We start from the raw sequence: 72,089 nt of genomic DNA, 5'->3' as shown, positions 1-72,089 counted from the left end.
TGTTGTCGCGTTTAGACTTAGACATGCATGAGATTAAGGTCTGGTCGGAGAAAAACACCGAACGTAATTAACCGTCAACGTCAACAAACAAATCTATCGAGATACCAATCACTACACCTTTAACTACTATCCCACCAACCACACCTGACACAATGGCTGAAGAAAGAGAGACTCCTCTCTCCGACTTTTACAAAGCCTTGAGCGATAGTCCTAAATCTTGCATCGTTCTAGCAGACCCAGTAGGGGATTTTCGAATTCCCCCAAACATATTTAATTTGTTACCCGTTTTCCATGGTTTAGACCATGAAAAACATTATCAACACATGCGTAGGATTGAACAAGTCCTTACAACATTCCATCATCCTACGGTTGGTACAGAACAAATTAAACTGAGGGTATTTCCCTTCACCTTAGCCGATAAGGCAGCATCTTGGTTAACTGCCCAAGCGCCTAACTTTGTGGACTTGTGGGCTAAACTTGTTCAGCTGTTTATGGAACATTTTTACCCACCCCTAAAGACGGATGAGATGTTTTCCAAGATTCATTTTTTCCGACAAAATCCTCATGAATCATTTTCTGAGACTTGGAATCGTTTCACCGATCTGCTTATTGAGTGTCCACACCATAACCTAGCAAAGGACACGTTAGTTCGTGCCTTTTTCAAAGGACTTCAACATCACCATAAAGAAGTCCTTGACATAATGAATGGGGGTAGTTTCCTAAGTAAAGGAGCCTCGGAGGCTTACAAATTTTTAGAAGATCAAACTAAATGTAATAACAATTGGGGGTGGTAGTGATGATATCCCCCGCGCTGTTAGTTCTTCTTCAACAAATAAGGCTACCGGTATGTTTGAGATGAAACCCGATCTAGAACTAAAAAATTTAATTGAATCTCTAACTAAAAAGGTTGAGGCTATTTCTGTGCAACAAAAGCCTATCCCCGTCATGAATGTTAACTCCAACCCATGTAATGTCTGTTTGAGTCCTGAGCACCCTGAATCCTATTGTCCTCTCGCCTATGAACAACAACAATTAGAGCAAGATAATGTTTACTCCATTAATAACTATCCTATTCCTAATGCCCCATGGAGACAACATCCCAACTTTAGTTGGCAAAACAATCAACAAGTTTCACCTCCAGGGTCTAATAACCAAAATGTTAGGCAAGTGAACAACTATAATCAAGCTCCACCTAGGCAAGGCCAGGGACTAAGTCAGGGAAATTATAATAATTATAACAACCAAGCGCAACCACGACAAGGTTTAGCACAAGGTCAGGGTAATTATAATAGTTATAATACCAATAGAGGTATCGTTCCGGTTAACAATAGTAACTATCACAACCCACCCATAAATAATCAACGTGAGATAGTTCTAGTTGCACCACCTGTGGCTACTACACAATCACATCCGGATCGTATAGACGCCTTTATACAGGTTACCCAACAACTTTTCCAATCAATGACTCAGTCAAACCAACAGATCTTACAATCCATAAATCAGGGCATACAACAGTTAGCCCAAGAGAAAGCCCAACCAAAAGGCGTGTTTCCAGGACAAGCATACCCAACCCTAAAATAACAAACACATCCTTTGAGGTAAACGGTAATACTAGTACGGAAACGACAATAGTAGGTGACCTGAATGCCATCACCACTCTCCGTTCTGGAAGAGTGGTTGATAACAAAGTAACTATGCCTATAGTTACCCCATGATACTCTACACACGGATATCGAACTAGATACCGAAGTAGAAACTGAAGAGCCTACCACTGTAGAGGTACCAGTTAAACAACAAACTAAGAAACAGAAAGCCAAGGTAACACATCAAGTCAAGCCATATGCTAAATATAGAGCGAAACCACCGTTCCCTAAAAAATTAGCCATGCTAACCAGGGATACAAACTTTGAGGAGATTAGGAACGTTTTCAAAAATCTAACGATAAACCTTCCTTTTCTAGAAGCTATTAAAAAGCTACCTAATCACGCTAAGTTTCTTAAAGAGTTGTGCACTACTAGGCGTAAGACCAACATACCTAAAGACGCCTTTCTAACTGAACAATTCCCAACCTTATCCGAAAATAATGGAATTGTTAAGTACAAGGACCCTGGTCGTCCTACTGTAAAATGCACCTTAGGAGATTCCCCGGGAGATCTACCGCTTTATTAGACACGGGGCGAAGTGTTAACTTACTCCCGTATTACTTGTATAAACAAATAGGTCTACAAGAAATGCAACCTACAAAAATAAGCGTTGCAATTAGCGGACGGTCAATTAAGTATCCTAAGGGTGTAGTGGAAAAGCGTGCTTGTTAAGGTTCGGGATTTTTACTATCCGGGCTGATTTTGTTATCCTCAATACGAGTCGCCAACGACTCTGTACCGATCATCTGAGAAGCCCTTCTTTGGCAAGCGCCAACGACTTATAAATTGCCGCGATGGTAAGATGTCCTTATCTTTTGGCCATCTTACAGTTGAGGTAAATGTTTTTAAAATGATGAAACAATTACCAGATTTGTCTATAGATCTAGAGGTTAGCATGATCGAGAGCTTAGCTCAAGATTATTTTAACAACACGTTTCCTGAAAACAATATGTACAAATTCCTTTCTTTTGGAACTTCAGATTTTGTAAATGACTCCTACTTAGAGGAAGTCAACACCATCCTTGAGTCCACACCAATTGTAGACCCTTCGGTTGCTCCACATATTGAGTATGAAGACTTGCTACCTAAGCAAATATTCATTATGCAAAATAAGGACCCCGACGAAACATCTATTGATTTTCCTTCCACCCCAGTGCTTAAACCTCTTCCCCCGGAGTTAAAATATATTCAACTGGATCCGGATGGTAGTCATCCGGTAATTATATCTTCTTTGTTATCTAAGAATGAAGAGACACGTTTAATCCGGATGATTTGGGAACATCGGTCTGCGATTGGTTGGTCCCTAGCCAACATTAAGGGAATTGACCCTAATATTTGCACTCATCGTATCCATTTGGAGGATAACGCGAAGACTTCTCGCGAACCTTAGCGTCGCTTGAACCCAGCCATGAAAGAGGTGGTGAGGGAAGAAGTCTTACGATTACTCGATGCGGGTATCATATACCCAATCTCTGATAGCGAATGGGTAAGCCCCATTCATGTAGTTCCTAAGAAATCGGGAGTTACCATGGTACGAAATGGGAAGGGTGACTATGTTGTCACACAAGGTCCTATGAAATGGAGGATGCGTATTGATTCTGAGACGCGTTTAAATGCTATGACACGAAAGGATCACTTTCCTTTACCGTTTTTATAGATCAAATGCTCGAGCGCCTAGCTGGTCATGCTTTTTATTGTTTTACGGATGGCTACTCGAGGGCTATTTTCAGATTATTATTGATATTGATGACCAAGAAAAGACTACCTTCACATGTCCCTTTGGAACGTATGCCTATAAACGAATGCCTTTTGGCCTTTGTAATGCTCCTGGTACCTTCCAGCGGTGTATGCTTCATATATTTAGTGACATGGTAGAGCACTTTATGGAAGTTTTCATGGATGATTTTTCTATTTATGGAGACTCCTTCACAGACTATTTGTCTAACCTGTCTAAGGTTTTGACACGGTGTGAAGAAAAGAGCCTCGTTTTAAACTGGGAAAAGTGTCATTTCATGGTGAAAAAGGGCATAGTACTAGGTCACATCGTATCTAGTGATGGCATTGAAGTAGATAAGGCCAAACTAGATAAGATAGCGACTCTACCTAAACCACGGACTGTCCGTGATATTAGAGCCTTTCTAGACCATGCAGGTTTTTATAGGCGGTTTATTAAAGACTTCTCGAAAATAGCTAGTCCGTTAACTAATCTGCTTTTGAAAGATGCAATCTTTGATTTTAATTTTAAATGTACGTAGGCTTTTGAAACTTTAAAAGCCGCCCTAACCTCTGCACCAATTATCTGACCTCGATTGGTCTAAACCTTTCAAACTCATGTGTGATGCTAGTGACTATGCGGTTAGTGCGGTCACGGGGACAAAAACTAGATAATAAGTCTACTTTGTTATTTATTATGCTAGTAAAACCTTAAACGATGCTCAACGGAATTATTCAACTCTGAGAAAAAGAATTCTTAGCTGTCATTTATGCTTTAGATAAGTTTAGTCCTTATTTGGTTGGTTCTAAAACTTTAGTTTACGGACCATGCGACCTTTTAAGTACCTTCTTGCTAAGAAGGATGCTAAGCGAGAGATTAATCCGATGGATCCTTCTCCGCAAGAGTTCACATTAGAAATAAAGGACAAAAAAAAGGGTCGAAAACGTAGTTGCCGACCACTTATCTAGACTCACAAACGGCGATCGAGTGATTCGAGTCCATACGGACTCTTTTTCACGATGAGCATCGTATGTGATTTTTTCAGCACCATGGTATGCTGACATTGTAAATTATTTAGCGGCTGATGTTATCCCTTATAATAGGTCAAGAAATGAAGCGTAAGAAGTTCTTGGCCGAGTTAAGTTATACTACGAGGGGATGAGCCATACCTTTTAAGTATTGTGCGGATCAGATTATTCGTCGTTGTATTCCCCAGTGGGAATACAATGAAGTTCTATCATTCTGCCATGACAAAGAGTGTGGTGGGCATTTTAGTGGGATGAAAACAGCCGCTAAAGTGCTTCAATGTGGTTTTTATTGGCTTACCCTTTTTAATGATGCCCAAGTACATTGCAAGATGTGTATTCGTTGCCAACAACTTGGGCGAATCACGAAGCGTAATATGATGTCATTAAATCCAATCTTGATAGTAGAAATTTTTGACGTTTGGGGCATTGATTTCATGGGTCCTTTCCCTGTTTCCCACGGTTTCATTTATATTCTAGTTGCCGTGGACTACGTCTCTAAATGGATAGAGGCCCTAGCTTGCCGTAGCAATGACCATAAGACCATTGTATTTTTTATTAAAGAATATATTTTTACGTCGGTTTGGCATTCCTAAAGCCATCATTAGTGATGGTGGAACACATTTTGCCTTGAGTTGTTGCATCCCTAGTGAAAAAGTATGGAGTTACACACAAAATAGCAACTCCATTATCATCCACAAACTAGCGGACAAGTAGAAGTTTTTAATAGGTAAATCAAAAGATTTTAGAAACAATCAGTAAACCCCGATAGGAAAGATCGGTCAAGCGTCTATCGGATGCCTTATGGGCGTATAGAACTGCTTTCAAAACTCCTATAGGTATGTCTCCCTTTAGACTTGTATTTGGAAAACCATGTCATTTGTTCGTTGAATTAGAGCACCGTGCTCGGTGCTATAAAAGCCTTAACTTCAATATTAATGAGGCGGGTGTCAAATGCAAGTTGGAATTGAATGAGCTTGAAGAAATCCGTGGCGATTCTTACGATCATGAAGGATTATAAAGCTAACATGAAGCGTGTTCATGATAAGCAAATCTTGCGCAAAGAGTTTGTGGTCAGTCAAAAGGTCTTGCTTTACAACTCCCGTCTACATATTTTCCCAGGAAAATTAAAACCCGTTGGTCTGGCCCTTTTCTGGTTACTGAAGTCACCCCTTACGGGGCAATCACCTTGGTAAATCCAAATGACAACAGTACCTTTCAAGTTAATGGTCAACGGTTAAAAACATTTTCACGAACTTCTGTCCCCTGATGTAGAGGAAGTCCTTTTACAGGACCCTATCTATGAGGATTGACCTTTGTCATTGGTGTACTTCCTTTCACTTCCATATAGTGGTAAGTGCACCATTCAGGTAATCGGGCCCTCCCTATGGAGTGTGTGGCTGTAAGTACGGATCCTAAGTCCACGGTTAACATAATTCACGTTTTCCACTTTTGCATGTTTTCTCGGTTTTTGAGTCATGTTCCTCTATGGGGTGAATTATGTATTTATTGTTTTTCGTTTTTCTTATAATAAACTAATAAATAAATAAAATAAATAATAATAAAAATTCTTAATCATAGAAATAGCAATCCAACAAGTCTTGGGAATCGACTTTAAGCGACCAGCGTTAGAACAAATTTTGTGTTTAAAAATTTTTGGGGAATGGGCAATCGGTCTCTCCATCTGGATTGCTCGAACTTTCCATTTGTGTTGCTTAGGCCCATTACTTGTAGTTCAATTGGGTTGACGTAATCTAAAACTTAGATTTCCTTCGTTCGCATAACTTAAGTCACACACGCACTTTGAGGCATTTTTCTACCCTTTTATACGTCACCCATGGTTGAAATTGAGTGTGTTTATGGATCATTGGATTGGAAATTCTCTACTGATCATTTCCATAACTCATTCGCCAAAATCGGGCCAGTAACGAAGCGGCAAATTGAGTTTGAAATTGCACGAAAAATCAGAAAATTTCGGAATTCAAACTGGGCTTGGGCCCAAACCGCACGCACGGCTGTGCGTCTCCTTCCTTCCCAAAAACAAACGCACGGTTTCTTTCTTTTTTGTCAATTCCGCTGGTTATCAAGGTAAAACAAACCTTGAACACCAAAATAAAAAAAAAAATAGAGAGAGAGAAGAAAACCTAATTGCACCAACACCAATATAATCAAATCAAACTAAAATCTTCTTTAAACCATTACCACCACCAACCTAACTCCGAAAAACCGCCACCAATTCAAGTAGCCACCGCCACCACCGTTGTTTTAGTTGTTTTTCTTCAAACTCGCCTCCCCCACAATCTACAAAACCATTAGTTGTCTCAGAAACTTCAATGGCACTACGACGAAGAATTTTGCCGGAGCACGCTTTTGCTTCCGAACGACTTAGCCATTTTATGACGCGAAGATGATTAGGAGGCATTGAACGGACTGTGGTACTTTCGGTGAGGAGTTCTATCACTATGATTTGGTAGAACAATTTTATAAGAAGCGAGAATTGAGGGGATAGGATTTTCATAAAGGTAGCGAGGAGCGAGGAGGGAAGTAATGAGGGCGGTTGTTGGTTGAACTGTTAGGAATTACGCTTTGAAAGCAACTCGGTAGCGACAATTCAGGAATCGATTATCTTGGAGTTCGATTTGATGAAGGATACCGTCGTGGAGGGTGAATACGATCCGACATCTCATTCGTCCGCCGATCAACCACGAGAACCAATCAACCGGGTCAGAGCTCAATGGATTGGTAGGAACGTCCCGGGAAGGACAAATTGATGATATCGGCCTGTAATATGCGACGTTCTGCGGATTTTGCAAACAAATAAAGTATAATTTCTGCATCCTCGATTTAATGGTTAATGTGATTCAAGGAGTGGGGAAGAGCTTGGCGCCTCTTCCCGTATTGATCACTAAGATCATGCTCTCCTTTAGAGTTTGTCGCAAGATCTGCTCCTATTAAGATCAAATTGCATTCTAATGCAAGTATCTATACGGATTGCATCCAAGAGACTTGGCCGTTGTCTGAAGAAAAATGGTTGAGTCGGAGGATGAAAGGGAGGATATGACATGTCTGGATGACGATGCATTAAATAAATGTAGTTCTAATTTAGAACGCATGCAAGTATTGCAAACTGCCTTGCGTTGCGTTTATGGTATTTGTGAAGATATCCGAGATAGACAGATTGTAGTTTGAAAGAAGCAAACGAACTTTCAGACGAGATTTGAAATGCTCGAAGGGGTTCAGGACGATATCTTATCTAACATGGAGACTATCCACCAAAGATCAACAAGCCCGATTATCGCGATACTCGGATTGAGATGGAAGCACAGCGCTTGTTCCGAATAGAGATGCTACGACGCATGCCAACCGTGGAGGACTCTGTTTCAGCCGAGTCCCGAGGCATGAGCGTCGTCGCCGGCGACAGATGGTTCAAGCCATTCTCCATGCGGGACCAATCTCCATCTCCGGGCCCATCTTCATCACATGGCTAGGTGTTCACCATCGGTTGTGTTATTTGTTATTTCATGGTTTTGATTGTTTTATTAGTTGGATTTTAATTAAGCAGTTAAATTTAAATATTAATGAGTTTGTTTTATATTGTTTGGATTTAAATTTTATTTTTAATATAATTGGTTAACTTCGAAAGTCTTGCTTGTTTTATCATTAATCCCACCTTCTCGACTTGTTTGGGGTGGTAAGATTTTATACCGAGCATAATTAGTTATATGATCATCCGCGGTAAAGTAGTCTTGAAGGAAAGGTTGATAATTTGGCGATATCGGCATATCTATGGTTTGTGTGGTGGTAGCATGAAATGTAGGAGAGTTTAGAAGTTACTATTCTAAATCCATTATGAAAGATACGAGGATTTTTAGAAAATCACGAAAATGGGTTGTTTCCGTTTTGGGTTTGGAATTTTTCTATTTTCGAAATTGCCTTAAAACAATTTGGGAACTTGCCGATTTGTTTTGGAAGCTCAAAACCTATTTAAACTCCCTTCATTCTACACTAACAAACCACACTACATCCCACCATAATCCCGCGACCTTTCACTCCAAGCTTTTCCTTCGCTTTTTTTCTCCAAATTTCTGTTTCAACACTTACGAAGCGCGCTGCGCGCATATTACTTCGGAAATTTTGCTTTCGAGGCGCGACCAGCGCCCAAAAACACTGTAAATTCTAAAACCACGCGCAACCGCTTCTATGCGCAGCGCGCACCGCCTTCTTACAATGAACGAAAATTCCAATTTTCGAGGGTTGATCCGGGATTTTTTGGAACTGTTCCAAGAGTCGTTGAGATGACATCCCCTATAGTCATACGAACAGTCTTTTCGAAGGCGTGTTGGGCACCGGAGACCTATGGACATTGTTTCGACCGCGGGATCCGCGAGTTAGGATGGCGTCATCTACCGGTAAGTGATGGCGATTCATATTCACCATAGCTTCGCTTATTTCTACGACCACGTTAAATTCTATTATGTCGGGATGGAGAACAAGAATTCTCCGTCAGTAGTCAATGACAGGACACATCAATTCAATAAAAATGTGGTCGCTTTAGTTTCGGGATTACCAATACCGATCCTGTTCACACATGGGCATATATGACCGATAATGCATTTCTTTATGATTATACATATTTCCATGAGTATTATGGGGAGGGTATTTCGAGTAATGGACCGGGCTTATATAGCATTGCCCTTGGTAGCCTTTCCTAAACATAGGCACCACCATGTTATTCATCCCGATGAATATTTTGGGGAATGGCGAGTTCATTTACGCAAAACGATCTGGCTGGTGACATTTTCCTCGCTTTAGTTGAGGGGCGCCACCGATATGACATTCCCCGAAGTTTTAGTCGCTAGTCTTAAGAGAGCCCAAACCATGAGGCGTAAGTATCTTCTTATGCTGTGTTGGTAAGCCGCATCATGCATAGTTGTTTACGTATTACGTGCACAATTCACGATTGGAAAAGGGTTGAAGTCATGAGACCCACCAATTGGGTGGTTCGCTCATTGCGAATAATGACTTGGCGGGATGGCGGTGCAGCCTCAATTGGTCGCCCGTACATCCCATCGGACATAATAACACTTAACAGAGGTTAGCATTAGTAGATGATAAATGGCGGCAAGCTTGGCAAGTTATAATGGACTGGCAGGATGCGAAGGAACCTCATCTCTTTACTGAGGAGGAGGACGTTTAAGCGGTAGATAAGGTAAGTTTTTAGTGGAACTGTTCTAGAGTTGTGTCAGTATTTTTATTTCCTATATTAGTATGTTCTAACCTTGTTTTGCAGATGTCCTAGAATTTCACCCGTTTCCATGGTATTTTTCTACCCTCTTTATTTAAATGCTTTGAGGACAAAGCATTCTTCTTTTGGGGGCATAGAAACACATGTAATTAAGGCATCTGTTAGGATATAGATATGTATAATATGCATTTGTTTTCTAGTTAAAGTTTCAAAATATTTCAAAAATATAAATAAATAAGTTTATGCTATACACTTAGGAATATTGGTATTGTTTTCTTTCTCTATGCTGTTAACAATCTAGAAGTCTCACGTAGCTTTTGCATCAGAATAATTGTTAGAAACTTTGGTTAATATGTAAGTAATAATCTTTGCATCTATCTATAAATATATTACAAGAGTATCTATGATTGTTAGCGATAAGTTTTACGAAATCTAGGCTAGAGTACTTATTCTACAAATCCTGTGAGAATATAGCCTAAAGCCTTATATGAGCGAAACATTTGAGAAATGACACAAGGGAGAAGTAAAATCCGGATAGAGAAATCACAGGTCCACTTGCTTGATCACTATGCCATATCCTAAGCGAGAATTTAGGCCCTCTTTGGATCGATATAGCCAGAAATTCAAACCTATGAATTATTTTCCGCTAGTCGCCCCTCTGAGCCTTTCTTTAGCCTTTCATAATCCACAAATTCTTTACCCTGTTACAAAAACAAAACAAAATAAAAAAATTCAACTTACCCAATCTAGAATAAGTCTGAGAATAGAATGAGTGAAGAAAGGAGAAGAGAAAAACCTGTGTAAACAAAAATTAGTAGTTGCTTCAGAAAAAGAAAAGAAGTTTCCATCCAAGGAAAAGAAAAAATAAATAAATAATAAAAATAGAAATAAATAAAAACTCCAAAAATAGAATAAAAGGGAGTCAAAAGCCAAAGAAAATAAAAATAAAAATATGGCTAAGGATGGAAACAAAGTATAGAAGCAAAAGAAAATAACAAGGTTTTCTCTAAGTTACATAATATAAATACTCTATTATCTCAGACTTGTCCTTTTGAATATCCATTTCCTTCCTTCTTAAACCATCTCCTAATCCCCGCAACACCTAATAAAGACCTCTAGCTCAATTAGGAATAGGTTAGTGTGATAGTAAGTGGCAGATGTGTTTGATCGACTCCGGCTTCCTTGTTGTCATTGAGATTGTAAGGTAAAGTGTGACCACTGCACACTAGAGTAGCGAAACTTGAGCGGAAAAATCAGAGTGGTTTTCGTCTTGACAATTATATGAGGACCTACTTAAAGACGCTATTTCGAGTTTTCAGAAACGAACCTGCTAGGCATTTCATAGTATTACTCATAGTATATATATTTGTATCATAGATGATTGATTATTATGCATATATTAGTTTAGGTTTTTAACTTGGTTATTCTTATTCAGTTGCTAGTGAGATGTATAGATAGTTGGGACATGAATGAGGAAACAATAATTTTATTTCTTAGTCGTTGTAGTATAGTTGAAGTTTATGAGTACCTTCACTGGAAAACTCTCACGAGGCTATAACTCGTCCACTAGGGAATTCCTAGTGGTTTAAGGCCTTGTTGAATATGGTCAATGCAATCGCACTCAGGGAAACGAGAGTAGATAGAACTCCATTTTTGGTCACTTATTCTAATTTCTCATCTTTGCTTGAGGACAAGCAAAATGCTGTTTGGGGGTAGTTTGATAAGAGCCCAAAACTATAGTTTTAACCCTGTAACAGTCATACTTTTAGACCAATTATGTGAGTAATAATTAAGAGTTAATACTGATTACGTGTTTTTATGCATTTCAGGCGTAAAAGTCCATTATGTGCAGAAATGTGCCACTTTAGCGAGATAAAGGAGCAAAGGTCAGTTGCTAAGGAGTTCTATGATTAAAGGCCAAGATTCAAGAAGACAAAGCCTCTGTAAAGCCCGGTCAAATGATGAAGAGTCAAGGTCCACGGGGGCAGAAACAGTGCACAAAGTCAATAGAACTTCCGAAGACCATATCTTTTTACTCAGACCTCGGAATTGTGCCTACCTTATGTCAAAACGACCGGCTCGGAAAGAGCTTTCCAACGGTATAAGCCTTGATCTAATCAGAGGATCAAAATGGATGAAAAGTGTGTTGAAGCCAACTGCAGCTGAAGAGGCCTTTTTGGACTGAAAGTATTGGGTTTTGGGCCTGATTCTCTGGCCCAAAACATGGCTCCAAGCCCATGCACGATTTTTGGATCTGAAAGTATAAAAACCAAAGTTTAGCTCTTTGTTAATGGTAGCTAGTTAGACCTAAAACCATATAGATAATTCTAGATCTAGTTTCCAGTATTTTAATTAAGTTTTAGTTCCATTTTCAATTCTTGTTTTAGATTAAGTCTTTGAATCATTGTTCTTGATTGATTAGATAAATAAAATAGTTATTTTGTCAATTTCGATTTTTGTCAATTTCGATTTTTGTCATCTCAATTTATAGATCTAGTTTTAATTCTTGTTGATTATCATTTCGTAGTTTAAGTAGATTGAAACATTGTTAGTTAATTTAGTTAAGTTAGAATTTTAATATGATGAGTAGTTATAATTCAATGGGAAATGATGGTTTGAGGACTCAAGGCTAAAACCTCCATTAAAGGGGTTGATGAAGCCTTGATGAAAACTTAGTGGTATAGTGTAGAAGCATTGTAGAATCTATTCCAATCTAGAAGGTCGTGATTCGCCATGAGAATGGGTGGACGACCTCACATGCTAGTTAGTATTCGGTAGAAATGCCATGAACACTAGGGATTAGAACTCGAATTTCTTGCCGTAAGAACGTAAGAATCGAGATACAAGAATCTATGCTAGGTTATTAAGTTAGATTCGAGGTGGATTCGATTCCCCTCTAATCCTTTATCTAGATTCAAAAACAATCATATTTCCATAGCATTCATAGTTAAATTCAACATAATCAATTTCATATAGGTATCGTAGTATAACACCCTTCGTAAAGCTCTCATTAGACTTAAGACTGACTAATTAGACTAGAAAACATTCCATGCTAGAGCACTAGGAGTGGAACGAATTTGTTACTCCACTCTATCTCGATAGAATTGAGAGTAGAAACTTTGATAAACATAGGCACATAGATTAGTTTTAGTTTACTTACGTTTTGAGTTTTATCGTTCATTTCGTAGGTAAACTATTGCATTTTATGTTTTATCAATGACTCAAAGTGTGTGAGCTATGATCCACAACTTGCCTCACACACTTGAACTTTCCAAGGCAATTTAAACTATAATCCCTTGGTAAGTATATAACTTAAACCAAGTTTAACTCGTGTTCATCATAAGAAATCAATCAAAAACCAATATTTCCTAATTTTTTTCATTTTTCTTTTATCTCTAACTATTATAATCAAGTTCCACTGACTTCTCCTACTCTATTACAAAATATAGGCTCAGAGTACAACCATTCGTTACAAATCAAGTGGGTGGCCAAAAGACTGGACACCCTTCACTGGAGGTGAACTCGCGATCACCCCCCACCAAGCTCGTAGTCGCCCACCGGCGCCAGTGAACTTCGACCGTTCTTTTGCTGTGTCTTCAGCTCTTTTGCAACTTTGTTGTCCTACAACTTAATTTGTAAGAAAGTAGATCAGTACTAAAAAAACAACAAAATAAAATGACAAAAATTTAAAAAAAAAATTAGAAATGGAGAGATGAGAATGATGTTGCCTTCTTAGATTCTCAACCAATCACTCTCACTCCTTCAATCCATGACGGCAGTGCCATTTAAAGCTTTAGATAGTGGTAGTAACTTCAAAAGAGTTTGTTTTTAGAAGTGAGGTTCATCCTAAATTGCTTAGAGTTTAAGTGAGGGAGATGTGAAGAAGAAAGGTAGACTCTTGTATTGATTAGAATGGTTCTAAGCTACTGAAAACATGAAAGCTTGATTGTTTGTATTGAAATGACTTGAAAACATGGAAGGAATATTGATTAAAAGTTGAAACAAGAACAAGTAACTAGGATTGAAGATTGAAAAGAAATAAAACAACCAATAAAGTAAAAACCTGAATTGAAAAACTAGACAAGAAACTAAACAAACCAAATGGTTTAGATCCTAAGACAATGGATGGTTTCTCTCTCCCTTGCTTTTAGCTTTTATACCCTTACTTTTACCTTTTACAGATTTGTCCTTCTCCATTACAAACTAGACACCTCACACTTCACTTTTGCTTTTAGGTTTCTTCCTAACCAAGGTAGGTTTAGGGAGAAAGTCATCATATTTTGAGATAAGGGCCTCCATCTCTAGTTTTCTAATTTGAGGGCCTTTTCTTTTAACTTTGACCGTTGACTTTGACTTTTTTAGCACTTTTTCATAGCAGTTTCTGAGCTTCATAGTAAGTGTGATTAAGGCTCCTTTTGGTGCTAAGATGCAACTTTTATGATAAGTGGTATGAAATACTCCTTAACCTGAAAAAGGCAGTAAAAGCTATGAGTTGTCTTTTCGTTAAGCGTAAGAAAGGTTGTAATGCAGCAATATACAAGTAATAAAATGCACATTTGGGAGCTGATCAATTATCTTTACAGAAATAGCTTTGTAGTCCAGAATATCATGCAACCTCTTCAAAACCCAAATGTAAGAATCTTCTTTATCACTCCCCAAATACCCAAAAGCAATATAGAATGTCTTCATCATGGATGTGAACCCAACAACTACAAACAATGGTATCTTGAACACATTTGTCTTGTACTTGCAATCCATGACAATGACCTCGGGAAAACACTTTGCTAAATGAACTGATTGGGGATGTGCAAATAACAAATCTCTACTTTCACTTGTTATTGGATTATTCCTATGAAACTCTGTGTAACCAAATTCATCTAAATTTCTTAGAAATTCTTGCATTTGGTTTCTTCCACTTAACCGAACCAACTGATTATTGCGACAATAATTGCATAAAGTACTTTTGTTTGACAAATTATTGTCATCTCTCTGTTTCAAGAGGGGTAAAATTTCACGCGGTTTAACACCACTCAAAGACAAATCTTGAATAATCAATGTTTCTTTAGTTTTTAACCTTCCGATGATTGCACGACCTATAAGATGCTCCCCTATAGTACGATTATGAGTTCCACACATAACACTCGCTATCCATCCACCTTCGTTTCGTAATTCCCCTTTCAACACATATGGACAACCACATTTCTTCGAACTAGATTGCCTATATTCTTTAGTTTTTTGTTCAATATTTTTGGCTTTACAGATTATCTAAATTTTCCATTCCTTTCGAAACTTAAGAAAACTCTAGGTCTTCGCCCAAGTCTTGAATTATCAGACCTTAATATCACAACTATAAGGGGGATTTCCTGTCATTGGATAGATGACACGTGTATGAGAAATAACCAAGGACTATAGATGTCCAGAATGAGATGAGGACCATCGGATCAGTTCTGTGAATAACTGATCTCGTGTTTAGCACGAGTGTTTAGTAGGCATGTGACTGACCGCCTCTAAGCATAACAATTCTCTAAGTCATTAGGAACTTATATGGAAAGTTTATGAATAGAAGGATACTGAAGAGGGCGATCTTTGATGATAAGGAAGAAATCGTTATGACATATCTTGAAGAGTTACCTTTAAGATATAATCTTCCCATGTACGATGGGACATTATGATTAACAAGGAAACCTGCCTCTAGTAAGATATGGTCTAGATTCAGACTTCCATAAGGGGAAGATTCCTAATAGGGAGGTAAAGATAGAAGGGAACTCACAAGCGGTGAGGACATCCCTAACCCTACCCTAAGACTCTCAAAGCTCTTCCTATATAAACCATAGGGATTCGCTCTTAGGAACTACGCAAAATAGGGTTTGATTCTCCTAAACAAACAAGGAGATACATAGGCAGCCGCCAGGCAGTTCAACCTTGAACTTTATATCATCTCATCCCTTCTCTTTCAAGAACAGGGCTCTTGAATCACAAAGCACAAAGGAGGATCAGGGGACACTCAGAAAATCCCCTACATCTTGTGGCGCGGTCTGTGGGGATGAAAGCAGGTAAACATTCATTTCGAACGATTGATTTAGTTTAAAAACTCTTACTATTGTGATGGTAGGAGCAAATAAAACAAAGGGTGGTGCTACCACATGTAGCGTCGCTGTCAGAGAAGAAGAGCACGAGATGCCTGAAGGGGGGAGAATTTTGGTCACCATGATGCGAATATATAATCCCCTCTAAGGACCAGTAACCAGCATCGACAGACCAGTTGTTCCCGGTGTAAGCCCTAGGAATAATGCTCAAGAGGAACTTCAAAATGTTGAGAATGCTGTTCTCACCAACCCAGAGTCTGTTCAAGCGAGTTAGGCAGTACAACCTTTGGAATAGCAAAGAAGCAACCTTGAGCGAGAGTTATTGCTACTGAGGCATTTGTTTCAATCTGACATAGGGAAGGAGCCACTCATTGATCTCAATGATGACGCCCTTCCAGAAGACGGTTGTGCTAGGAACCTAAGGCATGGGGATCCAGTTTGATACAAACCATAAAAGTCAAAATACAGTAACTCGGATGAGGATTCGGATATAGCAAAAGAGCCAGATTCAACTGACCAGGATCGTGATGTCGACCCCCAACACTGAAAAAAACCCAGAACAAGAAACTTTCCACCAAATAAAGTGCATCGAAAACTAAGAAGAACGACCTGATCTGTCAGATGCATCGGATGACAGGTAAGGGGAGAAAAATGCAAGACTCCCTCGTTCAATCCGCCATAATGGGGGTAGGTAGATCTCCTTTTGCATCACGGGTGATGAAGAAACCATATCCCCTTGGTTTCAGACAACCAAAGTTCAGTGTATTTAGTGGCAAGTCAGATCCAGTGGATCATGTATTCAGGTATCGTGCCATTATGGGACAATATGAGAGATATGACAATGTCATGTGTCAGGAATTCAAAGCCTCCGTGTCTGGATCTATACTCCAGTAGTACCACAGATTACCTGAGCATCATATCAAGTCCTCAGAAGAACTGTTTAGGACCTTCATAACTCATGCAACAAGCACCAACCAAAATGGATCGATGCACTATTTAACATCAAGAAAAAAGACGGAGAGGCATTGAGGTCCTACATGCAACGATTCATGGAAATTTCAATCCAGATAGAGTCTTGTGATGAACAGACTGCTATAATAGCTTTCAAACAAGGGTTGGATGAAAACAACGCCTATGTGGCATGCCACTGGCTCAATGTCCATAGTGATGCAGTAGTAGTCAAGCCGAAACTGAGAAAGATAGGTGCTGACAGATTCAAAGCGATAAAAGCCGAAGTTGTAAAGCTAAAGATAGCTAATTTTGTCAGGGAAATCAATTTCCCCACCTGGATTTCTAATATTGTCTCAGTACGTAAGAAGAATGGGGCATGGAGAATCTGTATCGACTTCACGAATCTGAACCGCGCGTGTCCAAAAGTCATTTACCCTCTGCCACGGATTGACAAATTGGTAGATGCAACAGCTGGACATGAATTATTATCTTTCACAGATGGGTCCTCTGGCTACAACCAGATGCCATTGCATGAGGAAAACCACAAGCATGCTAGTTTCACAACCGAGGATAGCCTGTACTGTTATCAGGTCATGCTGTTCGGACTGAAAAATGTGGGAGCCACGTACCAACATTTGGTAAACAAAATGTTTGAGAGTTTGATAGGCGACATTATGGAGGTGTATGTAGATGATCTCTTAATCAAAAGCCTGAGACGGGGAGATCATCTCTCCCACCTGAAACGGGCAATTAACATTCTCCGAGAGTATCACATGAAACTCAACCCTACGAAATGTGCTTTCGCTGTCTCATTAGGGAATTTTTAGGGTATCTGGTTACTAAGTGAGGAATCGAGATAAACCAAGATCAGATCCGGGCGCTCATAGAAATGCCTTCACCTAAAAATGTGAAAGAGGTTCAAAAAGTTACAAGCAAGATAGCAGCTCTAAACATGTTCATCTCCAAGAGTTTAGATAATAGCAAACCACTATTTTAGTTATTATGAAAGAATACCTCATTTGCATGGATGGAAAAATGCCAAAAAGCATTCGATCAACTCAAAATGTACCTGGGGGCACCACCAATCCTTTCCAAACCCGGTTGAGGGGAAGTTAAGGTCTTTATCTCTCGTTCATCGACTCTGATTATCAGTTCTGTATTAATAGGTATGGATGAAAAGAAGGTTGAAAAACCTGTCTATTTCTTAAGCCGAACGCTCCTTCCAGTAGAAACAAGGTACCCTAAACTCGAAATAATCGCTTTATCCCTTCTTTTTTGCAGCGGAGAAATTACGACCATACTTCCAGTCCCACACTATCAGAGTAATCACAGAGTACTAGTTACGATCAGTTCTGGAGAAGCCGAACCGGTCAGGAAGGTTAGCTAAATGGTTCGAGCAACTTTCAAAGTATGATATTATCTACGTCTCAAGAATCTCAGAGAAGGGTCAGGCACTAGCAGAATTCTTGGGAGATTTTCCAATGACCTATGATAAGAGCCAAAAACTATAGTTTTAACCCCTTAACAATATTGCTTTTAGACCAATTATGTGATTAATAAGTAAAAGTTAGTAATGTTATCGTGCTTTTGTGCATTTCAGGCATTGGAGTCGAATATGTGAAGAAAGGCGTCCCTTTTGCGAGATAAAGGAGAAAAAGTTGGTTGCTAAGAAGTGCTATGATTAAAGGCCAAGTTTCAAGGAGAAAAAGCCTTTTTAAAGCCCGGTCAAAACTGAAAAGTTAAAGTCAATGCGGGCAGAAATAGCGCATAAAAGTCAGCAGAACTTCCGAAGGCCGTATCTTTGGACTCAAACCTCGGAATTGGACCTACCATATGTCAAAACGACCAGTTCGGAAAGAGCTTTCTAATGGTCTAAGACTTGACTCAATCAGACGAGCACAAGTTTTAAAAAAAGGCTGTTGAATCATTTCCAGCTGAAAACCCCTTTGTGTACTAAAGTAATGAGGTTTTGGGCTCGATTTTCCGGCCCAAAACATGGCTCCTAAGCCCAGCAAGAAATTGTGGATCTAGCCTCTTCTATATAAAGAGACTAAGGCTTAGCTCTTAAGATATTTAGATATAATTCATAGAATTAGTTTTTAGATCCAAGAAATTTGTTTTTAGAATAAAATACTTAGTATATATTTCAAGTTATTTAGTTTCTAATTCAATACTTAGTTAGCTTTAGTTTGCGTTAAATTCATAATTAGTTATTCATAATCTTAGTACTAAATTAGTTTTAATCCAGTTTTAATTTATTTTGAATCATTAGACTATTATTCAATTAGATTAATAAAGTAATTGGTATTCATTCAATAATGACTTGTTCTTATTGTTCTTGTTATAGAAATGATAGTTTAATGAATCAAGGATAAAACCTCCATTAGAGGGGTTTGAGGAAGCCTTGATGATGACTTGATTTTTGTTAGCATAGATATAGTTGTAATGTTCAATTCTACTCTAGAAAGTAATTAGATCACCATGAGAATGGGTTTGATTGCTTCACATGCTAGTTATTAGTTGGTAGAGATTACCATAAATAATTAGGGATTAGAAATACCCAACCTTTACGTGAAAACGTAAAGATTAGGATTACAACATATTCTATGCTAGTTTATTAAGTCGAATCAAGGTGGAATCAAATTCCCCTAATTCCTTCTCATATTATCATCTTAGTATTGAATTGCCGTCATTTCATTTATCACATCTTGATTAGTTGATTCGCCATCGTAGTATAATTTCCATCATTACTCTCATTAACTTTGATAGAACTGATAAACATAGTTAACGTTAATTCTAAAGAACTAGGAGTGGAACGAATTCTCTACTCCAAATATTGCATTGAAACCAAGAGTAGAAAACTTTGATATATGAGAGTAGAAATTCATTTAGTTTTACTTACATTTGAGTTTAATTACTTATTCGTATGTAAAACTATCATTTTTCTATTTATCAAATGGCACCATTGCCATCTTAGTTCTGTTTAGAATTGTTTTCATTCATATTGTTAGTCCTCCCAAAGTCCCATTACACCTACCCACCCTTGTTTGGTTCTAACTGTGATTGTTGGTTCAGAAATTAATTTTTTTCATAGAAAAAAAGCTAGAGCGCAACACGCGCCCTACACAGGCAACTTAAGAACGCACCCCGCGCTGAAGTGCCTAGACATCGAGTCAGGCAAGAGTGCACCGTGCGCCCTTCAAAGGCAAATTCAGAGTGTGCCACGCGCTAAAGTACCAGGACTTCGAGTCAGGCAAGAGCGTGACCCGCGCCCCTGTAAGTCAAATTTCGAGCGCACCTCGCGCCCTCTTCTAAACAGCCTAATTTTCACAGGTTAGTACAAACTTCCATTTCTTCAAGTTATTTAGTGTTTCTAACTTGTTAAATACACTGAGCTCGTATATAAAAGACGTTATTCATAAGCGAAGCAAGAAGGCATTCAGGTACTTCTTTCTTTCACTCCTCGCATCTCCTGTTAGAGGATTTATACTAGCATATTAGGGTTGTTTTGACTGTTGTCGTGTTTCTTTAATATTGGACTTAGCCTTGCATGAGATTAAGGTCAGGTAGAGAAAAAACAACTAACGTAATCTATCGTGAACGTCAACACACACACCTATCTAGTATACCACACACTACACCTGAAATAATGGCTGAAGAAAGAGAGACTCCTCTCTCTAACTTTTACAAAGCCCTGAATGATAGCCCGAAATCTTACATCATTCTTGCAGACCCAGTGGGGGATTTCTGAATCCCCCATAATATATTTAATTTGTTACCAGTTTTTCATGGTTTAGACCATGAAAAACCTTATTAGCATATGCGTAGGATTGAACAAGTTCTTACCACATTCCATCATTCTACGGTAGGTGCAGAACAAATTAAACTAACGGTGTTTCCTTTCACCCTAGCCGATAAGGCGACATCTTGGTTAACTGCCCAAGTGCCTAATTCTGTGGACTCATGGGCCAATCTTGTTCAATTGTTTATGGAACATTTTTACCCACCACTGAAGACAGATGGAATGCTTTCCAAGATTCATTTTTTCCGCCAGAATCCTCATGAATCCGTTTCAGAGGCCTGGAATCGTTTCACTGATCTTCTTATAGAGTGTTCACATCATAACCTTGAGAAAGACACGTTAGTTCGTGCTTTTTTCAAGGGACTTTTACACCACCATAAAGAGGTTCTTGATATAATGAATGGGGATAGTTTCCTCAGTAAAGGAGCCTCAGAGGCTTATAGGTTTTTAAAAGATCAAACAAAGCATAATAATAACTTGGGGGTAGCGACGATATCCCCCGCTCCGCTAGATTTTCTTCAACAATTAAGGCTACCAGTATGTTTGAGGGTAAATCCGATCCTGAGCTTAAAACTCTAATTGAATCCCTCACTAAAAAGGTATAAGCTAGTTCTGTTCAACAAAAGCCTACCCCTGTCATGAATGTCAACTCTATTCCCTATAATTTCTGTTTGAGTCCTGCACATCCCGACTCCTATTGTCCTCTAGTCTATGAAAATCCATCCACACAGTCAGACAATGTTTGTTCCATTAATAGTGAAGAACCTAACGCACCTTGGCGACAAAACCCCAACTTCGGTTGGCGAAATAATCAACAAGTTACACCTCTAGGGTATAATAATCAAAATGTTAGGACAGCAAACAATTAAAACCAAGCTCCACCACGACAAGGACAAGGACAAGGTAATTATAATAATTATAACAATAATAATTATAATGCTAATAGAGGTTTGTTCCAGTTAATAATAACTATCACAACCCACCTGTTAATAATCAACGTGAGATAGTTCCTGTAACAACCACTCCCCCACAACCGGATCATTTTGACGCCTTTATGCAAACCCAACAACAGATTTTACAGTCCATCCAACTTTCCTTACAGCAGTTAACACAAGAGAAAGTACAACCAAAAGGTGTGTTTCCAGGTCAAGCTATACCTAATCCTAAAACGCCAAACACAACCTTTGAATAACCGGTAATACTACTAATGAAAATGGAAATGTAGGTGAGATAAATTCTATCACCACTTTCCGATCTGGGAAAGTGGTTGATAACGTTGTAACTATGCCCGTTGTTACACCACTAGTAGTCATAACAAATGAAAACTTACTAGATACCAAAATAGAAACTGAAGATCTTACCCCTATAGAGGTACAAGTTAAACCACAACCTAATAAACAAAAGGCCAAGGTTAAACATCTTGTTGATCCATATGCTAAATATAGAGAAAAACCACCGTTTCCCATAGATTCGCTATATTAAACAAGGATACAAATTTTAATGAGATTAGAGAAGCTTTTAAAAATCTAACGATAAACTTACCTTTTCTTAAAGCAATTAAAAAGTTACCACAATATGCCAGGTTTCAAAAAGAGTTATGCACTACTAGGCGTAAAACAAATATTCCTAAAAATGCCTTTTTAACTGAACAGTTTTCCACGTTATATGAACATAATGGAATTGTCAAGTATAAGGACCCTGGGAGTCCTACTGTACAATGCACCTTAGGGGATACTCACACGACAACTACTCTATTAGATCTGGGGGCGAGTTTTAACTTACTCCCTTATTATCTCTATAAACAAATTGGTCTACAAGAGATGTGACCTACTAAAATGACGTTGTAATTAGCTGATCGGTCTATTAAGTATCCTAAGGGTGTTATTGAAAACGTGCTTGTTAAGGTTCAGGATTTCTACTATCCGACTAATTTCGTTATCCTTGACACTGAAGTCGCTAACAACTCTGTTCCTATCATTTTAGGGCATCCCTTCTTGGCTACTACCAACGCGCTCAAAAACTGCCATGATGGTTTGATGTCTATGTCTTTTGGCCATCTTTTTGTTGAGGTAAATGTTTTTAAAATGATGAAACAGTTCCCAGATATGACTTTGGATGGAGAGGTTAGCATGATTGAGAGCTTAGCTTAAGATTATTTTGACAACACGTTTCCTGATAACCAGATGCACCAATTTCTTTCCTTCGAAAGTTCCAACATTGACGCCATGACATAAGAAGAATTTTTTACCCACTATCCCAGTGATTCTTCTAACCCACCTCACATTATCCTGTCACTCATTCACCTTCCATCAATATTCCCTGCCCTCCACCTTTTCAAAGGAACCTTGAGTTTGCACTTAACCCTCTCGTTTCTCCTGTGCTTCATGATTTTCTAAATTTTTCTAGTACGAAATTACTACCTACAAAGCCACCAGATACTTTCATTTTCAGTTGTGTGATTATACCAACCTATTCCACCAATGCATGTTGTGATAAACCCACCTTCTCATTTCTTCCATTTCTTACTTCTATAATTAATCCATCTCCACCATATCTTTCACAACCATCTATTTTCTCACAATCATTCACCTGCTCACCCTTTTGTTGGAAAAACAAGAAGACTTTGCATGCTAAGTTAGATTCTACATTCATCACTATTCTCTCTTATTCCGTTATGCCACGTTATGGGAAATCATGGTGCTTGATGGTGTTTGGATGTATTTTATCTGAAAATTATTTATGGCAAGATCCATGATAAGAGCCCAAAACTGTAGTTTTAACCCTTTAACAATAATACTTTTAGACCAATTATGTGAGTAATAAATAAGAGTTAATGCTGATTACGTGCTTTTATGTATTTCAGGCATTGAAGTCTATTTTGTGCAGAAATGTGCCACTTTGTCGATATAAAGGAGCAAGGGTTGGTTGCTAAGAAATTATGTGAATAAAGGCTATGATTAAAGGAGAAAAAGCCTTTGTAAAGCCCGGTCAGAAGCTGAAAAGTCAGAGTCAATGCGGGCAAAAACAACATACAAAAGTCAGCAGAACTTCCGAAGACCGTATCATTGGACTCAAGCCTCGAAATTGGGCCTACCTTATGTCAAAACGACCGGCTCGAAAAGAGATTTCTAATGGTCCAACCCTTAACCCAATCAGAGAGGCAGAAGTGGACAAAAAGCCTACTGAAGTCAGATCCAGCTGAAAAGGGCCCTATGGACTGAAGAGATTGGGTTTTGGGCTCGATTTTCTGGCCCAAAACATGGCTCCTCAGCCCATGCACGAAAATGTAGATCTGGTCTCCTCTATTTCCACACACAAGACTTAGCTCTTAAGGAATACTTAGATTAGATAGAAGGTAGCCATTAGAGAATAATCTAGATCTAGTTTTGAGAATTTTAATTAGTTAATTAATTAGTTTTTCATACCTTGTTTTAGATTAGTTATTTGAATCATTGTTTATCATTCATTAGATAAATAAAATAGTTAGTTCTTGATAAGTTCGATTTTGTTATTTAAAATTGCGTAGATCTAATTTCAATTCTTGTTTGTTAATGATTTCTTAGTTGTTAATTTAGATTTCAATTATTGTTTAGTTGAATTTAATAAAGTTAGAATCTTTATATTATGTCTTATTTAATTTCGATTGGAAATGAGAGCATAATGATTCTAGGCTAAACCTCCATTAGAGGGGGTTGAAGAAGCCTTCATAAAGCTTGATCGTTGTTAACTTAGAAATCGTGGTGATAATCTATTCAATTCTAGAAAGTTATTAGTTCACCATGAGAATGGGTTTGGTTGCTTCACATGCTAGTTATTAATTGGTAGAGATTGCCATGTATAATTAGGGATTAGAAATATCATTTTGATATGCGAAAGCATGGAAATTTGGATCACGATGAATCTTTGTTAGTTGATTAAGTCGAGTTAAGGTGGAATCAATCCCCCCTAATTACTTATCATATAGTATCAATTTAGCATTTCCGTAGTTGAATTTGCGTATCTTGTTATTTGAATTTGTATCATAGTATAATCCCACCATTACTCTCATTAGACTTTGGATAGATTCGCAATATTAGAAAACATTTGAATGCTAAAGAACTAGGAGTGGAACGAATCTTCTATTCCAACTCTATTTTAATAGTATCGAGAGTAGAAATCTTTGATAAATGACAGTCTTCATATTTATATTAGTTTTACTTGCATTTAAGAGTTCAATCACTTATTCGTGGGAAAACTATTCATTTTACGTTTATCAAATGGCACCACTGCCATCTTAGTTACCTTTAGTATTGTTTTCTTTAGAATTGTTAGTCTTCCAAAGTCCCATAACCCACCCACCTTTGTTTGACTCTAACTGTGGTTGTCCGTTTCAGCATTGAAATTTTCCTCGCAGAAGTGCACGGAGGGCGACCCATGCCTTAGGCAGCCTCAATTGGAGCGCTACCCACGCCCAAACTCCTGGAACTCCAGTTTTTAGCAGAGCGCGACCCGCGCCTTGCCAAGGCAAAACTTGAGCGCCCCCCGCACTGAAGCGCCTTGACCTGGAGTTTTTCCTTGACCGCGACCCATACCCTACGACGAAGGCTAAGTTTGAGCGCCCCCCGCGCTAAAGCGCTTGGAGCTTGAGTTGGACCTGAGTGCGACCCGCGCCCTACCTAGGCCTATTCTGAGCACGACCCGCGCCCTTTGCTGAAACTGCCTGATTTCCACAGGTTTGTTTCAAACTTCAATTTCTTCAAGGTTTTCAGTGCTCTAACTTGTTATATACACTGAGCTCGCATAAACAAGACTCTATTCATAAGCGAAGCAAGGAGGCATTCAGGTACTTCTTTCTTCCACACCTCGCATCTCAAGTTAGAGGTTCATACTAGTATATCAGGATTGTTATGATTGTTGTTGTGTTTCGTTAAGGTTGGTCTTAGCCTTGCATGAGATTAAGCTCAGGTCAAAGAAAATTGTCTAACGTAATCAACTGGCAATGTCAACAAACACGCCTTTCTAGTATACCACTCACTACACCTCTAGCTAGCATACCACACACCACACCTAAAATAATGGCTGAAGAAAGAGAGTCTCCTCTCTCTGGCTTTTACAAAGCTTTGAATGATAGCCCTAAATCTTGCATCGTTCTATCAGACCCAGTTGGGGATTTCCGAATTCCCCCAAATATATTTAATTTGTTACCCATTTTTCATGGGTTAGACCATGAAAAACTTTATCATCACATGCGTAGGATTGACCAAGTCCTTACTACATTCCACCATCTTACGGTTGGTGATGAACAAATTAAACTGAGGGTGTTTCCTTTCACCTTAGTTGATAAGGCAGCATCTTGGTTAACTGCCCAAGCGCCTATTTATGTGGACTCATGGGCCAAACTTGTTCAACAGTTTATGGAACATTTTTACCCACTACTGAAGACCGATGAAATGCTTTCCAAGATTCATTTCTTTCGACAGAATCCTCATGAATCATCTTCAGAGGCTTGGAATCGTTTCACCTATCTTCTTATAGAGTGTCCACACCATAACCTCGCAAAGGACACGTTAGTTCGTGCCTTTTTCAAAGGACTTCTACACCACCATAAAGAAGTCCTTGACATAATGAATGGGGGTAGTTTCCTAAGTAAGGGAGCCTCAGATGCTTATAAATTTTTAGAAGATTAAACTAAGTGTAATAAAAACTTGGGGGTAGTGATGATATCTCTCCCGCTTACGCTAGTTTCTACAACAGTTAAAGCTGCCGGTATGTTTGAGATGAAACCCGATCCTGAACTAAAAAATTTAATTGAATCTCTCACTAAAAAGGTAGAGGCTATTTCTGTTCAACAAAAGCCTATTCCCGTCATGAATGTCAACACCAATCCATGTAATTTTTGTTTTAGTCCAGAGCATCCTGACTCCTATTGTCCTTTCGTTTACGAACAACAAACATTACAACAAGACAACATTTGCTCAATTAATAGTTATTTTATTCTTAACGCCCCTTGGAGACAACATCCCAACTTCAGTTGGAGAAATAATCAACAAGTAACACCTCCAGGGTTTAATAATCAAAATATTAGGCAAGAAAACAATTATAACCAAACTCCACCACGACAAGGACAAGGTCTGGGTAATTATAATTATAACAACTAAGCTCAACCACGACAAGGTCAAGCATAAGGTCAGGGTAATTATAATAATTATAACAATAATAATTATAATACTAATTGAGGTATCGTTCTGGTAAATAATAACTATCAAAATCCACCCATTAATAATCAACGTGACATAGTTCCTGTCACACAACCTATAACAAATACTACTCCGCAACCAGATCGTTTCGATACCTTTATGCAAACTCAACAACAGATTTTACAAGCCATCCAACTTTCTTTATAGCAGTTAGCTCAAGAGAAAGTACAACCCAAAGGTGTGTTTCCAAGTCAAGCAATACCTAATCCTAAAACAACAAATACAACCTTTGAGGTGAATGGTAATACTAGTACGGAAAATGCAAACGTAGGTAAACTAAATGCCATCAACACTCTCCGTTCAGGGAGAGTGGTTGATAACAACGGAACTATGCTTATAGTTACCCCACCAGTTGTCCCTACACCAGAGATTGAACTAGATACCGTAATAGAAACTGAAGAGCCTACCCCTGTAGAGGTACCAGTTAAACCACAACCTAAGAAACAGAAAGCAAAGGTTAGACATCCAGTTGATCCATACGCTAAATATAGAGAGAAACCACCGTTTCTCCCGTATTATCTATACAAACAAATAGGTCTACAAGAGATGCAACCTACTAAAATGACGTTGCAATTAGCGGATCGATCTATTAAGTATCATAAAGGTGTGGTTGAAAACATGCTTGTTAAAGTCCATGATTTCTAATATCCTGCTGATTTTGTTATCCTCGATACAAAAGTCGCTAACGACTCTGTTCCGATTATTTTAGGGCGTCCTTTCTTGGCAACTCCCAACGCGCTCATAAACTGCCATGATGGTTCGATGTCCTTGTCTTTTGGCCATCTTTTCGTTGAGGTAAATGCTTTTAAAATGATGAAGCAGTTACTAGATTCGTCTATAGATGGGGAGGTTAGCATGATCAAGAGCTTAGCTCAAGATTATTTTAATAACACGTTTCCAGAAAACTAAATGCATAAATTCCTGTCTTTTGGAAGTTCAGATTTCGCCGATGACTCCTACTTAGAGGAAGTCAACACCATCTTTAAGTCTACACCTATCGTAGACCCTTCTGTTGCTCCATCTACAGAGTTTGAAGACCTACTGCCTAAGCAAGTATTCATTACTCAAGATGAGGACCCTCTAGAAGCATTTATCGATATTCCTTCCACCCCGGTGCTTAAACCTCTTCGTCCTGAGTTAAAGTATATTCAACTTGATCCGGATGGTAGTCATCCAGTAATTATATCTTCTCTGTTATCTAAGGAGGAAGAGACACGTTTGATCAGGGTGATTAGGGAATATCATTCTACAATTGGTTGGTCCCTAGCCGACATTAAGGGAATTAACCCTAATGTGTGCACTCATCGTATCCATTTAGAGGATAACGCAAAGACTTCTCACGAACCTCAACGTCGTTTAAACCCTTCCATGAAAGAAGTGGTCAGGGAAGAAGTCTTATGGTTACTCGATGCGGGTATCATATACCCAATCTCTGATAGCGAATGGGTAAGTCCCATTCATGTAGTTCCTAAGAAATCAGGGATTACCATGGTATGTAATACCAAGGGTGAATATGTTGCCACGCATGGTCCTATGAAATGGAGGATTTGTATTGATTACAGACGTTTAAATGCCATGACATGAAAGGATCATTTTCCTTTACCCTTTATAGATCAGATGCTTGAATGTCTAGCTAGTCATGCTTTTTATTGTTTTTTGGATGACTACTCTGGCTATTTCCAAATTATTATTGATATTGATGACCAAGACAAGACTACCTTCACATGTCCTTTAGGAACATACGCCTATAAACGAATGCCTTTTGGGCTTTGTAATGCTCCTGGTACCTTCCAACGGTGTATGCTTCATATATTTAGTGACATGGTAGAGCGTTTCATGGAAGTGTTCATGGATGATTTTTCTATCTATAGAGACTCTTTCACTGAATGCCTGTCTAACCTGTCTAAAGTTTTGACATGATGTGAAGAGAAGAGTCTCGTTTTAAATTGGGAAAAATGTCATTTCATGGTGAAAAAAGGCATAGTACTAGGTCACATTGTATATAGTGATAGCGACTCTACCTATACCACGGACTGTCCATGATATTATAGCCTTTCTAGGCCATGCAGGTTTTTATAGGCGCTTTATCAAAGATTTTTCAAAAATAGCTAGGCCGTTAACTAATCTGCTCTTAAAGGATGCCATCTTTGATTTTAATTTTAACTGTAAACAGGTTTTTGAAACTTTAAAAGCCACCTTAACTTCTGCACCCATTATACAGCCTCCCGATTGGTCTAAACTTGTCGAACTCATATGTGATGCTAGTGATTATGTAGTTGGTGATGTCTTGGGATAGAAACTAGATAATAAATCCACTATTATTTATTATGCTAGTAAAAATCTAAAAGGTGCTCAAAGAAATTATAAAACTACTAAAAAATAATTCTTAGCCGTCGTTTATGCTTTAGATAAGTTTCGTCCTTATTTGGTTGGTTCTAAGACTCTAGTTTACACGGACCATGCAACCTTTAGGTACCTTCTTGCAAAGAAGGATGCTAAGTAGAGATTAATCTGATGGATTCTTCTCCTGCAAGAGTTCATATTAGAAATAAAGGACAAAAGAGGGGTCAAAAATGTAGTTGCCGACCACTTATCTAGACTTACAAACGACGATGATAGTGATTTTGAGTCCATACCGGACTCTTTTCTTGATGAGAATCTGTATGCTATTTTCTTTGCACCATGGTATGCTGACATTGTGAATTATTTAGTGTCTGATGTTATTCCTTATGATTGGTTAACAAATGAACGTAAGAAGTTCTTAGCCAGAGTTAAGCTATACTACTGGGATGAGCCCTACCTTTTCAAGTATTGTGCAGATAAGATTATTCGTCGTTGTATTCCCCAATGGGAATATAATGAGGTTCTCTCATTCTGCCATGACAAAGAGTGTGGTTGCCATTTTAGTGGTATGAAAACAACTGCTAAAATTCTTCAATGTGGGTTTTATTGGCCTACTCTCTTTAAAGATGCCCAAGTGCATTGCAAGACGTGCATTCGTTGCCAACAACTTGGGCGAATCACGAAGCATAATATGATGTCATTAAATCCAATCATGGTGGTAGAAATTTTTGACTTATGGGGCATTGATTTCATGGGTCCCTTTCTAGTGTCCCATAGTTTCATTTATATTCTAGTTGTCATGGACTACGTGTCTAAATGGATAGATCCCATGGCTTGCCGTATCAATGACCATAAGACAGTTGTGTTTTTTGTTAAAGAGTATATTTTCTATCAATTTGGCATTCCCAAAGCCATCATTAGTGATGGTGGAACACATTTTTGCAACAAAGTTGTTGCTTCTCTCGTGAAAAAGTATGGAGTTACATATAAGGTAGCAACTCCGTATCATCCACACACTAGCGGACAAGTAGAAGTTCCTAATAGGAAAATCAAAAAGATCTTAGAAACAACTATAAATCCTAAGAGGAAAGACTGGTCAAAGCGTCTATCTGATGCCTTATGGGCATATAGGACTGCTTTCAAAACTCCTATAGGTATGTCTCCCTTTAGACTTGTATTTGGGAAACCTTGTCATTTGCCCGTTGAATCGGAATTTAGATCTAAACAACTAATAAATGAATAACAACTAATAACTGAATTTAGATCTAAACAATTTTAAATAACAAAATTGAATTTAACAAAAACTAACTATTTTATTTATCTAATCAATGATAAACAATGTTTCAAATACTTAATCTAAAACAAGGAATGAAACTAAAACAAGGAATTAAACTAAAACATGAAATCGAAACTAATTAATTAACTAATTCAAAACTCAAAAACTAGATCTAGAACTAAGGTTTAATGGGTACTCTAATGGCTACTTTCTAACCTAAGCTAATTGATATTTAAGAGCTAAGTCTTGTGTGTGTGGAAATAGAGGAGACCAGATCTATATTTTCGTGCATGGGCTGTGGGTCCATGTTTTGGGCCGGAAAATCGAGCCCAAAGCCTAATTTCTTCAGTCTACAAGGCCCTTTTCAACTAGTTCTAACTTCAATAGGCTTTTTGTCAACTTCTGCTCCTCTTATTAGGTAAAGGTTTAGACCATTGGAAAGCTCTTTCTGAGTCGGTCGTTTTCACATAAGGTACGCCCAATTCCGAGGCCTGAGTCCAAAGATACGATCTTCGGAAGTTTTGCTGACTTTTGTGTATTGTTTTTGCCCGTCTTGGCCTTTAATCCCAGAACTTCTTAGCAACCAACCCTTTGCTCCTTTATATCACCAAAGTGGCACATTTCTGCACATAATTGAGTTCCATGCCTGAAATATATAAAAGCACGTAATTAGCATTAACTCTTATTTATTACTCGCATAATTGGTCTAAAAATATTATTATTAAGGGGTTAAAACTACAGTTTTGGGCTCTTATCAAACCACCCCCAAACAGCATTTTGCTTGTCTTCAAGCAAATATGAGAAATTAGCATAAGTGACCAAAAATAGAGTTCTAACTAATCTCGTTTCGCCGAGTGCGATTGCATTGACCATATGCAACAAGGCCTTAAACCACTAGGAATTCCCTAGTGGACGAGTTATAGCCTCGTGAGAGTTTTCTAGTAAAGGTACTCACAAATTTTATCTATACTACAATGACTTAGAAATAAACTATTGTTTCCTTATCTATGTCTCAGTTATCTATACATCTCACTAGCAATGAATACAGAATAATCAAGTCGAAACCTCAGCTAATATTTGCATAATAATCTATTATCTATGAATAAACATATATACAATGAGTAATACTATGAGATGAACTAGCAGGTCCGTTTCTGATACTCGAAATAGCATCCTTAAGCCGGTCCTCACATAAATGTCAAGACAAAAACCACTCTAATTTTTCCGCTCAAGTTTCGCTACTCCAGTGAGCAGTAGGCACACTTTACCTTACAAACTCAATGACAGACAAGGAAGCCGGAGTCGATCAAACACATCTGCCACTTACTATCACACTAACCTATTCCTAATTGAGCTAGAGGTCTTTATTAGGTGTTGTGGGGATTAAGAGGTGGTTTAAGAAGGAAAGAAATGGATTTTCAAAGAGAACAAGTCTGAGATAATAGAGTCTTCATATTATGTAACTAGAGAAAACCTTATTCTTACTTTTGCTTCTACACTTTGTTTCCATCCTTATCCATATCTTTTTTTTTCTTTTTCTTTGGCTTTTGACTCTTTGATTATATTTTTGAAGTTCTAACTCTTTATTTCCTTTTATTTTATTTATTTTATTTGGATGGAAACTTACTTTTCTCTTCTGAAGCGATTAACGAATTCTTGATTTCAAAGGTTCTTATCTTTTCTATTCTTTATCTCTATTCTCAGACTTATTCAAAGAATTGGGTAGGTTGATTTTTTATTTTGTTTTGTTTTGTAACAGTGTAAAGGATTTGTGGTTTATGAAAGGCTAAAGAAAGGCTCAGAGGGGCGACTAGCGGAAAATAATTCATAGGTTGGAATTTCTGGCTATATCGATCCAAAGAAGGCCTAAATTATCGCTTAGGATATGGTATAGTAATCAAGCAAGTCGACGTGTGATTTCTCTATCAGGATTTTACTTCTCCCTTGTGTCATTTCTTAAATGTTCACTCATATAAGGCTTTAGGCTATATTCTCACAGGATTTGTAGAATAAGTACTCTAGCCTAGATTTCAGAAACTTACTGCCAACAATCATAGATACTCATGTAACATACATATTAGCCTAAGTTTCTAAAAACTATTCCAACACAAAAGCTACGTGAGACTTCTAGATTATTGAGAGCATAGAGAAAGAAAACAATACCAATATTCCTAAGTGTATAGCATACTTTTTATTTATATTTTTAAAATTTTTGAATATCTTTTTTTAACTAGAAAACAAGTGCATATTACACATATTTCTATCCCCCCCTAAACAAGAAGCATGCTTTGTCCTCAAAGTATTTAAATAACTAGGGTAGAGAAATACCATTGAAACGCGTGAAATTCTGGAGCATCTACAAAATAAGGTTAAACATACTAATATAGAAAAGAAAAACTGATGCAACTCTATAAGAGATCCACCCGTTATGGGGTTAATGAGAAATAGATTGATTTGGACATAAGCAGACACTAACTAAAATAAAAACTAACCTTAACTCATGTTTAAGCATTTTCCTCCTCACCTTCTCCAAATAGTAGGTTCCTTCGCATCTTGCCATGCCATGATAACTTGCCAAGTCCGCCGCCATGTGTCATCAATTTGTGCTAACCTGTCTAGTGTTACTATGTCTAATAGGGTGTAAGGAGGAACCAAATGACGTTGCACCTGCCATCCCGGCCAAGTCATTACCCGAAATGAGTGAACCACCCAATTGGTGGGTCTCATGACTTCAACCCTTTTCCAATCCGTGAACTGGGTACAGAATTCAGGTATACAACTGAGCATGATGCGACAAACTAAAACAGGCATAAGAAGATACTTATGTCGCATGCTTTGGGCTCTCTTAAGACTAGCCACTAATACTCGGGGAATGTCATATCGGTGACGTCCCTTAGCTAAAGCCAGGAAAACGTCACCAGTGGTACTATTTGCAGAGCTAAACTGTCAATCCCCTAAAATATTCATCAGGATGAATAACATTGTGGTGCCTACATTTAGGGATAGGCTACCAAGGGTTATGTTGTAACGCCCTTGGTCCATTATACGAAATACCCCTCCCCCATAATACTCATGGAAATATGTATAATCATAGAGGTATGCATTGTCGGTCATATATCCCCACGTGTGAATAGGATCAGGTATTAGTATTCTCGAAACTAATGCTACTACATACTTATTGAATTTAAGTGGTGTGTCATGAACCGTGACAGAGAATTCTTGTTCTCCATCTTGGTTACAATAGAACTTAACATTATTGTAAAGAAATTCAATAAGTTTTGGTGAATACGAGTCGTCTTCACTTACCAAAAGATGCCTCAATCCGAACCAAGATGATCCTTTCGCGGAACCGATGTCCATAAGTCTCGCTTCCCAACAAGTGTTCAAAAGACTGCTCCGTTATTACTATAGGAGAAGTCATCACAAACCTACTATTTAGAACAGCTGCAACGATCCTGGAACAACCCACAGAAAATAGGAATTTTTCTTGCCCACAGAGTTCTAGGCGTGGGGTGCACTCCACCTATGCCTGGATAGGGCGCGGGGTGCGCCATGGTGATTTTCGAGTTCCAGGCACTTGGGCAGGGCGCGCTCACTTTGTTCCTGGGTTGGGCGCGGCGTGCGCTCAGGATGAAAACTGGAATTCCAGTGTTGTGGGCGCAGGTCGCGCTTAGCTCAGGGCTTGGTAGGGTGTAGGTCGCGCTCTGATGATATTCTGTCAAAAGGAGCCTAGGGCGCAGGTCGCACTCCTCTGGGGCGCAGGCGTGCTCCGAGGTGCTGATGGTGCTAAAATGGAGAAGAAAATGGGAATCGTGGAAGTGAAAGGTGAGAGATGAAAGTGAGGTGCAGTGTGGGTTGTGAGTGTAGAATGAATGAAGTTTTTATAGGTTTTAAGTTGCTAAAATGAATCGGGAAGTTACCAAAAAGTTTTAAGGCAATTGCTAGAAACAAAAAATTCCAGAACTGAAAACGGAAACAACCCATATTCTCTATTCCAAAACAACCTAATATCTTTTAGGTTGAATTTAGGATAGATACTGCCTAATTCATCGAGATTTCATCCTAACACAATATCTATTCATAGTGATGCCCATATCGGCAATATTCTCAACCCTCACTCTAGCACAACTACTAAAATGGAGGACCCTATAACAAATCATGCTAGAATAAATAATACCACCCCCAAATAATTCGGGAAGGTGGAATTAACGATAAAACAATGCACAATTTGAAAAGAGACAAATTATATTCAAATTCAAATTCAAATACAATTAACTACTGAATTTAAATTTAACTACTGAATTTAAACAACTTAATATCCGAACTAAGAAAAATAATAAAAACAACAAAATAACATCAAAACCACATATTTTTATAAAACCTAGCCACTTGATGAAAATGGATCCTGAGATAAAGATTGCACAAAATACTGTTGATTATATGCCTTATAGCCTGCCATTTGATATACATAAAAATGAATAGTTTTAGTAATGAATAAAGCGATGAAACTCTAAACGAAAGTAAAACTATAAACTAAACTTGTACTAGACTTATCAAAGATATTTTGTTTTCTACTCTTGATACTATTGAAGTAGAGTTGGAATAGAAGATTCGTTCCACTCCTAGTTCTTTAGCATTCAAGTTTCCAACGACTATCAATCCTACCAAAGTCAATGAGAGAATTACGAATTATACTACAATGCAAATTTAACTAACAAGATATGAATAACTTAACTACGAAATGCTACGGAATACTAAAGTTTAAATCTAGAATAGGAATTAGGGGGGAATTTAATCTACCTTGAATCCAACTTAAGAACTAGCATAGATTGTTGTAATCCAATTCTTACGTTCTTAGGGTAAGAATTGGCCGTTCTAATCCCTAATTATACATGGCATCTCTACCAATTCATAACTACCATGTGAGGAAGTCCACCCATTCTTATGGCGAATCAAGTCCCTTCTAGAGTGTAATAGACTCTTACAACATTTCTACGCTACACAATCAAGTTTTCATCAAGACTTCACCAAACCCCTCTAATGGAGGTTTAGCCTTGATTCATCAAACTATCATTTCCAATTGAAGTAACACTAGACATCATATAAAATTCTAAATTTATTAATATAAAGATTCTAATCAATAATTCAAAACTAAATTAAACAACAAAGAAATAAATAGCAACTAATAACTGAATTTAGATCTAAACAATTTTAAATAACAAAATTAAATTTAACAAGAACTAACTATTTTATTTATCTAATCAATGATAAACAATGATTCAAATACTTAATCTAAAACAAGGAGTGAAACTAAAAAATAAAATGGAAACTAATTAATTAACTAATTCAAAACCCAAAAACTAGATCTAGAACTAAGCTTTAATGGGTACTCTAATGGCTACTTTCTAACTTAAGCTAATTGATATTTAAGAGCTAAGTCTTGTTTGTGTGGAAATGGAGGATACCAGATCCACATTTTTGTGCATGGGCTGAGGGTCCATGTTTTGGGCTAGAAAATCGAGCCCAAAGCCCAATTTCTTCAGTACACAGGGCCTTTTTCACCTAGCTTTGACTTCAACAAGATTTTCGTCCAATTTTTCTCCTCTGATTGGGTTAAGGTTTGGACCATTGGAAATCTCTTTCCGAGCCGGTCGTTTTGACTCAAGGTACGCCCAATTCCGAGGCCTGAGTCCAAAGATACGATTTTCGGAAGTTCAACTGACTTTTGTGTGTTGTTTCTGCCCGTCTTGGCCTTTAATCCCATAACTTCTTAGAAACCAACCATTTGCTCCTTTATATCGCCAAAGTAGCACATTTCTGCACATAATTAAGTTCCTTGCCTGAAATACATAAAAGCACATAATTAACATTAACTCTTATTTATTACTCGCATAATTGGTCTAAAAGTATTATTATTAAGGGGTTAAAACTACAGTTTTGGGCTCTTATCACTTTTCATTGGTGTACTTCCTTCCATTTTCATATATTGGTAAGTGCACCACTCAGGTAACCGGGCCCTCCCAATGGAGTGTGTGGCTGTAAGTACCGGATCCTAAGTCCACGTTTAACATAATTCACGTTTTCCACTCTTGCATGTTTTCTCGGTTTTTTTAGTCATGTTCCTCTATGGTGTGAATTATGCATTTATTGCTTTCTTGTTTTTCTTATATTAAATCTTATTCATAAAAATAGAAATTGTTAAAATCATAAAAATAGTAATTTAGGAAGTCTTGAGAATCTGACTTTAAAAGACCCGCTTTTAAAACAAATTTTCTAAATTTCGTTGCCAAAAATTTGTTTGGGGGTATGGTGTTCGTTTTCCGTACTGGATTGTTCAACTTTCCATTTGTGTTGCTTAGGCCGTTTAATCGTATTCCGAGTTGCGTTGACATGATCTATTAATTTAGAGTTCATTCATTCGCATAACTTATCTCATGCACGTACTTTGAGGTGTTTTTTATCTTCTTATATGTCATCCATGATCAGAATAGAGTGTTTTATGGATCATTGGATTGGAAATTCTCTCTTGATCATTTTCATAGCTCATTCCCAAAAATCGGAAAGGTAACGAAGCGACAATTTTAGTTTGAAGTTGCACGAAAAATCGACAAAAATCGAAAAATAAAATTGAGCTTGGGCCTAATCTCACGCGCACGTGCGTCTCCATCTTCAAACCAACAGTCGCGAGTTGTTTCATTCTGCCATTAACAAAGCTTAAAAACCTAACCAAATAAAAAAAAAATGAAACCTAACTACACCCACCCCCACAATACAAGCCCACCTCAAATCTTCTCCAAACCATTCCCACCACCACCCCCAACAATTTCCTCCACCGAAAACCACCAAATATACAAGAATTTGGAGCTGCTGTGCCACGACCATCGTTTTTCTAGTGAGGTTGTTTCACATTGCTTCCTACACCATATCTAAACCCTCAAATTAGGTCAAACTTCCAATGGCTCAAAGACGGAGGATTTTGCCAGAGCACGCGTTTACTGCTGACCACTTCACATCGTTTTACGGTGACGAGATGGCTAGGATAGATTGGAGTAGGTTGTGGTACTCAACAGACGATTTTTACCACGAAGATTTGGTCCGACAATTTTATAGGACGAGGGAGTTAGATGGGAATATGATTTTTGTTAAGGTGGCGGGAGGAGGAGAGAAGTATCTACTGGGTTGTTGGCTGAGATTTTAGGCATTCCGCCTAGACGCCATCTTGATGCCACATTATAGGAATCCCAATTTACTGGGATCGAGTCTTTGATGAATGCGACTATTTTGGAAGGGAACTACAGTGCGAGCTCGCATTGTGTTTGCCAGTTGTCTCTGAGAACCAACCAGCTGGTTGTAGCTCAGTAAATTGGTAGGAATATCATCGGGAAGGAGAAGGTCAGTGACATCAGTCTGAACTGCCTTCATGTTCTATGGATACTCCAGGAGCAGAAGTATGAATTATGTATTCTGGAGTTTTTGAGTAATATGATTAAGGGAGTTGGGAAGAGTACCGCACCTCTCCCTGTTTTGATAACGAAGATCATGATGACCTTGAGAGCGACTCTGACGTCAGATAGGATTTGTCTGAAAGAGCACAGAAATCCTACTATTTATACAGAGTGTATCCAAAAGACGTGGAGGTTGCCTGAAGAGAGGGTATTTGAGGAGGATGACTCGAAGGATGAGGAGGAGACGACATGTCTTAATGTTGATGCCTTGGAGAGGTATAGAACGGATGCAGAACGCATATTGGTGCTTCATCATGGCATGCGTTCCCTCAATACTATTTGTGAAGATCTCCGGACTCAGCAGGCTACCATGCATCATAACTTTGAGACTCGAGCCCAACGAGAGGATGAGTGTTGGGAAGAGATGAAGGCCGAGATGGATGCCCAGCGCAAGTTCCGAGAAGATATGCTTGCACGCTACCCACCCCACGGTTGTTCTTCTTCTGAGGAGGCGTCTGTGAGGCACAAGCATCATCGCCGAAGGAGGGATGGCTCTAGCCCATCGGGAACTCAGGAGCCATCTCCTTCTCAGGTGCCTTCCACTACCAGCAGCGCAAGTGGTTTAGAACTCTTATGGATTAGATGTTGTTTTATTTTCCTTTAATGTTTTATGTATTTCTTTTTATTAGTTCAGATGTTAAACTTTGAATTCTGAAGTTAAATGTGAATTTGATAGTTAAAATGATGTTTGAACTTCAATTTTTAATATAATATGGTTCTTTTCGAATTGTGCCTTATTTTTATTGTTAATCCCACCTTTACGAATTGTTTGGGGGTGGTATTATGTACTCTAGCATGATTTGTTATATGATCCTCCATTTTAGAAGTTGTTTTGGAGTGATGGTTGAGAATATTGCCGATATGGGCATGCCTAGGATTAGATGTGGGGGTAGGATGAAATCTATAAGAGTTCAGAAGTTACTATTCTAAATTAAATCTAAAAGATATTAAGGTTGTTTTAGAATCAAGAATATGGGTTGTTTCCATTTTTGGTTTTGGAAATTTTTTTGTTTCGAGCAATTACCTTAAAGATTTTTGGCAATTTCCCGATTCATTTTGGAAACTTAAAACCTATATAAACTTCCTTTATTCTACACTCACAACCTACACTACACCTCACATTCATCTCCCACCTTTCACTACCAACTTTTCCTTCTTTTTCCTCCTCACTTCCGCATTTTAGCCCCTCGGAGCGCACCTGCACCCCAGTGGAGCGCCACCGCCCTAAGCACTGACATTCAGAATTTCTTCAAAGCGCGACCCGCGCCCTACCACACCCAAACCAGAGCACGACCCGCGCCCAAAACACTGGAATTCCAGTTTTCATCCTGAGCGCGACCTGCGCCCTACCAAGACTACAAGTGAGTGCGCCCCGAGCTAAAGCACCTAGAACTCAAACTTTTACCTGAGCGCGACCCACGCCTTGCCAAGGCAAAACTTGAGCGCCCCACGCGCTGAAGCGCCTAGACCTTGAGTTTTTCCCTGAGCGTGACCCATGCCCATCCCAGGCAAAAAGTGAGCGGGCCCTGTGCCCAAGTGCCTGGAACTCAGAATTCACCAAGGCGCACCCTGCGCCCTACCCAGGCATAGGTTGAGCACACCCCACTCCCTGACCCCTGTGGGCACGAAAAATTCCAATTTTTTGTGGGTTGTTCCAGGATCGTTGCAGCTGTTCTAGAGAGTAGTTTTGTGATGACTTCTCCTCTAGTGATACCGGAGCAGTCTTTCAAACACTTGTTGGGAAGCGAGGCTTATGGACATTGGTTCTGCGAAAGGATCTTGCAATTAGGATGGAGGCATCTACTAGTAAGTGAAGACGACTCATATTCACCTAAGCTTACTGAATTTTTTTACAATAATGTCAAGTTCTATTGTAACCAGGATGGAGAGCAAGAATTCCCCATCACGGTTGATGACACGCCACTAGAATTCAATAAGTATATGGTAGCATTAGTTTTGGGAATACCAATACCTGATCCTATTCACACGTGGGGATATATGACCGATAATGCATACCTCTATGACTATACATATTTTCATGAGTATTATGGGGGAGGGGTATTTCGTATAATAGACTAAGGGCATTACAACATAGCCCTTGGTAGCCTGTCCCTAAATATAGGCACCACCATGTTATTCATCTTGATGAATATTTTAGGGGATTGGCAGTTTACCTCTGCAAATAGTACCGCTGGTGACGTTTTCCTTGCTTTAGCTGAGGGACGTCGCCAATATGACATTCCCCGAGTATTAGTGGCTAGTCTTAAGAGAGCCCAAAGAATGAGGCATAAGTATCTTCTTATACCTATTTTGGTTTTCCGCATCATGCTCAGTTGTCTACCTGAATTCTGTACCCAGTTCATGGATTGGAAAAGGGTTGAAGTCATGAGACCCACCAATTGGGTGGTTCACTCATTTCGAGTAATGACTTGGCCGGGATGGTAGGTGCAACCTCATTTGGTTGCTCCTTACACCCCATCAGACATAGTAACACTCGACAGGTTAGCACAAGTTGATGCACACGGCGACGGGGTTGGCAAGTTATCATGGCGTGGCAGGATGCGAAGGAACCTCATTTCTTTATTGAAGATGAGGAGGATGACGCTTAAATGGGAGTTAAGGTTAGTTTTTATTACAGTTAGTGTCTACTTATGTCCCAAGCAATTTGATTCTTGTTAACCCCATAACAGGTGGAACTCTTATAGAGTTGCGTCAGTTTTTATTTTTTTTATATTAGTATGTTATAACCTAGTTTTCTAGATGTTCCGGAATTTCACGAGTTTTAATGGTATTTCTCTATCCTATTTATTTAAATACTTTAAGGACAAAGCATGCTTCTTGTTTGGAGGGGGGGGGGCATAGAAACACGTGTAATTAAGGCATCTGTTAGGATATATATATATGTATAATATGTATTTATTTTCTAGTTAAAAATTCAAAATTTTTAAAAATAGTAATAAAAAGTTTATGTTGTACACTTAGGAATATTGGTATTGTTCTCTTTCTCTATGCTCTGAATAATCTAGAAGTCTCACGTAGCTTTTGCATTAGAATAATTTGTAGAAACTTAGGTTAATATGTAGGTAATAATCTTTGCATCTATCTATAAATATATTACATGAGTATCTTTGATTGTTTGGCAGTAAGTTTCTGAAACCTAGGCTAGAGTACTTATTCTACAAATCCTGTGAGAATATAGCCTAAAACCTTATATGAGTGAAACATTAGAGAAATGATACAAGGGAGAAGTAAAATCCGGAGAGAGAAATCACACGCCCACTTGCTTGATCACTATACCATATCCTAAGCGAGAATTTAGGCCCTCTTTGGATCGATATAGTCAGAAATTCAAACCTATGAATTATTTTCCACTAGTCGCCCCTCTGAGCTTTTCTTTAGAATTTCATAAACCGCAAATCCTTTACCCTGTTATAAAACAAAACAAAAAAAAAAAAAATCAACCAACCCATTCATTGAATAAGTCTGAGAATAGAGATGCAGAATAGAAAAGAGAAAGACATTTGAAATCAAGAATATTTTTAGTCTCTCCAGATAAGAAAAGAAAGTTTCCATCCAAATAAAAAAAATAAATAAAAGAAAATAAAGAGTTAGAACTCCAAAAATAGAATAAAATGAGTCAAAAGCCAAAGAAAAAGAAAAATATGGCTAAGGATGGAAACAAAGTGTAGAAACAAAAGTAAAGAATAAGGTTTTCTCTAGTTACATAATATGAAGACTCTATTATCTCAGACTTGTCCTTTTTGAATATCCATTTTCTTCCTTCTTAAACCATCTCCTAATCCCTACAACACTTAATAAATACGTCTAGCTCAATTCGGAATAGGTTAGTGTGATAGTAAGTAGCAGATGTGTTTGATCGACTTCGGCTTCCTTGTGTGTCATTGAGATCGTAAGATAAAGTGTGCCCACTGCATACTGGAGTAGCAAAACTTGTGCAGAAAAATCAGAGTGGTTTTTGTCTTGACATTTATGTGAGGACCTACTTAAGGACGTTATTACGAGTTTTCAGGAACGGACCTGCTAGTACATTTCATAGTAGTACTCATTGTATATATGTTTATTCATAGATAATTGATTATTATACATCCTATTAGTTTAGGTTTCGACTTGATTATTCTGTATCCATTCCTAGTGAGATGTATAGATAATTGAGACATAGAGAAGGAAACAATAGTTTTATTTCTTAGTCGTTATAGTATAGATGAAGTTTATGAGTAACTTCACTGGAAAACTCTCACGAGGCTATAACTCGTCCACTAGGGAATTCCTAGTTATTTAAGGCCTTGTTGCATATAGTCAATGCAATCGCACTCGGCAAAACGAGATTAGTTAGAACACTATTTTTTGTCACTTATGCAAATTTCTCATATTTGCTTGAGAACAAGCAAAATGCTGTTTGTGGGTGGTTTGATAAGAGCCCAAAACTGTTTTAACCCCTTAACAATAATACTTTTAGACCAATTATGCGAGTAATAAATAGGAGTTAATGCTGATTACGTGCTTTTATGTATTTCAGGCATTGAAATCTATTTTGTGCAGAAATGTGCAACTTTGTCGATATAAAGGAGCAAGGGTTGGTTGCTAAGAAGTTCTATGAATAAAGGCCAAGATTCAAGGAGAAAAAGCCTTTGTAAAGCCCGGTTAGAAGCTGAAAAGTCAGAGTCAACGCGGGCAGAAACAACACACAAAAGTCAGCAAAACTTCTGAAGACCCTATCTTTGGACTCAGGCCTCGGAAATGGGCCTACCGTATGTCAAAACGACCGGCTCGGAAAGCGTTTTCCAATGGTCTAAGCCTTGACCTAATCAGAGGAGCAGACATAGATGAAAAGTCTGCTGAAGTCAGATCCAGCTGAAAAGTGCCCTATGGACTGAAGAGATTGGGTTTTAGGCTCGATTTTCCAGCCCAAAACATGGATCCTCAGCCCATGCACGAAAATGTGGATCTGGTCTTCTCCATTTACACACACAAGACTTAGCTCTTAAGGAATACTTAGATTAGATAGAAGGTATCCATTAGAGAATAATCTAGATCTAGTTTTGAGAATTTTAATTAGTTAATTAATTAGTTTTTCATATCTTGTTTTAGATTAGTTATTTGAATCATTGTTTATCATTCATTATATAAATAAAATAGTTAGTTCTTGATAAGTTCGATTTTGTTATTTAAAATTGCTTAGATCTAATTTTAATTCTTGTTTGTTAATGATTTCTTAGTTGTTAATTTAGATTTCAATTATTGTTTAGTTGAATTTAATTAAGTTAGAATCTTTATATTATGTCTTATTCAATTTCTATTGGAAATGAGTGCATAATGAATCTAGGCTAAACATCCATTAGAGGGGGTTGAAGAAGCCTTGATGAAGCTTGATCATTATTAACTTACAAATCGTCGTGATAATCTATTCAATTCTAGAAAGTGATTAGTTCACCATGAGAATGGGTTTGGTTGCTTCACATGCTAGTTATTAATTGGTAGAGATTGTCATGTATAATTAGGGATTAGAAATACGATTTTGATATGCGGAAGCATGGAAATTTGGATCATGACGAATCTTTGTTAGTTGATTAAGTCGAGTTAAGCTAGAATCAATCCCCCCTAATTCCTTATCATATAGTATCAATTTAGCATTTTCATAGTTGAATTAGCGTATCTTGTTATTTGAATTTGCATCGTAGTATAATCCCACCATTACTCTCATTAGACTTTGGATAGATTCACAATATTAGAAAACATTTGAATGCTAAAGAACTAGGAGTGGAACGAATCTTCTATTCCAACTCTATTTCAATAGTATCAAGAGTAGAAATCTTTGACAAATAACAGTCTTCGTATTTATATTAGTTTTACTTGCATTTAAGAGTTCAATCACTTATTCGTGGGAAAACTATTCATTTTACGTTTATCAATCCACAAATATTTCGGTTGTTGATATATGGCAAACTGCAGGGTATGTATATATATCTAGTTATTTGTTAAAGTCTCGCGTATCTGACTATAAACGGCTCATTTCATTCTTCGATGTACTCCATTCCACCCTTATATTTTGGTAAGTGCACCAATCAGGTAATCGGGCCCTCCTATTGGAGTGTGTGGCTGTAAGTACTGGATCCTAAGTCCACGTTTAACATATTTCACATTTTCCACTTTTGCATATTTTCTCAGTTTTTGAGTCATGTTTCTCTATGGTGTGAATTATGTCTCTATTGCTTTATTATTTTCCTTGATATTTAATCTTATTCATATAAAGTAAAAAATATTAAAACCATAAAAATAGTAATCTAGGAAGTCTCAGGAATATGATTTTAAAAGACCCACGTTTAAAACAAATTTTCTAAACTCTGTTCTATAAAATTTGTTTGGAGGTGTGGTGTTGGTCTTTCCATCCTTGATTGCTCAACTTTCCATTTTTGTTACTTATGTTGTTTAATCATAGTTTGATTTGGGTTGACATTATCTATGAATTTAGATTTCATTTGTTCGCATAACTTACGTTATTCACGCACTTCGAGGTATTTTCCACCTTTTTATATATCAACCACGGTTAGAATAGAGAGTTTTATGGATCATTGGATTGAAAATTCTTTGTTGATCGTTTTCATAGCTCATTCGCAAAAATCGGACCATTAACGAGTCGAGAATTTCAGTTTTAACTTTGCACGGATAGGGACAAAATGGGTATTTCCGAAATTATTTAGGCTTGTGCCCAAAATATCAAGTCCACAGAAAAACCCAAAAATGCATCGCATTCTTCTCCACTATGCCATCAGCTTCCATTAACTAACCAAAACCCTAAATAATAATAAAAAAAAAAAGAATCCAAAAACCACCTATTCTTCCACTCAATTCAAACAACACCCACTCCAATTTCGGCCCATCCAGTTCATCTTCTTCATTTCCACCTCCAACAGTTGCAACAAAAAAAAAAATTGCCCAAACCAAATGACCACTCAGACCAAAGTTCGATTTCTTGTTTCAATACCTCTCCTCCACCTTACCCTAAACCCATTTTCAATTTTAAACATCAATGGCCCAAAAATGCAAAATCCTCCCAGAACAAGTTTTCAAATTGGACCATTTTGCACCGTTTTACAATGACAAGATGAAATATAGGGATTGGTAAGGGTTGTGGTATACGGAGGATGAATTTTACCATTCGGATTTGGTTTTGAATTTTTACAAGAAGCGGGAAATCGAGGGTAGTAAGATTTTTGTGAAGGTGAATGGTGCGAAGAGAGAAGTGAGTTCTTTGATTTTGACTCATGTTCTGGGCATTGAGCCAAACCGCCACCTTGTAGCCACCGTGCAGGAATCCCAGTATGGGGGGGTAGAGGCGTTGATGAGAGAGACTGTATTGGAAGGACAATACAATGCGAAATCGCATTGCGTCCGACAGTCGTCTCTGAGAACCAACCAGCTGGCTATAGCTCAGTGGCTTGGTAAGAATGTAATTGGGAAAGAAAAGTTCAGTGACATCAGTCTGAACTGTCTGCACGTACTCTGGGTATTACCGGAAAAGAGGTATGATTTTTGCATCATCGACTTCTTGTTGACTATGATTAAAGGAGTTGGAGTGAGTACCACACCCTTTCCTTTTTGATTACTAAAATGATGTTGTCTTTTGTTGAGAAACCGAAAACTGAGCGGGTTATGTTGAAGTTGCATGAAAATGCAATTGCTTATACAGAATGTATCCAGAAGACGTGGAGATAGCCTGGAGATAGGGTTGTGGAAGATGTTAATTCGGATGATGAGGAGGAGGACACGACATGTTTTGATGCCAATGCCTTGGAGAGGTGTAATTCTGAAAATAGAATGTATGGTGTTGATTCACCGTGGCTATCATTCTATTAACACTATTTGTGAAGATATCCGGACTAGGCAAACTACTATGCATCAGAATTAGGAGGAGCTCAAGACTATCGTGGAGACCCTAGTCCAGCGTGATAAGGAGTGCGAGGAATCCATGAACGATATCTAGAGAGTCAGCAGAAGTTCCAAGTGGAAGTGCTACGACGCTTGCCACCCTATCAGAGTTCTACTTCTGTTGAGTCTGAGAGGCATGAGCGTCATCGACGCTGGACTGATGACTCCGAACCATCCTCGTCTTGTGGCTCGTAGTCTAGTTGTTTGGTGTTTAGGAAATTTCCCTATTTTCGTAGAATTTTATTTCGAACTGTTTAGTTTATTAGTTAGATTTGGATTATGTAATCGTTTTTGACTATTTGATTGTTAGTTGAATTTTTAATTTAATTTGGTTTTTGTTCAAGCATGCGATGATTTTTCCATGAATCCCACATTCCCGAATTGTTTAGGGGTGTTATTAGTATTTTTTGCATTGTTTTTATCTTATCCACCGTTTTAGAAGTTAAATTTTGCAAACTGTGAAAATATGAGTTGTTGAGAATGTTGCCAATATTGGTGTGGCTAAGATTATATATTGTTGTGGTGATGGAATTTCAATGAATAGAATTAGAAAGTTGCTATTTTAAATTCAACCAAAAAGCTATTGGTTTATATTTGGAATATGCACCTAACTTGTTTCCATTTTGATTTTAGAAATTTTTGTTTCCATCATCCTGCCTTAACAATTTTGGCAACTTGTGGATATTGGGTTTAGAAACTCTATAAGTACTTGATTCACTCTACACTTACAAACCACACCTATCACCTTTAACTTCTCACTTTTCTCTTAGTTTTTCACTGCAGAGCACTCAAGGTATACAGAGTGCACCCTGCGCCTTCACAGGCCATTTCAGAGCGCACCACGCGCTGTAGTGCCTGGTCCTCGAGCAAGACAGGAGCGCACCCTACACCCTTCATAGACCAATTCTGAGCGCACCCTGCGCTGATGTGCCTGGACCTCGAGCAAGACAGGAGCGCACCCTGCGCCCTTCATATGCCAATTCTGAGCACACCCCGCTCCTTGACTTTCGTAGCCACTTAAAATTTTGATTTTTGGTGAGTTTTTCCTAGGTTGTTTGTAGCACTTCTAGAGGGTATTTGTTGAAATGAACTCTCCTACACTCATACCGGAGCAATGTTTTGAAGATTTTTTCTCAAGCGACACGTACGGATCTTGGTTTCACGAAGTGATCAGACAAGCAGGATAGGAGTCTTTAATGGTAAGTTCCGATGAAATTTACTCTCCTGCACTTACAGCGTAATTTTATGAACATTGTAAATTCTTTTATCGGATGAATGGAGAACACGTATTCTCCATCACCATTGATGACGAAACCATGGGCATAACCAAGTTTTTGTTGGCTTTTGTTGTTGAGCTTCCTATGCCTGCTGAGATTCAAGACTCATGGGGCTTTGCAGTTGATAATTTCTCCGCCTACAACTATGAGCTTTTGCATGAGACTTATGGGGCCGGAATTTTCCTTGTAGAGGACCAAGGGACATATAACGTAGCCCTTGGTAGCTTGTCCCTTAACGTGGGCACAGTGATGTTCTTTATCATGCTAAACATATTAGAGGAGTGGCATTTTTCTTCTGCGAATGATGCCACTTGCGACGTTTTCCTTGCTCCAGCTGAGGGACGTCTACTATATGACCTTCCCAAGACATTAATGTCTAGTTTAGCACAAGCTCAGAGTATGAGGCATAAGTATCTTCTTATGCCTATTTTAGTTTGTCGTATCATGCTATGTTTCTTTCCCGCCTTTTGTGCCCATTTCACGGATTGGGTTGGGGTCGACATTGTGCGACCCACCAACTTCATTATTCGTTCTTTCCGTGCAATGACTTGGCCGGGGTGGAAGCTACAACCTCATTGGGTTGCCCCCTACACCCCATCTGACCAAGTGGCACTAAACATGTTAGCGATTGTAGATGATAAATGGCGTGAAGCCTGGCAAATCATCATGGCATGGCAGGATGCGAAGGAACCTCGTTTCTATATAGACGAGGATGATGACGCTTAAATGCTGGATAGAAGGTAAGTTTTATTTTTGTTCGTGTCTGCTTATGTCCCAAGCAATTTACTTCTTTGTTACCCCAACGGGTGGAACTCATATAGAGTTGCGTCTGTTTTTATTTATCTATATTAGTATGTTTTATCTTTGTTTTGTAGATGTTCCAAAATTTCACGTGTTTCCATGGTATTTTTCTACCCTTTTTGCTTCAATACTTTGAGGACAAAGCATGTTTTTGTTTGGGGGTGGCATAGAAACACGAGTAATTTGAGGCATCTGTTAGGATATAGATATGTACAATATGCACTTGTTTTCTAGTAAAATATATATATATATATAATCAAATATTCAAAAATATAAATAAAAGGTTATGTTATACACTTAGGAATATTGGTATTGTTTTCTTTCTCTATACTCTTAATAATCTAGAAGTTTCACGTTAGCTTTTCCATTATAATAATTTTTAGAAACTTAGGTTAATATGTAGGTAATAATCTTTGCATCTTTTCTATAAATATATTGCCTGAGTATCTATGTTTGTATTGGTAGTAAGTTTATGAAATCTAGGCTAGTATACTTATTCTACAAATCCTGTGAGAATATAGCCTAAAGCCTTATATGAGTGAAATATTTGAGAAATGACACAAGGGAGAAGTAAATTCCGAATAGAAAAATCACATGTCCACTTGCTTGATCACTATGCCATATCCTAAGTGAGAATTTAGGCCCTCTTTGGATCAATATAGCCAGAAATTTAAACCTTATGAAATTATTTTCCGCTAGTCGCCCCTCTAGCCTTTCATAAACCGCAAATCCTTTACCCTTTTACAAAACAAAATAAAAATAAAAATCAACTTACCCATTCTTTGAAAGAGTCTGAGAATAGAGATGAAGAATAGAAAAGAGAAAAACCTTTGAAATCAAGAATTTGTTAGTTGTTTCAAATAGGAAAAGAAAGTTTCCATCCAAAGAAAAGAAAAATAAAATAAAGAGTTAGAACTCCAAAAATAGAATCAAATGAGTCAAAAGCCAAAAGAAAAAGAAAAAAAATGGCTAAGGATGGAAACAAAGTGTAGAAGCAAAGTAAAGAACAAGGTTTTCTCTAGTTACATAATATTAAGACTTTATTATCTCAAACTGGTTCTTTTTTAATATCCAATTCCTTCATTCTTAAACTATCACCTAATCCCCACAATACCTAATAAAGACCTCTAGCTCAATTAGGAATAGGTTAGTGTGATAGTAAGTGACAGATGTGTTTGATCGACTCCAGCTTTCTTGGGTGTCATTGAGATTGTAAGGTAAAGTGTGCCCACTGCACACTGGGGTAGCGAAACTTTAGCAGAAAAATCAGAGTGTTTTTGTCTTGATATTTATGTGAGGACCTACTTAAGGACGCTATTCCAAAGTTTCAGAAACGAACCTGATAGTGCATTTTCATAGCATTGCTCATTATATATATGTTTATTCGTTGATGATTGGTTATTATGCATATATTAGCTTAGGTTTCAACTTGATTATTCTGTATTCATTGCTAGTGAGATGTATAGATATTTAAGAATAAATAAGGAAATAATAGTTTTATTTCTTAGTCGTTGTAGTATAGATGAAGTTTGTGAGTATCTTCACTGGAAAACTCTCACGAGGTTATAACTCGTCCACTAGGGAATTCCTAGTGGTTTAAGGCCTTGTTGCATATGGTCAATGCAATCGCACTCGACAAAACGAGATTAGTTAGAACTCCATTTTTGGTCACTAATTCTAATTTCTCATATTTGCTTGAGGACAAGCAAAATGCTATTTTGGGGTGGTTTGATAAGAGCCCGAAACTGTAGTCTTAACCCCTTAACAATATTGCTCTTAGACCAATTTTGTGATTAATAAGTAAGAGTTAGTACCGTTATCGTACTTTTGTGTATTTCAGGCATTGGAGTCAAATATGTGAAGAAAGGCGTCCCTTTTACGAGATAAAGGAGCAAAGGTTGGTTGCTAAAAAGTTTTATGATTGAAGGCCAAGATTCAAGGAGAAAAAACCTTTTTAAATCCCGGTTAAAGCTTAAGAGTCAAAGTCAACGCGGGCAGAAATAGCGTATAAAAGTCAGCAGAACTTCCGAATGTCGTATCTTTGGACTTAGACCTCGAAATTGGGCCTACCATATATCAAAACGACCGGCTCAAAAAGACCTTTTAATGATTCAAGCCATGACCCAATCAGAGGAGCAAAAGTGGACAAAAAATGTTGTTGAAATTATTTCCAGCTGAAAACCCCTTTGTGGACTGAAGTAATGAGGTTTTGGGCTCTATTTTCCGGCCCAAAACATGGCTCCTAAGCTCATTAATAAACGTAAAAATGATAGTTTTGCTAATGAATAAAGTGATGAAACTCTAAACGAAAGTAAAACTACAAACTGAACTTATACTAAACTTATCAAAGATTTCTACTCTCGAATCTATTGAAGTAGAGATGGAATAGAAGATTCGTTCCACTCCTAGTTCTTCAGCACTCAAGTTTCCTACGACTATCAATCCTACCAAAGTCAATAAGAGAATTATGAATTATACTATAAAATGCTTTGGAATACTAAGGTTTGAATCTAGAATAAGAATTAGGGGGGAATTGAATCCACCTTGAATCCAACTTAAGAAACTAGCATTGATTGTTGTAATCCAATTCTTACGTTCTTACGGTAAGAATTAGTCGTTCTAATCCCTAATTATACATGGCATCTCTACCAATTCATAACTAGCATATGAGGACGTCCACCTATTCTCATGGCGAATCAACATCCTTCTAGAGTGGAATAGACTCTTACAACGATTCTAAGCTAACAAAATCAAGTTTTCATCAAGGCTTCATCAAACCCCTCTAATAGAGGTTTAGCCTCAATTCATCAAACTATCATTTCCAAATGAAATTGAATAAGACATAATATAAAAATTCTAACTTTATTGAATTTAACTAAACAATAATTGAAATCGAAATTAACAACTAAGAATTGAATAACAACTAATAACTGAATTTAGATCTAACTAAATCAATAAATAAAAAAATCGAATTTAACAAGAACTAACTATTTTATTTATCTAATGAATGATATTCAATGATTCAAATAACTAATATAAAACAAGGAATGAAACTAAAACATGGAATAGATTAAATCCAAAAACTAGATCTAGAACTAAGCTTTAATGGCTACCCTAATGGCTAACTTCTAACCAAAGCTAATTTTCTTAAGAGCTAAGTCTTGTGTGTGTAAATGGAGGAGACCAGATCCAAATTTTCGTGCATGGGCTGAGGGTCCATATTTTGGGCCGGAAAATCGAGCCCAAAGCCTAATTTCTTCAGTCCACATGGCCCTTTTCAGCTAGCTTCGACTTCAATAGGATTTTCGTCCATTTTTGCTCGTTTGATTGGGTCAAGGTTTAGACCAATAGAAAGATCCTTCTGAGTCGGTCGTTTTGATATAAGGTACGCCCAATTCCGAGGCCTGAGTCCAAAGATACGATCTTCGGAAGTTCTGCTGACTTTTGTGTGTTGTTTCTGCCCGTCTTGGCCTTTAATCCCAGAACTTCTTAGCAACCAACCCTTTGCTCCTTTATATCGCCAAAGTGGCACATTTCTGCACATAATTGAGTTCCATGCATGAAATACATAAAATCACATAATTAGCATTAACTCTTATTTATTACTCGCATAATTGGTCTAAAAGTATTATTATTAAGTGGTTAAAACTAAAGTTTTGGGCTCTTATCAAACCATCCCCAAACAGCATTTTGCTAGTCCTCAAGCAAATATGAGAGATTAGCATAAGTGACCAAAAATGGAGTTCTAACTAATCTCATTTCGCCGAGTGTGATTGCATTGACCATATGCAACAAGGCCTTAAACCGCTAAGAATTCCCTAGTGGACGAGTTATAGTCTCGTGAGAGTTTTCCAGTGAAGGTACTCACAAACTTCATCTATACTACAATAACTCAAAAATAAAACTATTGTTTCCTTATCTATGTCTCAATTATCTATACATCTCCCTAGCAATGAATACAGAATAATCAAGTCGAACCCTAAGTTAATATATGCATAATACTCAAGCATCTACGAATAAACATATATACAATGAGATGAACTAGCAGGTCAGTTTCTGAACACTCAGAATAGCGTCCTTAAGTAGGTCCTCACATAAATGTCAAGACAAAAACCACTCTGATTTTTCTGCTCAAGTTTCGCTACTTTAGTGTGCAGTGGGCACACTTTACCTTACAAACTCAATGACAGACAAGGAAGCCGGAGTCGATCAAACACATCTGCCACTTACTATCACACTAACATATTCCTAATTGAGCTAGAGGTCTTTATTAGGTGTTAGGGGGAATTAGGAGATTGTTTAAGAAGGAAGGAAATGGATATTCAAAAAGGACAAGTCTAAGATAATAGAGGTTTCATATTATGTAACTAGAGAAACCCTTGTTCTTTACTTTTGCTTCTACACTTTGTTTCCATCCTTAGCCATATTTTTTTTTCTTTTTCTTTGGCTTTTGACTCATTGATTCTATTTTTGGAGTTATAACCCTTTATTTCCTTTTATTTATTTTTTATTTATTTATTTTTTTATTTGGATGGAAACTTACTTTTTTTTCTTCTGAAGCGACTAACGAATTCTTGATTTCGAAGGTTCTTCTCTTTTCTATTCTTCATCTCTATTCTCAGACTTATTCAAAGAATTGGGTAGGTTGATTTTTTTTTTTTTTTTTTTTTTTTTTGTTGTAACAGGGTAAAGGATTTGTGGTTTATGAAAGGCTAAAGAAAGGCTCAGATGGGCGACTAGCGGAAAATAATTCATAGGTTTGAATTTCTGGCTATATCGATCCGAAGAAGGCATAAATTCTCGCTTAGGATATGGTATAGTAATCAAGAAAGTGGACGTGTGATTTCTCTATCCGGATTTTACTTTTCCCTTGTGTCATTTCTCAAATGTTCACTCATATAAGGCTTTAGGCTATATTCTCACAAGATTTGTAGAATAAGTACTCTAGCCTAGATTTCAGAAACTTACTGCCAACAATCATAGATACTCATGTAACATATTTATAGATAGATGCAAGGATTATTACCTACATATTAGCCTAAGTTTCTAAAAATTATTCTAATGCAAAAGCTACATGAGACTTCTAGATTAAAGAAAACAATACCAATATTCCTAAGTGTATATCATACTTTTTATTTATATTTTTAAAATTTTTGAATTTTTTAACTAGAAAACAAATGCATATTATACAAATCTATATCCTAACAGATGCCTTAATTACACGCGTTTCTATGCCCCAAACAAAAAGCATGCTTTGTCCTCAAAGTATTTAAATAACTAGGGTAGAGAAATACCATGGAAACGCATGAAATTCTGGAGCATCTGCAAAATAAGGTTAAACATACTAATATAGAAAAGAAAAACTGACGCAACTCTATAAGAGTTCCACCCGTTATGGGATTAATGAGAAATAGATTGCTTGGGACAAAAAAAAGGTAAGAAACATAGCATAATACGGCAAACTAAAACAGGCATAAGAAGATACTTATGCCTCATGTTCTTGGCTCGTGCTAAACTAGACATTAATGTCCTGGGAAGGTCATAGAGCAGTCGTCCCTTAGCTAGAGCAAGGAAAACATTGCAAGTGGCGTCATTCGCAGAAGAAAAATGTCACTCCCCTAATATGTTTAGCATTATAAAAAATATCATTGTGCCCACGTTCATGGACAGGCTACCAAGGGCGACGTTATATTCCCCTTGGTCCTCTATCCTAAAGGTTCCTGCCCCATAATGCTCATGCAAATCGTCATAGTTATAGAAGTACATATTATCTACCAAATAAGTTCATGAGTCTTGTATTTCAGCGGGCATAGCAAGTCCGAGAGAAAAGGCTAACAAGAACTTGGTAATTTCCATTGGTTCATCCCCGATGGTGATGGAGAACACTTGTTCTCCATCTGGTCTATCAAAGAACTTACAATTATCATAAAAATAAGATGTAAGTGCGGGAGAATAAAGTTCATCCGGACTTACCAATAGTGGCTCCCATCCTGCTAAAATGATCACTTCGCAAAACCACGCACCATAAGTGTCACTTTGGAACAAGTCTTCGAAAGACTATTCCGGTATGATACGAGGGAATGTCATCCCCAATAAACTCGCTAGAATAACTACAAAAGATCTTGGAACAACCAACAAAATAAAATTGGTGTTTTTCTTGCCTACAGGGTTCTGGGCGCGGGGTGTGCTCCACCAATGCCTAGATAGGGCGCGGGGTGCGCCTTGGTGATTTTCGAGTTCCAGGCACTTGGGAGCAGGGCGCGCTCACTTTGTGCCTGGGATGGGTGTGGGTCGCGCTCAAGATGAAAACTGGAATTCCAGTGTTGTGGGCGCAGGTCACGCTCAGCTCAGGGCTTGGTAGGGTGTAGGTCGCACTCTGATGAAATTCTGTCAGAAGGTGCCTAGGGCGCAGGTCGCACTCCGAGGTGCTGATGGTGCTAAAATGGATAAAAAGATGGGAATTGTGGCAGTGAATGGTGAGAGATGAAAGCGAGGTGTAGTGTGGGTTGTGAGTGTAGAATGAATGAAGTTTTTATAGGTTTTAAGTTGCTAAAACGAATCGGGAAGTTACCAAAAAGTTTTAAGGCAATTTGCCGGAAACAAAAAATTTCCAAACCCGGAAACGGAAACAACCCATATTCTCTATTCCAAAACAAACCTAATACCTTTTAGGTTGAATTTAGGATAGATACTGCCTAATTCATCGAGATTTCATCCTATCACAATATCTATTCATAGTGATGCCCATATCGGCAATATTCTCAACCCTCACTCCAACACAAATTCTAAACCGGAGGATCATATAAAAAATTATGCTAGAATACATAATACCAACCCCAAACAATTCGGGAAGGTGGGATTAATGATAAAAACAATGAACAATTTAAAAACAAACCGGATTATATTAAAACCGAAATTCAAACAACATTTAACAACCAAATTCAAAATTAAATACGGAATTCATAAATTAACATCCGAACTAAAATAAAAAGCAAATACAAAACAAGATCAACTCATAATATTCCTAAACCACTCGCTGCTGGTGGTAGAAGGGACATGGGAAGGTGATGTCTCCTGAGCTCTTGATGGGCCAGAGCCATCAGTCCTGCGGCGACGATGCTCGTGCCTCACAGACTGCTCCTCAGAAGAAGCACCCCCCTGGGGTGGAAAGCATGCAAGCATATCGTCTCGGAACTTGCGCTGAACTTCCATCTCGGCCCTCGTCTATTCCCACCACTCATCCTCGTGCTGGGCATGAGTCTCAAAGTTATGATGCATGGTAGCCTGTCGAGTTCGGAGGTCTTCACAAATAGTATTGAGAGAACGCATGCCACGATGAATCACAGCCATGCGTTCTGCATCCGACCTACACATTTCCAAGGCATCGACATCAAAACATGTTGTGTCCTCCCCTTCCTCATCCGAATCAACCATCTTGTCCTCCGGCAACATCCAAGTCTTTTGGATACACTCCGTATAAATAATTTCGTTCGAATGCAATTTCAACATAGTCCTCTCAGTTCTTGGTTTCCCCTCCCAAGACAACATTATCTTCGTAATTAAAGCAGGCAATGGTGCATTACTCTTCCCAACTCCTCTAATCATAGTTATCAAAAACTCGAGGATACATAATTCATACCTCTTCTCTTGCAATATCAAGATAACATGCAGACATGTCAAACCGATGTCGTTCACTTTCTCCTTCCCAATGACGTTCTTACCAATCCACTGAGCTACAGCCAGTTGGTTGGTTCGCAGAGATGATTGTCGAGCACAATGAGAAGTTGTATTGTATTGACCTTCCATGAGAGTGTCGTTCATCAAGGCAAGAACTCCAGTATACTGGGATTCCTGCACGGTGGCGTCGAGGTGGCGTTCAAGCGTAATGCCTAAAATCTCAACCAACTTCTCTTTCGATAATTCTCTCCTAACCCCAGCCATCTACATGAAAACTTTCTGACCATCCAACTCTCTCTTCTTATAGAATTGTTCGACCAAATCAGAGTGGTAGAAATTATTTGTCGAGTACCATAACCTAATCCAATTCCTCTTAATCATCTCGTCACGAAAAAATGGCACAAAGCTGTCGCCCGTAAAAGCTTGTTTCGGCAGAATTCTTCGTCTTAGAGCCATTGAAAGTTTTCACCGGAGTTGAGGGTTTGTAGAAGGTGTAGGAACCAAGGTGAAACAACCTTACAAAAAAAAATGATGGTGGTGGCTCATGGATGGTCGCGGCAGTTCAAATTCCACAAATTTTTTTGTTTTTTCTAAAGATTTTGGTGGTGGAAATTTGTGCGGGAATAATTTGGAGAAGATTTGGGGTGGATTTAATTGATTGGCGTGGGTGTAATTAGATTTCTTTTTATTTTTTATTTTTTATTTTAGGTTAGGTTTTAGAAGTTTAAAACTTTGTTAATGGCGTCTCTGAGCATCAAGCCTCTCCTGTGGGTGAAAACAGAGTTTCTTTTTTCATATTCTAATCTCTGCTTTTTCTTATATCCAGTAACCTTCTTAATCTCACAGTCCTTAGTTCTCCACTAGGAAGAAGGACACCTCCTTGCTTCCTCTTCTTTATTTCATCTTTGTTATCTTGGGAGTTTGATCTAGTGATAACGTAGTGAGCAGATTCTGACCAAGTTTCTTGCCTGGTTCTTACCTAGTTTTGTATCTCTGATAGAGCATCGATGGAAACTAGCATGGAACAGCTACAAGACACAGACATGATACCGGAAGGAAACAAGAGAATAGAGGAGCTTCAACTAAACATGTTTAATCTGTTCTTCAGGAAAAAAACTACAAAGGGTGATTGAACTGGATTGCATCAATGGTCCAGATCAAGTTAATGGACTGCTCACACTTATGGGTAAGTTATATGGAGGGCACAAAATACAGCTAGAAGACTTAAGTGAAGAAGTGCATAGACTATGGCAAACAAAGAAAGAAGTTTGCTTGGATATGGTGGATAGAGACCATATCCGAATTATGTTCGAAGAGGAGAGTGAACGAGCACATGTCCTCGCTAATGGGCCATGGAATATATATGGGTACATCCTCTCTATCAAGGAGTGGAGGGGAGATCACAGGATGGAGGATTATAACTTTGATTTTGTTAAGTTTTGGGTACAGATATGGGATCTTCCGAAGGCATGCATAAATCAAGCAAATGTGTGGAAGATTGGAGCAGACCTTGGGGCTGTGTGTGAAGTTGATCTTTCATGCCCACCAGAGTTTAACCAACCAGTTGCTAGAGTGAGGATAGAGATGGACATCAAAGAAAGACTAACAAAGGAGCAGAAAATCAAACTGGAAACAGGGGATAGACTGGTAGTAAGATTCAAATATGAGAAGCTTGAAATCTTCTGTTACTTCTGTGGCATCATAGGGCATGACCAATACAACTGTCGCATCAGGGCACACCATAGATATGATATATTGAAGTATGGAGGGACACAACAGTCATCAAACCTTTCTTCTCATATCAATTGAAAGCACAAAAGTTATTCAATGGCATAGCCTTTATAGGGAAACAGAGGGTTACCATAGTAGGAGAGCCTCAGAAGCTAAAATTGGAAGAGATGCCGGCTTCTCCGACTACTGGGGGTAAAGGGTACGGAATGCGAGCTAGGCAAGAAAGATGGAACACTGCCACGTCAGGGAAACCAGAGGGTAATCGAGACAAAAAAACGGCTACTACCCAGAACCTCAGTCAGAATAACTAGGGAATGGAAATCACAACGGCTAGTGTACAGGTGGACGCATTCACAACGGATAGAAATCAACATAATGGACCCCCTATGCTTGAAAGGATAGTTGGGCCCGAGAGTTATGGGCCAGAGAAAGACGGGACAGGGATGCTGGGTCTTGGACAAGATAAGGAAAGAGGTCAGATGGTTGTTTTTGAAGGGCAACTGAGCAAAATGGGCCAAACTAAAGAAAGTCTAATGGGCTGGGGAAAACCAAAAGAGGTAATAACTAGGGAAGGAGATAGGATATCGGTCGCACAAAAAGAAAAAATCGGGACCAAGAATCGATTATTACAACCTGGAGCACAACATAGCCAAATCAAGCATGATGAAGGTAGCAGGATGCGCCGCCCTCAAAACCCACAATACCTACATTCAGCTAGTTCCAAGGAAAAGATCATCAAGCCCAAGGAGATCCAACATGAGAAAGAGGGGACATCAAGTGTGCAAAAACAAAATACAGAGTTTCAATTCCAAAGCAAAGCGACGCGTGGAAGAGGGTTTAAGACAAAGGTGTCTCAAGGAAAAAAGCAAAAGAATAGAGTGCAGACCAGTTTAAATGTGCTAAAAGAGCTGGAAGAAAATGAAGAGGAGTATAATGGAGTAAGGAAAACAAGTAACAAAAGAAAGGGAAGTTTGGAAGTAGAAATTTATCAAACCATGGCAGGTGATGGAGAGTACAAATGGCTGAGAAGGAGCATCCGAGGGGCAGTAAAGAGATCAAAAAGCGCAAAGATATAAGCAGATGAAATGCGAAGCAGAGGAGAAGGACATAGACTCATCCCAACAGGAACACAAATTATTCCGGTATCAAGTGGGTCGAGTGAGTCTCAAGGTGAGCAAGGGGGGTCTGATGAAGATGGTATGAACACTTCCTTAGAACCCTCTATAACGAACTCAGAAGATCTGGAGTCCGAGTCGGACGAGGTGGTGGACACGGAAAACTCTGAAGATATGGAGGAAGAGATACAGTTTGAGGATGAACACCCAGAACAAGAAGTTATCAACTATGAGGCCCAAGATATGGCTGGCTTAGAGGAAGATAGTGATGGGTTTGAAGCACAACCCATACCTCTTGCCATGGACGATTCTACAGTGATCAGGAAGATTCAGGACAAAGAAAGTTAGAATCAGAACAAGGTGGGGAGACACAAGTAGATATAGGGGGGGAGCAGTAATAAGCAAGACTACAACAAGAGAGAAAGTGAGGATGACACAAACAGTGAGGGTCTGTTAGTTTCACCCTCAGGGCTCGCAGTGGCTATCCCTTCACAGCCGCCTCTATCTCCATGACAATACAAGCCTGGAATTGCCGGGGGATAGGTACCACCACGGCGGTTCAACAACTAAAGGACCTATTGGGAAAGTTCGAAGTTGATATTATGTGTTTGTCTGAAACCAAAGCAAGTCAAGAAGGAATAAAGAAGTTTAGTAAACAACAGAAGTTGAGTGGGTCTTTTGCTGTTCCTGCGATAGGAATGAGTGGGGGTTTGGCAGTCTTATGGAAGGAAGGAGTGGAACTGGAGATTCTTGAAGCATCACGACACCAGGTTACAGGTAAAATTGTCAATTATTTCCATAAAGAACCTTGGTTTTTTTTCTTTTGTTTATGGAGAACCTATTGCTCATAATAGGAATAAAGTCTGGAATGAGCTAAGGGGAATAGCTCCTTTGGTCCCTGGGCCTTTGATTTTATTTGGGGATTTTAATACCATTGCTAGTCTAGATGAGAAAATAGGGGGATGAAGTAAAATTACAAAAAGCATGGAGGAGTTCAATGGCCTCATAACTGACATGGGTTTGGTGGATTTAAGCTTCAAGGGCCCTAAATACACTTGGAGCAACAATAGGAGGACTCAAGACCACATCTTGGAAAGGCTTGATAGAGCCTTGGCTACGCCTGATTGGCTAGCTGCCTTCCCTAATGCCCAGATCAGGACTTGGGCTAATGCTACCTCTGACCATATTTCCCTGTTTATAAATCTGGCCAATAAAGTAGAAAAGTTGCCTAGACCTTTCAAGTTTTTTACATGTGGCTTAAAAATGTGGCTTGCATGGATGTTATTGAGAGAGCTTGGAATTCGATAAAGGCTGATCTTCCTGATAGAACCTTTATAAAAAAGCTGGGTAAGACCAGGAAGGATCTCAGTTTGTGGAATAAGCATGTGTTTGGGAATATCTTCACCAATATAAAGGCTACTCAAGCCAAACTCAATTCTGTTATTTCTAAGCCTTTCAGTATAGATAACTATATTAAGGCTAAGAAGCTTAAAGATGAGCTCCAGGATTGGTATATCAAAGAGGAGGATTTTTGGAAACAAAAGTCCTCTAACACTTGGCTGAAAGATGGTGGGACAAACACCAAAATTTTCCACCTATCTACTATATACAGAAGAAGGAAAAATAACATTGATAAGATTAGGAATAATAAGGGGGACTGGCAGGAAGGCAGAACAGAGGTGGGCATCTCTCTTAATCAATACTTTAAGGAGATCTTCACCTCTGATCAACCAGAGACCAATGAGGATATTCTAAATCTTTTTCAACCTTGTGTCACCCCCAAAGAGAATGAAAGGCTCATTGCTACGCCTACTGCTGATGAGATCTGGGCTGTGGTCAAGAAGATGGGGAGTCTCAAGTCCCCTGGACTTGATGGTTTCCAGGGCATTTTCTATCAGAAGTGCTGGGAGACCATTGGGTCAACAGTGATTGACTTTGTTCAGGATTTCTTTAACTTGGGTTCCCTGAACCCTGAGTTTAATGAGACCTATATAGCTTTGATCCCAAAGGTTGCTAACCCTGACCATGCTTCAAAATTCAGGCCTATTAGCCTTTGTAACTTTGGGTACAAGATAATCTCAAAAATTCTGGCCAACAGACTTAAAGGTCTGATTAATAAAATCATCTCCCCATTCCAAGGGGCAATTATTAAGGGCAGAAACATTAGGGATAATGTTGGCCTGGCTTGTGAGGTCTTTCACAACATGAAAAACATGAAAGCTAAAAGAGAGGGCTGGATTGCCATTAAGCTTGACATGGCCAAGGCCTATGATAGGGTGGAATGGGCCTTTGTAGACAATATCTTTGAGAAACTTGGTTTCAATGAGAAATGGAGACAAATGATATACGAGTGTGAATCTACTGTCTCGTTCCAAGTCATGCTCAATGGGTCTCCTCTGGAGAAATTCACCCCTGAAAAAGGTGTTAGACAAGGGGATCCCCTATCCCCTTATCTGTTCATCTTGGTCTCAGAGGCCTTATCTAGAATGGTGGCCAAAGCTGAACAAGAGGAAAGGGTCCATAGGATAAAAATCAAAAGGCATTCCCCTACTCTCACTCATCTGCTATATGCAGATGACTTGATCCTTTTCACCAAAGCCAATGTGGCTGAGAGTGGAAACCTGAAGAAGATACTAGATGATTACTGTGGTGCTTCAGGGCGAAAAATCAACTATGAGAAGTCTAGTGTCTTCTTTAGTAGGAATGTCAACTATAGACAAAAGATGAAACTCAAAAGGTTTTGGAAAATCAGGAATTTCTCTCCAAAAGAGAAGTATCTTGGGGTGCCTATTATGCTATCAAGGAAAAAGTCTGAGGACTTCGATTACTTGGTAGACAAGATTCATAACAAGATAAAAGGCTGGAAAGCAAAGGTGTTATCCCAAGCTGGGAGAATAACCCTTATCCAAGCAGTGGCTCAGACTATCCCTTTATATGCTATGTCAACTTATTTGCTCCCTGTGGCTACTTGCAATAAGATTGACAGAGCATGTAGAGACTTTTGGTGGTCTGGAAAGGATCAAACTAAATGTGTCCACACCAAAGGGTGGGACTACATATGTCAACCAAAACAAGTTGGACGTTTGGGGTTAAGAAAGGCTAGAGACATGAATATGGCTATCCTTGCAAAGTTACCATGGAAGGGCATCGATGTATCCTCCTATGGACTAGAACTCATTCAAAGATATATGGGAAGAACTGGATAGGAGATGTGGACAAACCCCCTGATGAAGCTTCCTACTTTTGGAAAGGTATACACAAAGCCTTCAATGCCATAAGTGGGGGTTTAATCTGGTGGATTGGGAATGGGGAAACTACTTCAATTCTAAAAGATCCATGGCTAAAATGTAAGAATAAGCCTGTGACTTTGGCAGAATTGGGAGTAGCTGACCCTAGACTGCAGAACAAGGTAGTCTCGGAGCTGTTTTTGCCTGACAAGAGTGGGTGGGATGAAACCAAGCTAAGGATTCATTTTGATCCTCTCCTATGCAAACACATCCTGGATATCAAGGTTAGACCTGAGCATGCCTTAGCTGACAAGATGAAATGGAACGAGGACAAGTATGGGTTCTTAACTGCTAAATCAGCATATAAGTTCCTTAAACCAGAGGGTGGATTGGGACAAAGTTCAAGCTGTAATCCCCACACTCTAAATCATGTGTGGAAAGCTCCACTACCAGCTTATATTCAATTGTTCCTATGGAAGCTATATATGTATATGCTACCCATGGGAGACATGCTAGCTGAAAGAAAGATAAAAGGAGATCTCTCCTGCCCATATTGCCTAAGGGTTTTAGAAACAGCTGAACATCTGCTCTTTACTTGTGACTGGACAAGAACTGTGTGGTTCAGCTCTAATTTAGGCTTGAGGATACCACAACACCTCCCTCTCAGACAGCGATTGGACATGCTGATCTTGTGGAGTTGCAGTAAAGACAAAGATCAAGTGCTGGCTGGGATACATATGGCTTTCTTACTTTATCAAATCTGGACTTCCAAAAATGAACTTATATTTGAGAACCGAAGGCCCAATAGAGAAAGGATTCTCAGGGAAAGCAGCAGACAGGCAGACACTTGCTACAGGGCCTTCAGAGAAGAACATCTCACCTCTAACCCTATTTCAAACTTAATTAAAAATAGTTTTGAGGAAGTTTTTCCTACTATCCCAAATGAGAGTATCATAATAAGCTTTGATGCATCTTTTCACAGGGAGGCGGGATGGGTAGGAGCTGGGGCAGTAGCATCAGATAGTGAAGGCTACATAGTTGGAGCAACTGTCAGACGCTTTAGAGCCATAGGAGCAGCTGAGGCTGAACTGGAGGCAGTTGAAGTTGCGGTTTTGCTGGCAAGGAGGCTTAGGAAACCACATTTTGTGTGTATAGGAGATAACAAGGAGGTGATTAGATCTTTACAAGGACACTCATGTCGTTGGGAATGGGAAGCTGTGAAACACTATATAACCTCTATAGTACCTGTATGTAGTTCTGTAGTGTTTAAATGGATTAGTAGGGTTTATAATGGGGATGCAGATTCCCTAGCTGCATGGGCCTATCAGCAGCTAGGAAACTCTGATCTTCCGAGTTGTATGGTTGATGCAAACTGTCTCCCAATGCCTGTGTGATGGTAGTTTGGTTAATATTAATATAGTAGTATGATTTGCACCAAAAAAAAAAACTTTGTGAATGGCGGTGGGGAAGAAAACTCGCGACTGTTTGGTTGAAAGAAAGGGACGCATGTGTGTGGCACGTGCTTACGAGATTGGGCCCAAGCCCAATTTGATTTTGTCGTTTTTTCGTGCAACTTCAAACTAAACTTGTCCCTTCGTTACCAGTCCGATTTTTGTGAATGAGCTATGGAAATGATCAGGAGAGAATTTCCAATCTAATGATCCATAAAACACCTTATTCCGACCGTGGATGACATATAAGAAGATGGAAAATGCCTCGAAGTGCGTGCGTGACGTAAGTTATGCGAATGAATTAATTCTAATTTCATAGATAAAGTCAACCCGAATCGAATTACAATTAAATGGCCTAAACAACACAAATGGAAAGTTGAACAATCCAGTACAGAAATGAACACTCTACCCCCAAACAAATTTTTGGCAACGAAGTTAGAAAATTTGTTTTAAAAACGAGTCTTTTAAAGTCAGATTCCCGAGACTTCCTAAATTACTATTTTGTATGATTTTAACAATTTTTATTTTTTATGAATAAGGTTTAATATAAGAAAAACAATAAAATAATAAATGCATAATTCATACCATAAAAGAACATGACTCAAAATCCGAGAAAACATGCAAGAGTGGAAAACGTGAATTATGTTAAACGTGGACTTAGGATCCGGTACTTACAGCTACACACTCCATAGGGAGGGCCCGGTTACCTGAGTGGTGCACTTACTAATATATGGAAATGAAAGGAAGTACACCAAACAACAAAATGAGCCGTTTATAGTCAGATACTCGAGACTTTAACAAATAACTTGAAATATATATATGGAAAGACCTCCAACTCTTTAGACTGTTGATATATGAAACACTGAAGGGTATAAATAATATGGAATGCACCCCCAAACAGAATCAAGCACCAAGATTCTCTACAACGCAACTTATTAAAATGAAAGCGAAATCTGATGGATCTAGAATGTAACCACGCATGCACCTTCTTTTTCGCCTTTGAAGGAGAGGGTGTCCAAGTGAAAGATCGTGAGAAAATGGATGTTTGTGGAAAATATGGTGGATATGGATGAATTTTAGACTTAAAGAATGGAAGAAATGAGAATGTAGGTTTGGCACAAAACTCATTCATGGTGTGGGTGGGAATTGTCTCAATTCTGAAAATGAAGGTGTCAAGTGCATTTCCCTTGGGAATTATTTCTGTATTAAGAGGATTTAGAAAATTATTAAGTATAGAAGAAACAAAAGGGTCAAGCACAAACTCCAGGTTCCTTTGAAAGGGTGGACGGTGGGGAATATTGGTGAGGGAAGATGAATGAGTGTTAGCTAGAGCTCTCAGGTCTAGATCATTAGAAGCCTTGAGATATGCCAGACATTCTTCAATAGTTGGGTCAAAAGAATCACTGGGATAGAGGGTGAAAAATTCATCTTCCGTTATAGCGTCAAGGGATATATGGATGTTGGCAGGGTGGGACTCGCGAGGTGGCAGGGAAGAGATGCAAAAGAGTTGAAGGAAATCTTCCTCAATTTCCTTTACGTCCAAGGAGTATTTGTTGAAGTTGGAACTTCCAAAGGAAAGGAATTTGTGCATCTAGTCATTCGAAAACGTGGTTTTAAAATAATCATGAGCTAAGCTCTTGATCATGCTAACCTCTCTATCGATATTCGTATAAGGCAACTGTTTGATCATCTTAAAAACGTTAACCGCAACGGAAAGATGGCCAGAAGACAAGGACATCGAACCATTGCGGCAGTTTATAAGCGCGTTGACAGTTGCCAAGAAAGTGCGTCCTAAAATTATTGCAACAGAATTGTTAGCGACTTCTGTATCAAGGATAACAAAATCCGCAGGATAGTAGAAATCCTGAACCTTAACTAACATGTTTTCCACTACACCCTTAGGATACTTGATAAACCTATCAGCTAGTTGCAACGTCATTGTTGTAGGTTGCATTTCATGTAGACCTATTTGTTTATATAAATAATAAGGGAGTAAATTAATACTCGCCCCGAGGTCTAATAAAGCAGTGGTCGTGTGAGTATCCCCTAAGGTGCATTGTACAGTAGGTAGACCAGGGTCCTTGTACTTAACTATTCCATTGTGTTCTGTTAAAGTTAGAAACTGTTTTGTTAAAAAGGCGTCTTTAGGAATCTTTGTCTTACGCCTAGTAGTGCACAAATCTTTAAGAAACTTAGCATGGTGAGGTAACTTTTTAATCGCTTCAAGAAAAGGTAAGTTTACATTAGATTTTTAAAAACTTCCCTAATCTTGTCAAAATTTGTATTCTTGTTTAACATAGCTAATTTATGAGGAAACGATGGTTTCTCTCTATATTTAGTGTATGGATCAACTAGATGTCTAACCTTTGCTTTCTGTTTCTTAGGTTGTGGTTTAACTGGTACCTCTACAAGGGTAGGATCTTCAGTTTCTGTTTCGGTATCTAGTATAATATCTAGTGTAGGGACTACTATTGGGGTAACTATAGACATAGTTACTTTGTTATCCACCACTCTACCTGAATGGAGAGTGGTGATGGAATTTATCTCACCTACGTTTGCATTTTCGTTACTAGTATTACCGTTTACCTTAAAGGTTGTGTTTGGTGTTTTAGGATTAGGTATCGCTTGTCTTGGAAACACACCTTTGGGTTGTACTTTCTTTTGAGCTAACTGCTGTAAGGAAAGTTGGATAGCTTGTAAAATATGTTGTTGAGATTGCATAAAGGTATCGAAACGTTCCGGTTGTGGAAGAGTATTAGCTATGGGTTGTGTGACAGGAACTATGTCACGTTGATTATTAATGGGTGGGTTTTGATAGTTATTTTTTATCGGAACAATACCTCTATTAGCATTATAATTATTATTGTTATAATTATTATAATTACCCTGACCTTGTGCTTGATTTTGTCGTGGTTGTGCTTGGTTGTTATAATTATTATAATTACCCTGACCTTGTCCTTGTCGTGGTGGAGCTTGGTTATAATTGTTTGCTTGCCTTACATTTTGATTATTAAACCCTGGAGGTGTTACTTGTTGATTATTTCTCCAACTGAAGTTGGGACGTTGTCTCCAAGGGGCGTTAGGAATAGGAAAACTATTAATCGAGCAAACATTATCTTGTTGTGACTGTTGTTGTTCATAGAGAGGACAATAGGAGTCGGGATGCTCTGGACTCAAACAGAAATTACATGGATTGGTGTTGACATTCATAATGGGGATCGGCGTTTGTTGAACAGAAATAGGCTCAACCTTTTTAGTTAGAGATTCAATTAAATATTTAAGTTTCGGATCGGGTTTTATCTCAAACATACCGGCGGCTTTAACTGTTGTAGAAGAACTAGCGGAACGGGGGAAATCGTCACTACCCCCTTAGTTATTATTACGCTTAGTTTGATCTTCTAAAAATTTATAAGCCTCTGAGGCTCCCTTACTTAGGAAACTACCCCCATTCATTATGTAAAGCACCTCCTTGTAGTGGTGTAACAGTCCCTTGAAAAAGGCACGAACTAGCGTGTCTTTCGCGAGGTTATGGTGTGGACACTCTATAAGTAGATCGGTGAAATGATTCCAAGCCTCTAAAAATGATTCATGAGGACTCTGTCGAAAGAAATGAATCTTGGAAAGCATTTCATCAGTCTTCAGTGGTGGGTAAAAATGTTCCATAAATAATTGAACAAGTTTAGCCCACGAGTCCAAAGAATTTGGCGCTTGGGCAGTTAACCAAGACGCCGCCTTATCGGCTAAAGTGAAGGGAAATATCCTTAGTTTAATTTATTCAGCACCAACCATAGGATGGTGGAATGTAGTAAGGACTTGGTCAATCCAACGCATCTGCTGATAAGGCTTTTCATGGGCTAACCCATGGAAAACGGGTAACAAATTAAATATATTTGGGGGGATTCGAAAATTCCCCACTGGGTCTGATAGAACGATGCAAGATTTAGGGCTATCATTCAAGGATTTGTAAAAGTCAGAGAGAGGTGACTCTCTTTCTTCAGCCATTACTTCAGGTGGTGTGTGTGGTATATTAGTTAGAGGTGTAGTCAATGGTATACTAGAAAGGCGTGTTTGCTGATGTTGTCGGTTGATTACGTTAGGCATTTTTCTTCGGCCTGACCTTAATCTCATGCAAGGCTAAGCCAATCTTTAACGAACACAACAACACTCCAAACAATCCTGATATGCTAGTATGAACCTCTAACAGGAGATGCGAGGTGTGGAAGAAAAGAGTACCTGAATGCCTCCTTGCTTCACTTATAAATAGTGTCTTGTTTACGCGTGCTCAGTGTGTATAACAAATTAAAACACTGAAAACTATGAAGAAATGGAAATTTGAAACAAATCTGTAGAAATCGGGCAGTTTCATGAGAAGGCGGTAGCTGAATTTCGAGAATAGGCCTAAGTAGAGGCAGGTGGCCAGTTCGGGTTCGATTTGGAGTTCAAGCTCTTGGCGCAGGGCGCCCAATTTAGCCTTGGTAGGGCGCATGTAGTGCTCAGGGAAAACCTCGAGGTCCAGGCACCCCCAGTGCGGGGGCTGTTTTTTTTTTGGCAAGCGTGGTCGCCCAATTATGCCTACCCGGGTGGTCGCTCCATGTAATTTTTTTAGGAAAAATTTTAGTGCTGAAACAGACAACCACATTGAGAATCAAACAAGGGTGGGTGGGTTATAGGACTTTGGAAAATTAACAATTCTAAAGAAAACAATGCTAAAGCCAACTAAAACGGCAGCAACGCCATTTGATAAACGTAAAAATGATAGTTTTACTAATGAATAAAGCGATGAAACTTTAAACGAAAGTAAAACTACGAACTGAACGTATACTAGACTTATCAAAGATTTCTACTCTCAAATCTATTGAAGTAGAGATGGAATAGAAGATTCGTTGCACTCCTAGTTCTTTAGCACTCAACTTTCCTACAACTATCAATCCTACCAAAGTCAATGACAGAATTACGAATTATACTACAAAATGCTATGGAATACTAAGGTTTGAATCTAGAATAAGAATTAGGGGGGAATTGAATCCACCTTGAATCCAACTTAAGAAACTAGCATAGATTGTTGTAATCCAATTCTTACGTTCTTACGGTAAGAATTGGTCGTTCTAATCTCTAATTATACATATCATCTCTACCAATTCATAACTAGTATATGAGGACGTCCACCCATTCTCATGGTGAATCAACGTCCTTCTAGAGTGGAATAGACTCTTACAATGATTCTAAGCTAACAAAATCAAGTTTTTAGCAAGACATCATCAAACCCCTTTAATGGTGGTTTAGCCTCGATTCATCAAACTATCATTTACAAATGAAATTGAATAAGACATAATATAAAAATTCTAACTTTATTGAATTTAAGTAAACAATAATTGAAATCGAAATTAACAACTAAGAATTAAATAACAACTAATAACTGAATTTAGATATAAGTAATTCAATAAATAACAAAATCGAATTAACAAGAACTAACTATTTTATTTATCTAATGAATGATATTCAATGATTCAAATAACTAATCTAAAACAAGAAATGAAACTAAAACATGGAATAGAAACCAATTAATTAAATCCAAAAACTAGATCTAGAACTAAGCTTTAATGGCTACCCTAATGGCTACCTTCTAACCTAAGCTAATTTTCTTAAGTGCTAAGTCTTGTTTGTGTAAATGGAGGAGACCAGATCCACATTTTCGTGCATGGTCATAGGGTCCATGTTTTGGGCCGAAAAATCGAGCCCAAAGCCCAATTTTTTCAGTCTACAAGACCCTTTTCAGCTGGCTTTGACTTCAATAGGCTTTTCGTCCACTTTTTCTCTGCTGATTGGGACAAAGTTTAGACCATTGGAAAGCTCTTTTCGATCCGGTCGTTTTGACATAAGGAACGCCCAATTCCTTGGCCTGAGTCCAAAGATACTATCTTCGGAATTTCTGCTGACTTTTGTGTGCTGTTTCTGCCCGTCTTGGCCTTTAATCCCAAAACTTCTTAGCAACTGATAAGAGCCCAAAACTGTAGTTTTAACCCCTTAATAATCATACTGTTAGACTAATTATGTGAATAATAAGTAAGAGTTAATACTGATTACGTGTTTTTATGCATTTCAGGCTTCAAAGTCCATTATGTGCAGAAATGTGCCACTTAAGCGAGATAAAGGAGCAAAAGTCACCAGAACTTCCGAATGCCATATCTTTGGACTCAGACCTCGGATTGAGGCCTACCTTATGTCAAAACGACCGGCTCGGAAAGAGCTTTGCAATGGTCCAAGCCTTGACCCAATCAGAGGAGCAGAAGTGGACGAAAAGTCTGTGGAAGCCAACTGCAGCTGAAGAGGCCTTTTTGGACTGAAAGAATAGGGTTTTGGGCCTGATTCTCTTGCCCAAACCCTGGCTCCAAGCCCATGCACGAATTTTGGATCTGGATGTATAAAAAAACAAAAGCTTAGCTCTTTGTTAATGGTAGCTAGTTAGACCTAAATTAAGATATAGAATTATAGATCTAGTTTTATTAATTAAATTAAGTTTTAGTTCCATTTAAATTCTTGTTTTAGATTAAATTCTTGAATCATTGTTCTTGATTGATTAGATAAATAAAAATAGTTATTATTCAATTTCGGGTTTTGTCATTTCCATTCTAGATCTAATTTAGATTCTTGTTCTTATTTCATTCGGTCATTAAGTTAGATTCATTATTGTTCAAATTAAGTAAATCTAAAATTCTTACATTATGTTTAGTTTAGATTCAATGGAAAATGTTAGATTGATGATTCAAGGCTAAACCTCCATTAGAGGGGTGATGAAGCCTTGATGAAAACTTAGTTGTTTAGTATAGAAACGTTGTAGCATCTATTCCACTCTAGAAGGTCGTGTTTCGCCATGAGAATGGGTGGGCGACCTCACATGCTAGTTAGTATCCGGTAGTAATGCCATGAACACTAGGGATTAGAACTCCAAATTCTCGCCGTAAGAACGTGAGAATTGAGATACAACATTCTACGCTAGGTTGTTAAGTTGGATTCGAGGTGGATTCAATTCCCCTCTAATCTCTTTATCTAGAGTAAACAATAGTATTTCCATAGCATTTGTAGTTAATTTCTAGTAATCATCTTAATTAAGTATCGTAGTATAATATTTCGTAAAGCTCTCATTGACTTAAGAGCGACTAGTTAGACTTAGAAAACAATCCATGCTAGAGAACTAGGAGTGGAACGAACTTCGTACTCCATTTAGTGCAATTCGCATTGAGAGTAGAAGCTTTGATAATAGAAACGTAAAAGAAAAAGTTTAGTTTACTTACGTTTTGGATTCGTAGTTCATTTCGTAGGTAAACTATTCATTTTACAGTTATCAAATGGCGCCGCTGCCATCTTAGTTGCACTTTAGCATTGTTTTCATAATATAATTAGTTATTTTAAGTCCCATTTCACCCACCCACCCTTGTTTGATTCATACTGTGGGTTGCCGTTTCAGTTTTGGAAAAATTCAGCGAGAAATGGCGGCAGCGGCCGCTTCAAAGAGCGACCCGCGCTATCTTCTTGGACTTCGCTTATATACAGAAGCGCCACGCTTCAAAGAGAGCGCGACAGCGCTATCTTCTTGGACTTCGCTTATACATCGAAGCGAGCTACAAAGGCGACCAGCTATCTTCTTGGACTTCGACTCGCTTACCTTGGCAAAGAAAGAAAGAGCGCGACCTATCTATCTTCTGGAGCTTCGACTTTGCCTTTGCCTTGGCGCTTTAAGATAAGCGCGCCTCCTCCTCGAAATTCCGGGATTTCCCGGTTTGATTTAAACTTCGAATTGTCAAGTTTTTCAGTGTTCTAATCTCTTATTACACTGAACACGCGTACACAAGACGCTATTCATAAGCGAAGCAAGGACGCTATCAGGTATTCCTTTCTTCCATACCTCGCATTTCCAGTTAGAGGTTTTCTACTAGTATATCAGAATTGTTTAGAGTGTTGCATGTTTAGTTAATCTTAACTTAGTCTTGCATGAGATTAAGGTCTGGTCGAACAAAAACAACAAACGTAATTATACGCCAACAAACAAATCTATCTAGTACACCACCCACGACACCTCTAGCTAATATCACACACACCATACCTGACATAATGGCTGAAGAAAGAGAGACTCCTCTCTCCGACTTCTACAAAGCTTTGAGCGATAGCCCTAAGTCTTGCATCGTTCTAGCAGACCCAGTGGGGGATTTTCGAATTCCCCCAAACATATTTAATCTGTTACCCGTTTTCCATGGTCTGGACCATGAAAAACCTTACCAACACATGCGTAGGATTGAACAAGTCCTTACAACATTCCACCATCCTACGGTTGGTACGGAACAGATTAAACTAAGGGTATTTCCTTTCACATTAGCCGATAAGGCGGCGTCTTGGTTAACTGCCCAAGCGCCTAATTTCGTGGACTCGTGGCTAAACTTGTTCAAATTTGTTTATGGAGCATTTTTACCCACCCCTAAAGACGGATGAAATGCTTTCCAAGATTCATTTCTTCAAACGTAACCCTCATGAATCATTTTCGAGGCATGGAATCGTTTCACCGATCTCCTTATAGAGTGTCCACACCATAACCTAGCAAAAGACACGTTAGTTCGTTGCCTTTTCAAAGGACTTCAACATCACCATAAAGAAGTCCTTGACATAATATTTGGGGGTAGTTTCCTAAGTAAAGGAGCCACGGAGGCTTACAAATTTTAGAAGACCAAACTAAGCGGAATAACAATTGGGGAGTGATGATATCCCCGCTCGCTAGTTCTTCTTCATCGGTCAAGGCCGGTATGTTTGAGAATAAAACCGATCCGAACTTAAAAATTTTTCGAATCTCTAACTAAAAAGTGGAGGCTATTTCGTTCAACAAAAGCCTATCCCGTCATGAATGTAAACTCCAACCCATGTACTTTGTTTTGAGTCCGAGCACCACGACAATTATTGTCCTCTAGCTTATGAACAACAACCACGAGCGGGATAATGTTTACTCTATTAATAACTATCCTATTCCTAACCCCTTGGAGACAAGATCCCA

The 72,089-nt window shown here is 38.5% G+C and overlaps 2 protein-coding genes across 2 annotated transcripts; both read left to right on the top strand.

The window, feature by feature from the left end:
- The first annotated feature begins 56,710 nt into the window (after positions 1 to 56,710).
- Positions 56,711 to 57,337, top strand: LOC147475325 (uncharacterized protein At4g02000-like). Its single transcript, XM_086585375.1, has one exon. The coding sequence runs from the start codon at positions 56,711 to 56,713 to the stop codon at positions 57,335 to 57,337; it is 627 nt and encodes a 208-aa protein (XP_086441501.1).
- A 2,287-nt stretch (positions 57,338 to 59,624) lies between these two features.
- Positions 59,625 to 62,995, top strand: LOC147475324 (uncharacterized). The gene is made up of 2 exons (XM_086585374.1): positions 59,625 to 61,448; positions 61,559 to 62,995. Exons 1-2 carry the CDS (start codon positions 59,625 to 59,627, stop codon positions 62,993 to 62,995), a joined length of 3,261 nt encoding a protein of 1,086 aa, XP_086441500.1.
- Positions 62,996 to 72,089: the final 9,094 nt, after the last annotated feature.

This window comes from Coptis chinensis, chromosome 9 (genome assembly GCF_015680905.1).
Source record: "Coptis chinensis isolate HL-2020 chromosome 9, ASM1568090v1, whole genome shotgun sequence".
NCBI lineage: Eukaryota > Viridiplantae > Streptophyta > Magnoliopsida > Ranunculales > Ranunculaceae > Coptis > Coptis chinensis.
The sequence above is the reverse complement of the archived record's forward strand: the minus strand, read 5'-3'. Positions and strand labels throughout refer to the sequence as shown.

Coding starts and splice junctions, on each gene's coding strand:
- LOC147475325 (XM_086585375.1), top strand. CDS start 56,711: ATGGGTAAGTTATATGGAGGGCACAAAATACAGCTAGAAGACTTAAGT.
- LOC147475324 (XM_086585374.1), top strand. CDS start 59,625: ATGTGGCTTAAAAATGTGGCTTGCATGGATGTTATTGAGAGAGCTTGG. Junction 61,449..61,558: donor ACATATGTCAACCAAAACAA/GTTGGACGTTTG, acceptor ACTCATTCAAAG/ATATATGGGAAGAACTGGAT.